Genomic DNA, 71735 nt, shown 5'->3' on the forward strand with positions numbered 1-71735 from the left:
AGGAATGCTGGCAGTTAAATAGGGTTTGTCATATAATAAAGGGGTGAATTCCAAAAAGCAGGCTATGTGACATACCCAGGTATGTTTAAGGGTAAGTAAGCAGATAAACTTAGCTTTCAGTTCCAAAAATGGAGGTAAGGTATGTAGGTACCCATAGCATTTTATTCTCTGAACAAAACCTGCTCCGGAGCAGGTTCTGTTTCAGGGTTAGTTTATTTCAGAGCTATCAGCGTAGGCGTGACCTTTTGACGAGACTCCAGTGGGTATGACAGATTGAGAACAATATATTGCAATATAGTTATTTAATAAACATTTATTCAATTGCACCAAGTATGTAGATGGCCACTGAACAAAAGAAGAAAGAAGCAAAATGGCGCATTTGTCTTAGCACCCATTATCATAGTGACTCGTTGATTTATCGCTCTGTTGAGAATGTCTTGTGTGCTAACCGTGAACATAGTTGACTGAACTTACTCCCGGACATGTTTTTGGAACCAGCATACCTCAAGTATGCTTTCTGGAATACACCCCAGGTGCCAGATTACCAATCAATCCAATCAATCCCCTTTATTTATACAGCAATTTTAACAATACGGGTTGTGTCAAAGCAACGTTACAGTATTAAATAGGACAATAGTGTCAATAGTGCAAAAGTTCAATGTTGCAGCAAAGTCAGATTCCCGTGGTCTTGCACCAACAGCCATCTAGGTGAGGAGTTCTTTACTGATGATCCGTCTCCGGGGGTCATCAAGTTGATGTGGTCTCCGCTGACATTCAGGGCTGTAGAGGTCGTATCTAGGTGTTGATTCACCCTCTAGGCTGGGTAAGGACTGCAGTGACCATCTGATCCGGATACAGACTGGATCTGGCGTCTACGGGGACCCCGGAATAAGAACAAAACAGACTAAAATTAGCGTAGATGGCATTCTTCTTACAATGCAACAAGTACATCAGGTGTTATGGGAAGTGTTCCTGGTTCTGGTTGACCTAATTAATACAGCCTAACAATCCTTTAACGGATTTGGATTATAGAAATGTGTTAATGTGTTAAGTGTAGGCCAGGTTAAAGGGATGTGTCTTTAATCTAGATTTAAACTGACAGAGTGTGTCTGCCTCCTGAACAGTGTTAGGTAGATTGAGTTTAGGCGCTAAATAAGAAAATGATCTGCAGCCCGCAGTTGATTTTGATATCTGTATCTGATTTTGGTATCTCATTTAAGTTTTTTATACTGTGCTTCAGAATACAGTTCATTTATAAAATATGCTTAAAAACTGCCCCTCCACTCCTATTAGGATAACTTAAAATAGGACTAAGCAGTGTAGTTTTGGGCTACACTGTAGGTGCCAACAATCAAGAAAATTAGTTGGTATTGTTTTATTTTTTTCCAGATACCTAATGACATCCATAAACAAAGAAAGGAGAGCTCTGGCCATCTGAGACATGCATTAACAAAAACCCCATCAGCAGTAAAGTTTGAGGAGCAATATGTTGCATGCTTTCCAGGGATCGAGGAGCACAAAAACCATCCTGTGGTAGGAGAGGTCAGTTGCAATTCTTTTAAGAGACTTCTAAGACTTATGGTTAATTGTAGATCTGTTTACATGAGGAATTTTAATGCAAGGAGTTCACTTTAGGCAGCTAAGGTCCGTGAGCCAGTGGACACTATGGTAAAGAAGCACATAGAGAAGATGGGATTGGCTGGTGCTAGGAAAGTCAGTGAAGTCAGGAGACACGTTTTCAGGGACAGCAACACTCCTCACAAAGACACCAGCAATCCTCCAAGCAACACCATCAAGACAGTGAAAAGGGAAAAGTGTGGGAGCTTAGTGCGTGAAATTTCAGATCTTACTTACTATCTACAGGATGAGCCATTTCTGGACTCCTTGACTGTTCGACTGAACGACCTTTTGGAGGATGTGAGGCGTCATACACCTCATAATGACACTATTCCTCCGTCTTACACACCTCCATCCAAAAAAATTAGATACCTCAAAGCCCTCAGCAGGATCCCCAAAAAACAGCCGACTTCTGGAAGGGTTGGCCATCATGCTGAAGCAATGTAAGCAAGCTTCAATGCAGATGTATTTTTTTTTTTTTTTGCTTGTAGCATTGGGTTGAATATTTGAATGACATTCTTTAGTGTTCATAATTGTTCCTTGGTTTATTTTTAATATTACTATTTTTAATATTAATATTTTTAATATTATTGTTGTTGTTTGGCATTGTGTTTGTGTGTGCAGTAAAAAAGTGACTAAAAATAAAGATGTGTTTTGTTCTAACAAATGATATTTTTGCACTTCTTTCCAATTGTGTAGATACGATTAACTGTAAGTCTAGTCAGCAATAACAGCATATGCAGCCTACTTTTAAATTTTAAGAGATTTTGGTTGTGAAGTGGAAGGGTGTTAGCCACAGGCCTTCCACACTTGAGTACTCTCATACAAGCACTCTTTAATAATTTTATTAATGACCACAAAATAAAAATTATAAAACAGGTTGTTCTGATTATGGATGCTAATTGCCAGAGACCTCGTTCTCCTCAGCATCCAGCAAGAGAGTTTTAATGAAAGACTTGCCACAATGTAGGCTTGGTTAGTTGCCATTTTTTCCTGTCCATCCAGCGAGATTTTAGGAGATTTTGGTTCAGAGGACTTTGCCACAATGTAGGCTGATTAGTTCACTAGTGGTCTTCTTTACTGTCCACTTAAGTTTTTTCTTTCACTTCCTTCCTGTCCATCCGGCGAGATTGTGCATGACTTCCAAACATAGCTGTATCCCTTCTAGCCACAACCATGATTGTACAAATCTTTGAAAACGATGCTCTTTCTAAATCAGAATTTTTTATTGTCTCATTTAGCACCTACAATACCTTGCAAAAGTATTCATTCCCCTTTGTTTTCCATGTTTCATGTTGCAGCCTTACATTAAACTGCTTTAAATGACTTTTTCCCACATCAATCTACAGTCCATACATCATTATGACAAAGCAAAAACAGAATTGTCACAACTTCGTAAATTTATTAAAAATAAAAAAAACTGAAATAAGTACATTGCATAAGTATTCATACCCTTTACTCAGTACTTTGTTAAAACACCTTTACAGCCTCAAGTCTTTGGGTATGATGCGACAAGCTTTGCACATCAGCATTTGGACAATTATCTGCCATTCTTTCCATCACCTCTTCACCTCTCAGCCTGTCAGGTTGAATGGGGACAAACACACATTTTCAGGTTTTTCCAAAAATGTTGGATTGTTTCAAGCCCAGGCTCTGACTGGGTCAGTCAAGGACATTCACAGAGTTGTCCATAAGCCACTCTTGCTATGTTCTTAGGTTGATTGTCCTGTTAAAACGTGAACCTTCTGCCCAGTCTGAGGTTCTGAAAGCTCTGGACTGGTTTTTCATTAAGGCTAACTCTATATTTTGCTGTTGAGCTTGTCTTCTACTCCGACGAGTCCCTCAGTCTCTGCCACTGAAAAACAACCCCACAGCATGAGGCTGCTACCAGTACACTTTACTTTTGGGATGGTACTCTGCAGGTGATTAGCAGTGCCTGGTTTCCTCCATACATGATACTTGTTTCTTACAGTTTCAGAGTCCCTTAGATGCTTTTTTGCAAGTTCCAAGTGTGTTTTCATGTGTCTTCACTGAGGGGAGGACTGAGATGTTTGTCCTTCTGTAGGTTTCTCCCATTTCCACATATGTGAACCTGGACCACAAAACCAGTCATAAGGTTAAATTTTACAAAACTGAGATGTATACATCATACGAAAGCTCAATAAATAAGCTTTCTATTGATGTATGGTTTGTAAGGATAGGACAATATTTGGCCGAGATACATCTATTTGAAAATCTGGAATCTGAAGGTGCAAAAAAAAATCTAAATACTGAGAAAATCACCTTTAAAGTTCTCCAAATTAAGTTCTTAGCAATGCATATTACTAATCAAAAAATACATTTTGATATATTTATAGTAGGAATTTTACAAAAATCTTCATGGAACATGATCTTTACTTAATTTAAATTCCTAATGATTTTTGGCATAAAAGAAAAATCAATAATTTTGACCCATACAATGTGTTTTTGGCTATTGCTACAAATATACCCCAGCGACTTAAGACTGGTTTTGTGGTCCAGGGTCACATATGATCATGGAGCTGAACTAGAGTGACCATCAAGATCTTGGTTACCACTCTAACCAAAGCCCCTTTTTTTTGCAATCCTGGTTCTGAGCTCTACAGACAGTTTCTTTTTTAAATTGACCTCAGGGCTTGGTTTTTGCTCTGATATGCATTTTCAGCTGTTAGACCTTTTTATTAAGATGTTTGTCTTTCCAAAGGCAGGTTAAATACAGGTTAACTCCACTCAAAGTGTAGTGACATTTAAAAGCAATATGAATGCTCCTAAGCTAAATTTTCCCAGATAAGGGTGCGAATACTTGTACAATGGAATAATTTCAGTTTTTTATATTTTTAATAAATTTGCAAAGATGTTAAAAAAAACTTGATTTTTGCTTTGCGATTATGGTGTATGGAGTGTAGAATTATATGGAGGGAAAAAAAATAAATTTAAAGCAGTTCAACAAGGCAGCAACATAAAATGTAAAAAAAAAAGGGGGGGGTTTGAATACTTTCGCAAAGCACTGTATTTTACTTGTAAACAATATTTTTATATTCCTATTTGCATATTTAATACTAATGTAAACCAATACTTTCTTATTTATACATGAATGGATATAATAAAACAATATCCTGTGTCTGTAATAATTTGTTATAGTTGTATAATTCAGGCACCACTTTAAAGCAACAAGGTCGATACACAAAACCACCTGTTCTTTTTGAATCACGTTTTAATAAAACAAGGAATCACTGAGAACAAGAGTGCTGAGACTGATCACAAATGTTTTAAAACTGAAAAACAGTGGGAACAGAAGTTAGTTGCACATACCAAATACAGTAATTTTAAATGTACATCTTCAGTATCCATTGTATATCCCACAATCATTCAGCAACCGTTGTTCACACATCTGATGTTACAAAAATCTTCTCTAAAACGAATGTAAATGACAAAGTTCTTATGCAGTACATGGTTATCACACTTCTGATTCAAAGTTCAAGGGTTGTGAAACCTTGGACCTTAGCATCTCCACAGGCTAGCATGGTCCAGTCTCTATGGTTCTGTGGTTCATCTGAGGTTTACAGGGCAGCAATCCTCCATCAGCACTGACTTAAACAGTTTCAGTGTGTGAAAATAATTGGGTTGACAGTGATCTGAGATCAGTACTTTTAGACTGTACTCACTGAGCACAATCAGGAGACACACAGCTCTGTCGGTGTGCTGAGCTGCTGGGCGGCAGAGGCTGAATCAGTCTTCTCCTGTCCACTGGACAGGCTGGAAGCCATTTTCTTTTTAAAGAGACGTAAACTCAGTTGCACAAGTTCATTGTCCACCACTGGCGCGCTGGTGTAGATCTGCTTGGTTGTGCCCTGCATGAGGAGGAATACAGGAGAATTAAACCAAATACTGAATCATGTACACCTTATTAAGCTAATTTCAACAAAATGAGAACCAAAAAAATAATTAAATAAGCAGCAGTCTGTTAAAAACTGATAAATTCCAGACAAATATCACTCATCTTAACTAAAACTTGATAAAATTAATAGAAAAGGATGCACTGATCAAAAGTGATAATAAAAACTTGTAGCACAACTGTTTTCAGCATTTATAATAATGAGACATATTTCTTAAGCAGCAAATCAGCATATTAGAATGATTTCTGAAGGAGCATGTGGCACTGAAGAATGGAGTAATGGCTGATGAAAATTCAGCTTTTCGTCACAGGAATAAATTACATTTTAACAGTTATTTTAAATTATAATATTTAACAGTATTACCATTTTCACTGTATTTTTAAGGAAGTATTTGCAGCCCTGGTGAGCATAAAATATTTATTTTAAATACATGAATTTATTTATGGTACACAGATTTCTCTCATCAAATTAAATTTACACTTAATGCTAAGGTAAAATATAATCTGTAATAAAATATAATTTAATTCATAGTTTGGGATCAAAAAGATTTGTAATGGTTTTTAAAAATGTTTCTTACGCTCATCAAGACAGCATTTATTGGATCAAAAATATAGAAAAAAAATAATATTGTGAAAGATTATTTCAATTTAAAATAACCGTTCTCTATGTGAATATATTTAAACTTTTTTTTTCTTGTGACAAAGCTGAATTTTCAGCATCATTACTCCAGTGTTCAGTGTCACATGATCCTTCAGAAATCATTCCAATATCAATGTTGAAAACAGTTGTGCTGCGTAATATTTTGTTGGAACCTGTGATTTTTTTTGCCCAGGAATCTTTACCAAATAAAAGATGAAAAAAAGAGTGATTATTTAAAATATATATCTTTTGTAACAATATAAACTACCACGTAAAAGTTTGGGGTCAGTACGTTTCTATTGTTTCTTTTTTTGAAAGAAATGAATACTTTTATTCACCAAGAATGTGTTAAATTTATAAAAAGTAATAGCGAAGACTTAAATTGTTAGAAAATATTTCTATTTTGAATAAATGCTGTTTCTGTTAAACTTTTTATTCATCAAAGAATCCTGAAAAAAGTATCACAGGTTCCAAAAAAAAATTATAAAGCAGCACAAAGGTTTACAGGGCTCGCAAAATCGCTAGCCCGACGTCCCGGGGCTATTGTGTTTTCCAGTCGGGCTACCAAAATGTGTCACTGGGCTGCCCGACGGGCTATCATAAAGTTGACGGCTCCTGCATGTCCTTAAAAACCCCTCAATTTAGTTGTATCAAATTTAAGGCCATAAAAAGTTTTAAATATGTTAAATAGTATAAGAAAATTCTTAATTATAATTTAGGAGGTCTTACATTTGGGGACGGAAAGACGAGAATCGCGATAGGGCTGGATTAAACTTCAAAAGGCAATGATGTCATTGAATAAATATGCATGCTGCACGTTTCAATGTCAAAACGCGGACTGATTTCTTTATATGAATTTATCTGAGGGGAACCGACCGACTGTCCATTGCACAGGACTAAGACCATTGCAGTAAAAGAGAACGCGGACGCTGTTTTTTGTTTGTTTGTTTTTACCGCTGCCGCACACACCTGAGGCGAGCACGCGCACAGAGAGAGAGAGAGAGAGAGAGAGAGAGAGAGAGAGAGAGAGAGAGAGAGAGAGAGAGAGAGAGAGAGAGAGAGAGAGAGAGAGAGAGAGAGAGAGGCGCAATTCAGACGATTCACAGATTGATTCCTCTTTAACTTAACTTTGTTATGTGTGTTTCCATTCAAAGAGATGTTTAAATACCCGTTTTGGTATTCTGGTAAACACAGTCGGTTATGTCTTCTGTGAACCGAAACAGCTGAGAAAGAGATGTGTGCCAGTATTCGGTTCGTGCATTTGGCCTTAAAGAGACAGCATCCTATAAATACCTGCATTGAGAAGCACTAGTTATTTTGCAATAAATTATTAAATGTCTGCACCTGAATACTAGTGTTATTGATTTTATTAGTAACTTTATGCTGTATTCATCTACACTTGTCATTTGTGTAATTGTTGTTTTGTGACTTTATTAGTTCAGCTAGTAGTTTTTGCTGTGGATTAGAAGTACTTAAAGCATTCAGTAATTATTAAAAAACAAACTTTTTTGGTTTTGTTTGTTTTTTGCTAATCCGAAAAATTGATTCCAATCCTACTCATACTGTTCATTTTACTTGTGCAGCTCTTAAAATGTTATTAAATTGATATTTAAAAATTCTGCAGATACACTAAATAGTGAAATAAAATTCATTCCTTGATATTTGTTTGTATTTGTGTATTGAAAACATTTTTCATTGACATTTACCCCCAGTTTCACAGACAAGGCTTAAAACTAGTCCTAGATTAAATGTAAATCTGAGCTGTTTCAACTGAAAGAAACTTGGACTGACTGATCTTAAAATATATCAGTGCCTTTGTTTTGTCTCCAGATGCACACCAGTAGGCCTATAGTTTCTTTTCTAAGTCACGGTTATAAAAATTACTTAAATGTCCTAATCCTGGTTTAGGCTAAACCCCATCTAAAAAACCAGGCCTTAGACTCCTATCTGATTTTCTATATTAAAAAGAAAAAATATATGTATATTTTTTTTATTTGGGCTAGTTAAATTATTTTCGGGCTACCAAAATCTGAAGAGTACCTGCCCGAAGGGCTACCAGAGATTTTGAAATTTTGCGAGCCCTGGTTTACAACACTGATAATTAAAGTAATAAATCAGCATATTAGAATGATTTCTGAAGGACCATGTGACACTGAGGACTGGAGTAATGGCTGATTAAAAAAAAAAAATAAATCAGCTTTGAATCACAGGAATAAACTATATTTTAAAATATATTAATATAGAACACCATTATTTTAAACTGTAATAATATTTCAAAATATAACACTTTCTGTATTTTTGATCAAGTAAATGCAGCCTTAATGAGCATTCTTTAAAAAAAAACATTAAAATCTTACTGATCCCGAACTTTTGAGCGGCAGTGTATACTTAGTAAAATACTAATAGTAATTTCTTTTGATGCCTCAAAGCCCTGTCAGGCAGCTCATCATGCTCCAGAATAGAACTCACTTAGAGTTTCAGAAAGCCCAGTTTATACAAAAGAGGTATAACCTACCTTGTCATTTTTCAGAAGCTGTCTACGTATGGCAATGTCTCTGCGGGCACACAGTGCCTTGCAGCAAGGACCCAGGCTCCTCAGTAGGTTGGCCCTCTCCATTTTTCTGTTATATGCAGCCATGTTCAGAGCACCCAGATCATGCTCCAAGAGTTTATCAGCATCTGTGGATACATGAGATTCAAGTCACAGGTAATCAATACATATGTAGAGGTTCATTTGTAGAGAAGTAATAAGTTCACCCAAAAATCTGCTGAAACTGATTTGGAAAAATTTTGCAAAACAATTTAACAAAGGATCCTCTGCAGTGAATGGGAGGCGATTCAAAACAACTGATAAAAACACCACAATAATCTACACGACTTAATTCAATTAATCAATTATGTCTTGTGAAGTGAAAAGCTGCGTGTCTGTAACACCAGGTCTATATCCAATGCGAGTGGCATGGTGCAACAAGACAAAATACAACAGAAACCATTATAATCAGAGATGCTGCCTACACTGGATGCAGCGCGGCGCAACACGACAAATCCCCGACAGTAAACTGCTGCCACGTTCTATAGACCAATTTGGTGTTTGCAAACAGTGATAACAGTTTTTGTGGGCAGAGTTTTCAAGTAGCAGTCTATGGAAGCCATGGAATAAAAGAATAAAAAAGGTCAATGAGTTTGTATTTCAAAATTCTGACTTTATTCTCACAATTCTGATTCCCCTCCACTCAGAATCATGAGTTTACATAAGTTTCCTCAGAATAGGCTTGCCACGATAGACGGTGTTGACGGTGTTACCGGTTTTAAGACTCAACACCGGTGACATCACTTTTCCACCGTGACACCGTCCCCACATTTTTTTTTTTTTAAGTATTCGTTTTTTTTAAATTAAATACTTATTTGAATTAAATGGAAAATATAATTCTAAATAATTTACTTAAGACGAGAGCATGCACTATAATTAAGAACTGAACATAGCTACAATGCGTCATATTTCTTTTATCATGTGAGGAGAACGAGAGGATTCGAATTTACAGAAAAAGAATGGCGGACGATTTAGTGTCAAAACGCAATGCAAAAGCGCCTGTTTGGCAATATTTTGGGTGTAGTGGAGGGTATATGCAGGTATACCGCGTATACCCACTTCTTTATCAGGCGGCTTTGCGTACCCACTTCTAAATCCCCTCTGATGCGCATCATTCAGTAGTGTCCTGCATTAGCCAAAATCATGTAAATATTCGTTAAAAAAAAAAAAAAAAAAAAAAACGCAGTCAGGACCGTGGCACCGGCTTGCTTTGAAATATATTTGATGTGCCTGGCTGCGCCGCTCCATCTCCCGCACCCCAGTCATTTAAATAAGTACATAATAACGAAAATAATACCTAACAAATAAAAAGAAGCCGTTTTTTACGATCAGAAATTTCTTCAACCAGTGAACCCCTGTCAACGTATCAGTCCAGGGATCCAGTAAACAAATGCGTTCAAATAAGTTCAAAACGTCTCTTACAGAAAACCCGACAGATTTCATCAGAGATTGCCGAGAGTCACGTCTAGGGGGTTGGTGGAATTTATAAATTAAGCGTATACCCACTTCTCCGGGCACCACTACACCAAATGCAAAAAGGGAACCTGAAAACATTAATGAGGCAATCTGCAAACTTTGTCGTCCGTTCAAACAATAGACGCCGAATTGCCAATTCCCGCAAAACTGAAAGTGAAAGTATAATACGCACGCATTTATTTTGGTGCGTTCACACCGCCTCAAACATCAGCGTCAGTTGAGGCAAGATTACATGTATTTAAAAGCAGAAAAAAAAAGAGAAAGGGAAACCCCCACCGGTGTTGTCACATGTCCATTAACCGGTAGGGAAATTTCCTCATCGTCACAACCCTACCTCAGAACTGACAAACTCAACAATTGTTGAATTAAATCGAGTCCGAACTAGGAGATACAAACTTGCACTTGAGAGAGAAAAGCCAGAATTGGAGATAAAATAGGTATATGTTATATAAAATGTTACAGGTTTATTTCATGCTGCAACTGTAGGGCTACTATAATGTCCCCTATGAATTGCATATGTGAATATTTTGTAGAACCATTTTTTAAATCAAATGTATGCTTTAAAAGTATGGTAATCACAGCAGGTTTTTCCATAGTCTGTCCATTTAAACATGGGTTTAGTTTCAAATGACGTTTTTTACCGACAGTATTCTTTAGAAAAAAAAAACTTTTTTCTCTTTTTCCATGGATTTTATCCATTTTCCTCCACATGTTACCAGCGTTTTTGTTTCACAATGCAAGCAGCATACTAACTGTGACGTCTACTCCAAATTAGGACAGAGTTAAAATCGTGTCCAGTGTAGACAGACACAATTGTCATGGCCGGTGTAGACACAGTGTAAGAACCAAATCTATTAAGACGTTTTTAACTTCAACCCATTGCTCCTAAAAGTGAAAAGGTCAAGCCCCTGTTGTCCTCTCACATCAAAATCCACCCACATATTTGTTTAGAACCATTTTGTCTTGTAAACAGTGCTTAATCTGTGCAATTTTTTTCTCCTGACTCAGACATTTTAACAAGAATCAGCAGTTTGGAGTTAAAATGTCATTATAATGTATGTTTCTTACAAACACACGACTTTTCAAACTACAGGATGTTAATTGATTAACTGGCATCGTGTGGATTATGATGTTTTTACCAACTGTTTGGACTCTAATTCTGATGGCACTTAATCACTACAGAGGATCCATTGATGATCAAGTGTTGTAATGCTAAATTTCTCCAAATCTGTTACTATATAGTAACAAACTCATCTACTTGGATGGCCTGAGGGCGAGTACATTTTCAGCAAATTTCCATGTTTGGGTGAACTGTTCCTTTCAAACTAAAGCATTCCTTTAAAGGTACCTTACCTTTAGGGTCTTCCAACTCTCTGGAACACACTTCTTTAACTCTGGCAAGGAGCTGAGGCCCAGCTAAGCGCCTGGACACTCCTGCTCTGAGCAAAACAGCTCCTGGGGTGAATCGGAGCAGTGCTGCCCCAGGAGTTCTGGGCTCCTGTTTTTGCTTGGGCATCAAACTGGACCAATCTACATCAATCACATCTAGAGGCCCTGAAAAAGAACATACAAATGGCATATTACAAACTGAATTTTAAGATTGTGATTATATAGTTTCTGCTCTATGTCCTTGTCAGTGTGTGTATTATTCTGTAAAAAAAAAAAATAATAATTTAATAGACTTTTTTGGGGAGGCTAGAATATCCACATTCATTGTTATAGTGTTATGCAATGATCATTGATTGTACTTTTCAATTATATTTGCAGCTTTTTTGATAAGCAATTTGATAAGCGCACTAAGCCAAATCAGGATTTAAATTTTGGTTTGATTGACAGATGATTTACCAAAGCAATGGTGCAAAACACAAAGTATCCTCATCCTATGTTATTATAAGTGTAAAAATATTTTCAGTTCACTGTGAATTGTGGTGGGACAGATTAGACTGTGGCAGGCTGTTTGATTGTTTATTAAATGTGTTTTAAGTGGTGTTGCGTACTAGAGGATGGATACCCGAGCCGAGCCCGACGGTACCCGACGGGCCGGGTTCGGACAGATATTTAGAAAGGATGCTCGGGTTCGGTTACATCAGCGCGATAGTGCGCCTGTGTTATAACAGCGCTTTTTGCCCCGTGTGCACTGATGCGCTCATCTGTTGACATTTCCGAACGCCTTCCTACAGTTTCTTAATAAAAGCAGGCTTTCCACACAAAAAAGTGCATGTGTCATTAGTATGAGAAAAAAAAAAAAAGATTTTAACTGTGTCGGGCTGGGATCGGGCTCGGACATAAATATCTTAATGCCTGTCGGGTTCGGGTCGGGCTCGGTTACTGCTCTGTCGGACGCGGGCCGGGCTCGGACAGAAAAATGCGGCCCAATCCGCACTCTATTGCGTACCAGAAATCTTTTCATCATCTTGCTGTTCATCCCTCTTTTGACTGTCAGCCAGAATCTCGTCCAGTTCATCATCACTGATTGGCTCATACTCCTCACCACCAGAGACAGCAGACTGCGCATCATCCCCCTTTCCATCCTCCTCTTCTGAGGGCAAGAACAAACAGACAGTGAAAAACTAAATCTTCTTACATATTAGGCAATAGTTTGAGAAAAGTTAAGAAAAATACCTACCATCAAGACTATCCATTTTCGGTTCAGATGCTTCCCCTTGCAGGTGCGAGTTGTCTGCTGGCTTATCTACATCCATGAGAGCTTCTCTGGGTAACAGAGGTTCATACTCGCCCCTTTCCATCTTAGTTTCAGATCTGCTCTTAGGTTCCCTGTGAGCCTGAAGGTCAAATGGAAGCATCCTTTCCCGTTCACGCTCACGGTCCCTTTCACCACGCTCACGATCCATTCGCTCATGTGCCAGCAGCCCTTCAGGTAACAGTCGCTCCCTTTCACGCATGTCCCGCAAATCTCTTTCTCTAATTGGCTCACGGTTTCCACGGAGGAGGGGCTCTCTGCCCCGCCCACCCCACTCACGAGGTTCTGGGTCCCAGTCTCGCTGTTGGGTTTGTTGGTTTTGCATCTGACGGTGATCCTTTTTCTCACGCTCTCGATCCAACTGATCACGCTCTCGTTCCCGTTCCCGGTCCCGCTCGCGGCTGTCGTAGGAGCCAGCTCTGGAGCGAGCCTGACGCTCAGACTCTGGGGAACTACGGCGGGAACTGTGACTCCGGGAGTCCTGCCGGTCTGTGGAAACCGATAAGAGATACAGAGTTCAAAATTTGAATGAGTTACAAAAAATACATTTACAACTGGTTAGGAATTCTTTAAAACTGGTTTAGGGTTGGGTATGGAGAAAAAGCTCTATATTAGAACCGGGTATTCGATAAGTCATGTGCATTTCAATTCCGCTTAACGATTCCTGCGTTTGCATTTTAATGTGATTTTAAAGTGTAAAAACAAATGATTTAAGCACAAGAAGGAAAATATATTTTTTAACAATAATACTAACAAAAAATTTAATCTTTTATGAGGTATCTCACCTGAGGAAGTACTTCGACTGGGTTCTCCTCTCCGGAGCTGATCAATCCTTGACTTCCTCTCTCCTCCCATCTGTTCACTAGCCGCTGCCCTCTCCCTGTCTCTCTCCCTTTCTCGTTCCCGCTCTCTGTCCCGTTCCCTCTCTCGCTCTCGCTCTCGCTCTCTCTCCCGAGAATTGGCACCTTGCATGAGTCCTCTGCGGGCCCTGAGTCCCTGAGGGCCTTCATCACGATGGGCCGACTCATTGGAGGGTGAACGCAGTCTTCTCGAAGATGCACGGCTTTGGTTGCTGCCCATGCTACTGCTGCGCTGCTGCTGCATGTCTGCTTGCTGCGGTTTGCGCAGCATGTGTTGCGGCAGTAACGGTTGTAAAGGAAGAGACTGTATCAGCATTGGAGGGTCAGGGAGCAGGGGGGCGATGGGAGGGTCCGTACGGTCCCGGCCACCACCACCACCACGTGCACCTCTTCTAGGGGGACGTTCAGAGGGAAGCAGCCGCTCCGGAGGCCTATCGGAAGGCAGGGAGGCAGAGGAGGTCTCACCTCGCTCTGGAACATCCTCATCCGACCAGTCACTGAAGTTGGGATCGATTTTAGCAGAGAGGGAACTCTGTCCAGCTGTCAAAGCCCTCTGGGAGGGAAGGTCATCCTTGTTGATTGGCGGAGGTGTACGTGGGCCACGTCGCCTCTTGCTAAGGGGATGCTGGGCAAGCAGTTCATCCTCCGAAACATCCGACTCGGGACCTCTGGAGCGCTTGCGCTTCCTTTCTAAAGCTTTCTTCTTGGCTGTCTTTCGAGGTGAGAGGAGAGCCTGAGGGGCTTCAGCTACAGAGGAGGAGGAAGGGGGCTCAGGGTTACTACGGTCCCCTACTGCAGTCTCCTCCTCTTTTCGGTTCTTCTTCAGATTTTTCTTCTGAGATTTAGTCTTTTTCTTCCCCTCTTCATGAACAGCTGATAAAGAGTCTCTGTCCTCTATGGAAGGGGGAGGAGGAGTGAGGGCAGCAGTAGGGAGGTCCCTCTGCTCTTTCCCCCTTCTGGTGTCAGAAACGCCTGTAGCAGAAATGTCTGGAGCGTGTTCTATACGTCGCTCTGCTCCTCTTCCTGCTCCTCTCTCACTGCGGGAATCCACCTCCTCATGTCGGCCACGACTTTCTTTTTTATCGCCACGGCGGTCATCGTCCTTCCAGCGGTTGTGTTTATCATCAGCGAAGGAGCGGACAGGCGAGCGGGCAGTCTCTTGAGGGCGAACAACTTGACTCAACAATCGGTGCTTTTCGCCTGAAACAAAACCATGCATATTATGTCTAAATATTTTGTATATGTGCACAAGGAGTGCGAAGACATGTAATCATAACATTACACTTGCTCAGCTGAATTCTTACTTTTTTCCTCAGTGCTGTTATAACCGTCACTGTCTGCAGGGCTCACATCTCGCCCTCTTTTAGGGGATGGGCGTGGACTGGGAGTGTTCTCAGGACGATGTCTTTTACGACTGCAAACAAAGCGAAGGGCAAACATTGAACATTTGAGAAAATCTCTAATGTCAAAAACTGTCAACACATACACAAAGTTCCAAAGTTCTGATCTGTAAAATTTCTTAAGGTTTTTTAAAGAAGTCTCTAATACTCATGAAGACTGCTTTTATTTGATCAAAAAATGCAGTAAAAACATTAATATTGTTGAATATTATTCCAATTATTACAAAATAAGTATTTTTATTGTGAATATAGGTTCAAATGTAATTTATTTCTGTGATGTGAAGCTGAATTTTCACTGACCATTACTTTAGTCTTCAGAGTCACATGATCCTTCATTCTAATGCTGATTTGCTTCTTAAAAGAGGAAGTTCACTTCCAGAACAAAAAAAATAACAGATAATTTACTCACCCCCTGTCTTACTTTCTTCAGTTGAGAAGAAATTGTTTTTTGAGGAAAACATTTCAGGATTTCTCTCCATATAACAGACTTCAATGGTGCCCCCAAGTTTGAACTTCCAAAATGCAGTTTAAATGCAGCTTCAAAGGGCTCTAAACGATCCCAGCCGAGGAAAAAGGGTCTATAATTTTTTTAACAAACTGACAATTTATATACTTTTTAACCTCAAACGCTTGTCTTGTATATGTCTGTGTTAACAGTTTTTTTCCGTTCAAGAGTTAGGATGTCGGAAAACTCCCATCTTGTTTTCTTCTCGAACTTCAAAATCACCCTACATCGCTGCAGACGTACCGATCCAGTGCATGCGGAAAAAGATCAAATAACAAAAAAAGTAAAACAGCAATGTAGGACGATTTTGAAGTTGAAGAAAACGAGATGGGAGTATTGACCCGGACTACACAGACTACGCATGTGTATCACAGAGACGAGACAATCATTTGAGGTTAAAAAGTATATATTTTGTTAATTTGTTTAAAAAAAATGACCGTTTCGCTAGATAAGACCCTTCTTCCTCGGCTGGGATTGTTTAGAGCCATTTGAAGCTGCATTTAAACTGCATTTTGGAAGTTCACACTTGGGGGGGGGCACCTTTGATGTATTTATGGAGATAATTCCTGAATTGTTTTCCTCAAAAAAACAATTTCTTTACGACTGAAGAAAGAAAGACATGAACATCTTGGATGACAAAGGGTTGAGTAAATTATCTGTACATTTTTGTTCCGGAAGTGAACAAATCCTTTTAGAAACTTATTATCAATGTTGAAAACAGTTGTGCTGCTTCAAATTTTTGTGGGAATTCTTTGATGAATAAAAGGATAAAAAGAACTACATTTATTTGAAATGCAAATCTTTTGTAACATTGTTTGTACTGCCAGACAAAAAATATTATCAATTATTCTATATTATTAGGTAATTTCAGAGTTTTTAGCTTTCATTCCATGGGTATAAATATCACCATTTTAAAAGTAATACTGAAGTTCACAAGACAATCTTTTCTACACTATACAGCTAACTGTTAAGTTGCAAAATGGCACAAATTAGAATCTTACTTGTTTTCATATGAAATATGAATGCATGACATATTAATAAAATACACTGGTTATTGGAATTGGAATTCGTTTAAAAGGCCAATAACATGAAAGCATTTTTTTATCTTTATCAAACAGATAATATTTTCAACATCGGTGAAACACCTTAAAGGGTTGGTTTACCCAAAAATGAAAATTAGCCCATTATTTACTCACCCTCAAGGCATCCTAGGTTTATGTGACTTCCTTCTTGCAGACATTGCAATCAGAATTATATTAACAACTGTCCTGCTTCTTCATGCTTTGTAATGCAATGGGCGGATAGTTTCTCTAACGTAGAACGTCTGTGTTGCACATCCGTCTGTGAGTCTCGTGAAAACCAAAGTTTGTTTACAAGATCAAAGGAAGAAAATATTTCTGACTTTAGCAAAGGAACACCAGTCTCCTCTTGGATTATATCGAAATCCTACGACATTTTTCTTTACAAATCCTCCTTTCGTACTTGAAATTCGTGACAGTTGTTTTGTTTTAATCCCTCCACTACGTGCCCGTGTTCATCACTTCTGAGCGGCGCATGCGCATTGCCGACATCGTACATCATCTGTCCACAGCTGCTTCTGTGTAAAACTGTCAGCACAAGCTAGAGAAAAGGCCTTTATTCACCCCCTGGAGTCATGTGAGGAACTTTTTATTATGGATGGATGCACTTTATTGGACTTGTTTTGGACTGATGAAGAGAAACACCTGCTAATTGCATTACAAAGCCTGAAGGAGCCAGAAAAATTTATATCTCCGACTGCATTAGTCTGAAAGAAAGAAGTCATATACAGTCATGGCCAAAATTGAGAATTACATAAATATTGGAAATTGGAAAAGTTGCTGCTTAAGTTTTTATAATAGCAATTTGCATAAACTCCAGAATGTTATGAAGAGTGATCAGATGAATTGCATAGTCCTCCTTTGCCATGAAAATTAACTTAATCCCGAAAAAAAACTTTCCACTGCATTTCATTGCTGTCATTAAAGGACCTGCTGAGATCATTTCAGTAATCGTCTTGTTAACTCAGGTGAGAATGTTGACGAGCACAAGGCTGGAGATCATTATGATCGGCTGATTGGGTTAGAATGGCAGACTTGACATGTTAAAAGGAGGATGATGCTTGAAATCATTGCTCTTCCATTGTTAACCATGGTGACCTGCAAAGAAACATGTGCAGCCATCATTGTGTTACATAAAAATGGCTGCACAGGCAAGGATATTGTGGCTACTCAGATTGCACCTAAATCAACAATTTATAGGATCATCAAGAACTTCAAGGAAAGAGGTTCAATTCTTGTTAAGAAGGCTTCAGGGCGTCCAAGAAAGTCCAGCAAGCGCCAGGATCGTCTCCTAAAGAGGATTCAGCTTCAGGATCGGAGTGCCACCAGTGCAGAGCTTGCTCAGGAATGACAGCAGGCAGGTGTGAGCGCATCTGCACGCACAGTGAGGCCAAGACTTTTGGAAGATGGCCTGGTGTCAAGAAGGGCAGCAAAGAAGCCACTTCTCTCCAAAAACAACATCAGGGACAGATTGATCTTCTGCAAAAAGTATGGCGAATGGACCGCTGAGGACTGGGGCAAAGTCATATTCTCCGATGAAGCCTCTTTCCGATTGTTTGGGGCATCTGGAAAAAGGCTTTTCCGGAGAAGAAAAGGTGAGCGCTACCATCAGTCCTGTGTCATGCCAACAGTAAAGCATCCTGAGACCATTCATGTGTGGGGTTGCTTCTCATCCAAGGGAGTGGGCTCACTCACAATTTTGCCCAAAAACACAGCCATGAATAAAGAATGGTACCAAAACACCCTCCAACAGCAACTTCTTCCAACAATCCAACAACAGTTTGGTGAAGAACAATGCATTTTCCAGCACAATGGAGCACCGTGCCATAAGGCAAAAGTGATAACTAAGTGGCTCGGGGACCAAAACGTTGACATTTTGGGTCCATGGCCTGGAAACTCCCCAGATCTTAATCCCATTGAGAACTTGTGGTCAATCCTCAAGAGGCGGGTGGACAAACAAAAACCCACTAATTCTGACAAACTCCAAGAAGTGATTATGAAAGAATGGGTTGCTATCAGTCAGGATTTGGCCCAGAAGTTGATTGAGAGCATGCCCAGTCGAATTGCAGAGGTCTTAGCAGCAAACTTTGTGAAAACTAATATTTGTGTCATTCTCAAAACTTTTGGTCACGACTGTACACCTAGGATGCATTGAGGGTGAGTAAATAATGGGCTAATTTTAATTTTTGGGTCTAACTAACCCTTTAATATGAAAACAAAGAGACTGCAAAGTGATAAAGTAGCACCAGTGTGTTTCCATGGACAGTTTAGTCATTTTACATTTTAGCAGCCATTATACAATTATTTTTGCTCAATGTACGGCCGAGCGATTACAAAGAGGTCATATGTAAACATGACACTATAGTACTTACATGTTCTTTCTCTCTTCATGCGCATCTCGGGCGGGGCGGTCATCTCGCGACTCATCTCTTCTGTCCCGCCTATCTTCCCTCCCTTTTTCTCTCTCGTCCCACTCCCTCTGCCGTTCCCTCTCTCTTTGCTCCCTTTCCCGTTCCCTCTCCTTCCTCTCTCGTTCCCTTTCTTTCTCCCGTTCTTCTCGCTCCCTTTCCCGCTCCTCCCTTTCTCTTTCCCGCTCTCTTTCTCTTTCTCTCTCCTCCCTCTCCCGCTCTCTTTCTCTCTCTCTCTCCCGCTCCCTCTCCCTGGCTCTTTCACGCTCTCTTTCAGCCTCTTTTTCCCGTTCTTTCTCCCGCTCTCTCTCCTTTTCTCTTTCCCGTTCCCTCTCTCTTTCTCTATCCCTGTCCTTCTCTCTCTCACGGGTGCGGTCATCTCGTCTGTCATCCCCTCGATCATTTCTTCGATCATCTCTTCTCTCTTCACGATCAAGGTCCTCACCACGGTTTTGCTGGCGGACAGGAGAGGCCACTCTTTGTTCTGTTGAAAAAAAAAATAGATCAATGATACCAAAGGTTGCTTACTCTGTCCTGTGATGGTAAACAAATAGTTCACAGACTTGTGCACCCAATTTAAAGTCTTCTGAATTAAAATAATGTACATTTCAGTCTGGGTTCTTAGACAGCTAAAGCTACTGAATGGCTTCGTATGACAAACAAGCAATATTGTCGAATTGTCTTTCTATACTTAGAGCTATATGAGCATTTCTCACAAATCTCCTACAGAATCTTACAGAAAATATAATGGCATACAGGTTTGAAACAACATTAGGGTAAAAGTAAAAAAAAAAGAAGGCACAAAAATTTAAATTTCAATTGTACTAAAAGTGCAAGAGACCGTTTTTGAATGGATGCCAATAGAGGAGATTCAATATGCTAAAAATAACTGCTTTTGTGAAGAAAGAGTTCACGGACTAATCTTCAACTTATTTATCCCTAACAAAAAATTTTTTTTTTTGTAAAAATCTTTTAGCCCGTTTGTGACACGGAATAAATAAATAAAAGTTCTTACAATTTTGACTTTTTTCTCAGAATTGTGATTTAAACTCACAATTGCAAGAAAAAAACTGAGATTTAAACTCGCAATTCTGAGAACATATCAGTCTGTTTGCCCCCTCAGAATTAGACTTTATAACTCACAGTTGGAAATTCAAATTTTTTTTCTCTGAATTGTGAGATACAAACTCAGAATTGCGAGAAAAAAGTCAGAACTGCAAATTGCTGAATTTCTTGCAATTCTGAGTTTATGTCCTGCTTATTCTGACTTTATAACTCGCAAATGCGAGTTTATATAATGCAATTCTGAGAAAAAAAAAATCAGAATTGCGAGTTTCTATCTCACAATTCTGAGAAAAAAAAAAAAAAGTAAAAAATTGCGAGTCTATATCTCACAATTGTGAGAAAAAAAATTGCAAAATGTATACTCGCAATTGTGAGAAATAAAGTCAAAATTGTGGGATAAAAACTTGCAATAATCTTATTTTAAAAAAGAAGTCACAGACAACTGACCTTATGATAGATAAATGACTGACAGCCCAAATAGCCCATCAAATTGTTGCTTACTGAATTGTAGGACACAAACCTCTTTTTTGAGATTGCTTTAACTATGGTAAAAGGGTGTTATGCATATGTAATTCAGATAGCAGATATCAAGAGTTGCTAGTTAACGGTTTTCATTAATCGCATTCCAGAAATCAGTCAGTAATCTACAAAAATGCAAGCCTTAAAAAAAATAATATATGCCTCACTGTTCTCTGTAAATGTCTATGTGCTGTTAAAGTGAAAATCTGTATACTAATTGCAAATGGGCTTTATCCAAGATGCTTGTGCGTCTGTTAATTTAATTTTATGTTTGGATTATTTAGTTTCATTGGACACACAGAAGCATGCTAAACAGATAGAACCAGTGAGAATCTCCGGTTCCAGCATCTCTTTGCTTTTTTTTTTTTTAATAGTATCCATGAACGGTGATTGAATGTCATACAACCCTGACAGCAATGTAATGATATAAAGGCTATAACATGATTGATTATCAAGGCACATGTGATTTAAGTTGATGTTACACTAGAGTTGCAGAGACTGGCATCTCCAAATAATAAGAAGAACATCTTTGGTTTATCAGTCACCTCTTTCTCTGTTGTCACGGCGGTCTCTCTCTGCATGTCCTCCCCGCCGTTCATCTCTGGGCTGTTCCCCTCTCGGTCGATCATTATCATAGCGATCACGATCAGTGTTTCTCTCCGAGCTCCTCTCTCTCAGACCACTGCTGCGGGACTCCCAGCTGTCATGCCCACTAGCACTGCTAGTGTCAGCCTGTGACGCTCTACCACCACGAGCAGAAACTGAAACACAAAATTCTTCACAATCCATCCAAAATTCATGTTTCAAGCTCTTATATTACTGCAATACTCGTAAAATGCAATACATACATGTTAGATTTTATGAAAAGTACAATTTGCATGGATTTTTACAAGCATTTTCTAAGCCGAAACCCTCTTTCCTCCAGCTTTTTATGCTTTAAAGTGGTATTTTTGATGTGGCCAAGCGTAAAATGTAATGCTGAATTGTAAAACTGTAAAAGTAAACCAGCAACAGATAGTGCTGATCAACAGTAAGTTCTTTTTATATGCTTTTGTACAGTTATGGACACTAATTCTAATTCCCTACACTGCATTTGCAGTAAGAAGGAAAATAAAATTTACTGTATAACAAGGGATGTCATGCACGCCTGATGCTCTCTGTGTTTTTAGCCTCTGTTGCCTCAGTATGAGTACATGATATATAAACAATCTCTAGGAGTGCCTTGAGTCATTTCATCAGCATTTTACTATCTAACTAACATCCAATCTAAAACAGAATTTAAAAAAAAAAAAGTATATTCATTGGGCCTTAAAGTAATTGTTAAAGTTTTAATAAACAGCTGTTTTTTGATTAATAAAATGTAATTTAACTATTAAAACAAAAAAGAAAAAAACAGCAATCCAGAAAAATTTAAACAGAATTTGGGAAAAAATAAAACAGATTTTCTAGGGCCTTATAAAAGTTAAATTTCACTGCTATCATTATTATTCATTTATTTCCTATAGATATTCTCAACAGTATGGTTTATTCTTTTGACCACGAGTAGTGAATTTTTGATATTGTAATAGCCTTTCATAGATGTAGCTGACAAAAAAATAGCATGTCGTTATCTTCTCACCTTTCTCTGTGGCATCTGATCCACGGCCCCTTCCTCTGCCTGTTCTTTCAGCTCGAGATTCATTTCTATTGTCCACTCTGTCATTTCTCAATTCCTCCCTTCCATGTCCTCTTCCATAATTCCTTTCCTCCTGGGCTGTTGTTTCCTCCTTTCTATGGGTTTCATTTCGTTCTCGCTCTCTTTCCCTCTCTCTTTCTCTTTCCCGTTCCCGGTCTCTCTCTCTATGCTCCAGGGATTCTCGCCCTGAGCGGTCTCGCGTTTCTCCTGCACGGGTATCCCTAGTGTCTTTGACCTCCCCACGGTGCTGGCGCTCTTCCCGGATATCTCGTCTATCCCGTTCACCACGACGGTCTCGGCCGTCCCTGGCATCACGGTCATCTCGAGAAGAGCTTTGCTCGATCTCATAATCTCGTTCATCACGACTGGTGTCTTTCTCACGCTTCCCGCGGCTCTCTAAGGGCAGAAAGAAAATGAAATGAGCAGCGTATTTAAAAGGCTGTGAATGACAAAATTATTAAAAAGCTATACACTGCCAGAAATATACACCCAAACAAGGCTACATGACTCAAAAAAGACTGGGAAGTTTAGCTGTTAAGCTGTGTTATAGCATAGCCTTTTTTCACTATTGACTGTTGATGTTAAAATGTGTCTCTTACCATCTCTTCGCTCATGCCGTCTCTCTTGCAGTGCAGGACTCCTTTCTCGCTCTGCTCTCCCCCTCTCCCTCTCTCTGCCCTGGGAGCGGTGGCGGGCACTGGGGCTGGATCTGCGAGGGGCGGGTGTCGGTGAAGGGTCTCTCTGTGGGGTGAGTGGAGAGCGGGAGCGTCGTGAAGACTGAGTAGGAGGTGGAGAGGATGAGGATGGAGGAGGAAGGTCTCTGTAAAGAGGAGAGATGGAACCTCTTCTATGGCGAGGAGATGGGGAGTGTCTCTGGGCCGAGGAGCCAGACCGTGAAGATGGGGAGTGGTGCTGTCGGGAGGGAGGGGAGGGGCTTCGACGGTGACGGGGTGGGGTTCTAGACCTGAAAAAGGAAAACACATAAGATGAAGATGAAACTGATAGTTTTTCTCAAAATGCCTTTGGAAACAAAGTACTGATGCAAGTAAGGGCTGGAAAATAATATCGATAAATAATCGCGATATAATTTTTTTTAAATAACAGTGTTATATGATTTTTAAACACGATATACATTACCAACATTCCCCATACATTGATTTATTTGTGGCGATTGACTTTGTTGAATAAACATGCACACCGCACATTTCAAAATCAAAACTTTTTTTTCTGTTTTCCGCAGCAACTCTGAGCACTTTTAATATTCTTTGTCCTGGCTGAAGCACTTTTGTTTCAATCTATAATAATAATCTTCTAATGTAATAGTTTAAAGTTAAAAATACTGATATTAATATTAACAGGGTGAGTCTAAGACCCTGAAATAAATTTATTTAACAGTGATTTCATATTTCTTGTTAGTATGAAGGATACATACAAAAAAAGTGAACATTAATTTATTTGTGCCATTTCTTAAGGGAAATATTAGAGATGCTCCGATCAGCATTTTTGGGGCCGATCACCGATTACCGATCACCAAGATCATGATCTGCCGATCGCCGATCACAGAATGACAGGCGAATGGGAATCTTTTATCTATAATCTAGCAGAGTTTGCACCATTCGTAGAAAAGAAACTAACTCTAAATTAACTATATTGAAAAAAAACAACAACTGTAGAAATATGCTACAGTCAAGATCTTGAAGAACCACCAAGTTGTAGGTTGTAGTCATAGACGATAGTATCGTGTATCGACCATAGTTAGAGATAACACATAGTTAGTGTTTTTTTAAAGTGCACCTCGCACTAGACTATGCAACACTAGTTAGTGATGAAGTTGTTTGATAATGTAAATGTTCTTTGCTTGTTATTTGTAGCTGTTTTTTAAGATGATGTAAGGATTATATTATCCAGCATTGCACAGTCATTAGGATAAAGGTAGTACAGTCAGCGCTTTGTACACGCACAACTTAGTCACATGCCCAATAACAAGACTACCCTTACAAAACGAATAAGGAATTTAGTACTCATGTTGCCACTGGTAAGCTCCGCTCTGCTGTTGTTTACCTGTGCGCCGTGCATGCACGTGTGAAAAAGTCGCGCGAGTAATTTACGTCAAGTGATCGGCTTTTTTGATCAGCGCTTTTGGGGTTCGCCGATCAAGCCATTTTAAGCCAATATCGGCCGATCATGATCGGTGGCCGATCAATCGGAGCATCACTAAGAAATATTACATAGTTTTATAGGAGGAGTTTTCATAGACTTGGCAAATTCATTTTTCAGCAATTGGTAATTACAAACATCTGCTGTGGGCATTTTGGCAGTTTTTCTGAGGCTTTTTTTTTTTAATAATGTATATATCAGTATTGAAATTATTTAGTATAAACCGAAATAAAGAAACAAATCGTGATATATATTTTGGCCAGATCCTTCAGCCCTAATGCAAGTTAAAGCTCACGTGATCTTTCAGAAATCACTCTAATAACTCTAAATCACTCTTTCCTTAAAAAAAAAAAAACTAAATATATTTTTATTAATATATACGGTTTGTTAAAGCAGGGTACTATAAATGCTCCAGACTACTTTTAGTCTTAGCACTGAATGATTAAAAAAAAAGAAGGGGTTTGATTTATGATTTGGCCCTTTAACTCACATCAAATTAAAAATTAAATTAAATTTTTTTTTTAAATTCATCAAATTCATTCAAAAATATGTCAAAAGTGGAACTACCCTAATCTGTGAGATACTGGATATATAAAATATATAAACAATTATTTAAGTGCAGCTCTTCTCACCTCTGCTGTGAGGACTGTTTTTGGGAAGTGGGTTTAGGGGAGGATGACCTCCTTCTGGCTGGGGGTGACGCCTCTCTTGAGGGTGGGGAAAGACTTCCAGAACGTTCCTCTGATGTTATAGAGCGTTTGGCTTTATGGGAACTATCTGATCGGTCCCTGCAAAGAAGAAAATGTTAAATATTAATATGTTGTTTTATTATTTGTTTTCACATACACAGAAGAAACAGGGGTGATCAAATTTATCTGGGCCAACACTACTGATATTAGCAAATACAATTCATTATGACAATCTATTATTGTTGCCATGATTCCAAAATCTCAGTAGTTGACACCAAGAGTCTGTGTACCAATTTCAGTACCATAGCAAAAAGTATTGGAACACACTCAGGCCAAAATTCTCAATACTGCAAAAACATTGAGAATAAAAAACTTTTTCAATCTTTTAATTTATACATAATCTGAAAGCTGAATAAATAAGCCAAAAATTTTGACCCATACAATGCATTACTGACTATTGCTATAAATACACCCATGCTAATTAAGACTGGTTTTGTGGTCCAGGGTCACACATATGCACAGGAACATATCAAAGCAGCCATCTATTAGTAGGGAACGAATAAACCAGACTGGTATAGTCACATTCTTGCAAAAGTAAACAATTTGTATTGAATTACACTACAGTTCATAATACTTTAGGTTTTGTGAATTTCTCTTGAAGGTGACCATACCTGCGCTTTTCCTTTTTCTCTTTGTGTTTCTCCGTATCTCGTCCTCGTTCTTTGCCTTCTTTAGGCTTGTCCTCACATTTCTCCTTGTTCTTGTGTTTATTTTTGTGTTTCTTCCCAGTCACTGGGTTCTCCACAGGGACAGGTGGAGGAGGACTGGGTGTTCGTGGCCCTTTTCTTTTGCCATGGCCACCTTTAGATGACCTGGTCAAATAATAAAACAGCAGTCAAGTATTTCAATTGATAAACATCTGTTCAAATTAGGGCTGGGCGATATGGCTGAAAACTATATCACGATATCAGTGTTTCATATCGGTCGATATCGATAATTATTGATATTTTTATGACCCATTTAAAATAAGGACCAGGAGAAAAATATATTACACTCAAGCATTTTTATTTTAAACTTAACCTGCCTCTGATCAAGACAGAAATGTCAACAACCATGGAAAATTTTAAATAATTAAAATGTAAACATAAGTCTAAAGTCACAATATACACTTAATTATCTCTTAATCCTCAATTCAAACCCCATTCATTGTCGATAAAGTGAATGGTTTAGGTAATGTGTGGCCCAGAAGTACGGCTTGACCACTGGTAAGTAGTTGTACTTGGCTGATAATATTTATTTCTGCACAGATTGCTGGTTGCCAGTAGCCAACATTACTTCTTTCCCGGTACTTTAGCCTATACTTTGTGTAATAACAAAAATATTTATTTAAGTGAAAAAATAAGTCCAAAACTTTCAACATTTTGAACAATAGGGCCTTACAATCTTTTTTTTTTTTTTTTTTCAGAAATTCTTGTTTTAATTTTTCTGATAATCAAATGAAAGAAAAATCCCGGATTTATTTTTAAAAATAAAAATAAACAGAGCTTTACTGTTAAAATTAATACATAGAAGAAAAATTATATTCAGTTAAAAAAAGGTTTAATAATAATAGTATTTTTTCAACAATTAAGTGGTGACTCTTTATTTTATTTTTTATCATATATATTGTTTTATGTAAATTATTTAAATGTGAACATATAAACACCTACATTATACTGTACAGTAATACAAGACTAATATGGTTCTGTCACATTTTAAACCGTACTTTTATTTTGACAGGTTGCCTTGAAGTTTCAGTGTGTAATACAGTATGAATGATGCTAGTTTCACTAATGAAACGGTAAAATTGATAAAAAGTGACACTCACAGCAGCTTTGGAGATTTTTGTCTGTTCATGTGAGATGCAAAGGCCAAAAATTAGCGGGAGCGTCACGTGTGCAGTATGCGTGTAGTGAAAATAAAACGCGTCTCCTCCATTCATACATATAGAGCATAGAGATATAGAGGCAAACGGGAACATGCAGGATTCATATTTAAACGGTCTTTTTGCATTTCAGTTTTCACAGACACTAGTCCATATCGCGATCTGAATTAATTAACAGACCAACTTTTGATTTATTGGTCCAAAAATCGACGAATTCCGCGGCATTCCGCCCTATAGTAAAGTCCGTTTTTATGAATGGAGTCCGTGATCCCGTCTGAGGAGACATTGTAAACGCGCGATCAGACAGAAATCAAATGCCGTCGTGTAAATAAGATAAATAACATAAGGCTATTTAGTTTGTTTAATACAACAACATGGACCCGTTCTGTAGGAAAGATAACCTTAACTTCTATTGTGGTCTGGCGCTATGAACTGAACGTTAAAGGGGGGCTGGACGGGCCGACGAAGAATACAAAATATCGAACGTTTTATCGAACACATTTTATATTGATATCGATCTCTTGTCTATCGCGATATATATCGTTATCGTTTTATCGCCCAGCCCTAGTTCAAATTCAAAATTTTAAATGCTGATTTTGTTCCTAACCTGCTTTCTGTCTCCTCTGCCCTGGTCTGATCAGACACTGGAGAGGAGATGACTGAGGAAGTAGAGGACTTCTTCTCTTTCTTGCTGGAGTTCCCACCCTTCCCTGCTTTGTGTTTGGGTGAGCTGGATTTCCGGGACGAGGGTGACCCCTTAGAACTGCTGCGCTCAGGGGAGGCCTAAAACAGATCAAGACCACACCAAAATAAAAACAGAGAGATAATCTGTATTAAAAGGCTATATAATACATAAAGGTCCGGTTTCACAGACAGGGCTTAGACTGACCAGGATTAGGCCACAGTTCAATAAGACATTTAAGTCATTTTTATAAACGTGCTTAGAAAAAAACATTACTGTGTGTACCTTGAGACAAAGCAAAAGCTCTGACATATATTATAAGATCAGTCAGTGCATATTCTTTCAGTTAAAACAACTCAGACTTATATTTCAGTCTAGGACTAGGCTAAAGCCTTGTCTGTGAAACCGGGGGAAAGTCTCTGTTAATGTTAAACCTACTGTCCAAAATAACCTACCCTGTCCTTAGAAGCATTACTGGTCCTGGTCTTAGGGACTGGGTCCTGTTGAGAAAAGCATGCCATTACTCTCAGTGTTGATAAATTCATGTTAGCCAACATTCACTTTCTTTTAAATATTTGGAGTTTATGCCGCAAAACCTAATGTAATTTTATGCTATATACCTCTTTCTTGATGACAATCTCTTCTCGTTTGTCCATGTTCTCCTGTTCCAGCTTCATCAGCTCACGCTGAATCTTTTGTCTCTTCATCTCAAGAGATAACTCGTAATCGTAATCACCGTTATCGGAATCTAGCGAAATCAAACGTTAATCATTCTCTTGCTTTTGAAAACAAGTTAAAGAATAGTTCACCCAAAAATGACAATTGTCATCATTTACTCACCTTCACGTTGTTCCAAATCCAATAGCTTTTATTCATATTTTTAAACGCGAAAGATATTTTTAATTTAGGCATTCATTTTAACATGCTTTTATTTGTCCCACAAGAACCAGCACGGTTAATTCTTGCACATCAAGCAAGATTCCTTATCATACCATATTTGATGTGCTTCATGTATGCGTGTAATTAGCAGGGTTTCTGCAGATATGAACCAGTGAAATTTAAGACTTTTTAAGACCTTTTTAATACCACCTTATATGAAATTTAAGACCTAACTCTGTAATGGAAACACATGTTACATTACATGCATATAAATATGTAACATTTAATGTAAAAAGTAAACAATATTTCATGGCTGTCATAAATTATATTACTACGATATACAGTGAACTTTTCATATCAGCAGATACTATTCCACACAAAATATTCCCATAAAAGTACCACTTAGAGATATCTGGTGATGTAAACTATTTATTCTGAGGCAATATTTTCATCAGTGCTCTATTAGCTTTTACATCTTAAATCTGCATATTTGATTCACCTTTTTTTTCCCTTTTTGAAATGTATGCATCACCTTTGCAATCATTACAATTTTTCATTAAATTCTATATGGCTGTTAGCCATCAGATTACATAATTTACACTGCAAAATTAAAAATGCAATAAATGTTATGAGATTAATGTTTTAAATCCATTTATGAATATACAAATTAGAAATGTTGGGCTGGGGATGCATACTTTTAAACATAGACTACTAAACTACCAGCAGGTGGCAGTAAGTCACTTCATGAGTGAGTTATTTCGACTGATTCGAGCCAAACTCTGAATCGTTTAGTAGTAAAACGTTTCTTGGAGAATGTGCTGTACTTCTGCTGTGATCCTTGTTTGGAACTATTTTTGTTGGTGAAACAGAACAAAACAGTTAATCTGTCGTCTACAATGTAAGTAACTACTTCACTAATTAGTTTATTAAACTAAAATTAATGTAATGTAATTTCTTTATGAGTGCTGTTACGCTTGTTTGTTTTGAAGTCTCTCACAAAGAGACCAGAAATACACTATTCATTACCAATTGCCATTTACGTTGAATAGATTAAAATAGGAATCTTTCATGCGTTTTGATGTTTCGCTGGTTGTTTTTGTCACTTCAGTTTTAATCAGGCTATTTGTTAGGTCGGGCAGGTAAAATAAACATTTTAAAAGTATCTCAAAGGCTGGTGGTCAGCTAGCTCGACCTATATGTATTATTATTATTATTATTGAGAACTAACTAGTGTTGGCTCTGATCCAAACGCGACACGGATTTGGGGTTTGCTTTGCAGAGCTGCAGTGTGGGCCTTGCCTAAGCAGTGAGGAGCCACCAATCCGAGAGAGACTCGTGCCGATAACAGATAGCCGATTGGCTATTGCATGTTGGTCTCATTTGTAGTTGTAATACAGCAAATTATTTTTGGACTAGTGAAATAAAGAACTACAACACCACGAAAACCAAGCAACAACAACAAAAAGACAATTTAAATGAGCATTAGAGGTAGCGTTACATGGACGTCGGAAAAATAAGACCTGTGTAAAATTATTTAAGACCTAGAACAGCGAATTTAAGACTTTTTAAGGCCTAAAATTTAGATTTTTAAATTTTAGACTTTTTAAGACTTTTTAAGACCCCGCGGAAACCCTGAATTAGGGATGTAACAATATTATCAATATCGTAGTACCGCGATAGCAAAACAGTCTCGATATTACTGTGGTCACATGACGGCATGAAGCGATATAGGTGTTTTGGACAAAAAGTGTAGATTCTTAAAATGATTCTAACGTAAAAGGTCTTTAAAGTTGTGTTTTGGGCCTTTGGCGCAGTATGTGTCAAATGAGCTAAAGCACAATATGGATCACTTATGCCTGTAGTATAGGCCCGTTTTCACTGAAGCTGGACTTTTTCCGTCAAAATCAAAACTCTTCTGTCTTTTTCGTAAAAATAAAACAGCTAGCGGTTTAAATGGTAACATTACTGCAGTCCAAATTCAAAATATCTCTTCCATGTATAGAAACTAGGAAAGTAGTATGGTCATTTTCCTACTGTAATGTGAAGTGGAAATAATATACCTATAACATATTAATTTTATTTTTGTTATTATATTTGTTATTATTACTATTATATTCTAATTAGTTTGGCTTCCTAAAACACCAGTGTAAATGTAATTTAGACTGAGACAGTATACCACAACTTAAAAGAGGGTTTAGTCCCCTTTAAAGTTCAGGTACAAATCACTTAACTGACTTTTTTTTCTAACATCTTATTAAAGAACATGGGTTTGAGCTCTTAATTTTGAACTCTCAAAGTAAGAGTCTTTAATTGTCTTTTTTTTTATATTGCAATAAATATCACATTGTGAACTTCACAGTGAGATATTATTGTATCGTTAGGATTGATATAGTTACATCCCTAGGGTTAATCAGTGTTTATATCTGGAAAAAAAGCCTAAATTTAATTTGTTCATACAGGCTGATTAGGTCTCCTCAGAAGACTTGGATTACACTTAAATTAACTTTTTAAAGTATTAACATTTTGGTGGACTGAACTCTCAAAGAGGGACAGAAATCTCACAGGTTTCATTAAAATGAAAGATTTCATTTGTGTTTTGAAAATGAACAACATTCTGGATTTGAAACAATATTAGGGTGAATTATTATAATTTTTGGGTGAACAATTCCTTTAAATGACTTCTAATCATATACATCAATTTTGTGAGTACTTTGGAAAGTCTTTCACCTTCACGACTGGCTTCCCAATCTGCGGTCTCCTCTTCACTAGCTGGAGTGCGTTCCTTTGTGATTTTAATATCCTCTTTCTCTCTGTGTCTGCCTCGGGATGAATCTCGCTGCTAACGAGAACAGCACATAATTTTTTACGATTAAAAACATCAATTAACAAATTTAAAACTCAGTAAAGAAACTTTAGCTCAAAGCTGTTAGAGCGTCTTACTCTGGTTGTGGGTGAAGTGGGCTCGTCTGTATCTCTTTTCTGAGTGTCACCATCTACATCCTGTCTCTTATTCTTCATCCTCTCCCGGAGATCCCCAGTGGGCCTCTCGGCTGACCTGCACAGCAAACAAACATGTCAAAAATCAAGCATTCCACCAGGTATTGGAGCAAGTACACATATAAAACAGCATCTCTTTACTAAAATCGAACCTGTTGAACGTTCCAGAGAAGCCTTTTCCTCGTGATGTGGTTCCATGTGTGTATCGACACGTGTTACCGTAACTGCAGTTCCCAGTCTTTAACCAGTTTCTACAATGAGTCTGCAAAGGAGGCAAATGGGGCAAATTCTTTTGCACTCATACACTTTACAAAAGCACAACAATGTGAGCCACAACCTAGGCATGGGCAATACTGTCTAGTTAAGCAGCTCACAAGTTTTTCAAAGCACCAGTGTTACTACCTCTGCTGCATTACTGGCCGTGCTGGGCCCGAGTCTCTCAAACACGCTGGGCCTGCGGGAGGGGGTGGTCGTGCTACTGCTGCTGTCCGATATGGTCTTCGAATTCTCCACTGTAACCTTCCGCCTGATTTTGGACATTCTGCAGGGCTGCGTTAGAAAAATAGCAAATCAAAGACACAAGCATTATGAAGCTGAATGTAATGTTGTAGTCAAGACCCACTCATTTGAGTCAGAGTCAAGACTGAGATCAACAAAGCATTAAGTTTGAGTAAAGACCAATTCCACAAGCTCCAAAACAAGACCAAGAAAAAAATGGTCTTGAACTCTATCTTAGCCAAGACAAAGACATTTACATTTTTTAATTGTGCAGAAGTTTTGGTACACAGCATTTCTAAAGTATATACATTTCTATCAGACGTACGATATTGAACTTGGTCTCTCGACTTCAGCCTACAGCATAAAATATTATGATTATGTATGTTTTTCAATGAGTGGGTTCCCAAACTTCTCACCTGATCAATGAATGTCCATGACTTTTCCAGTCGTTTATTATCACTGCAAATGTATTTTTAAAAACTATTACAACGAGTTTTCTGAGAAAGATTTATCAGGTACCAATGCCTACAATACAAGAAAAATTCACAATGATATTCTACTTGTTTGTGTACAAATGTTTCAAAAACAGCTGAGATTTATAAGCAGCTCAATGTATAATTATGCTTTCTGTTCCTTGATGCAGAGCAATTTACTACCACTACCATACACACTCCCATTATGTTTAACATTACATTACATTTTCGTGACTTTTCCACGTCCGAAAAAATAACTATTTTAAAATTCCCTGATGATTCCTTGTTTCTCGTGTCCGCGCGATCCCTGCACATTGTAAACATTAGCACAAGCACTGCATTACTCGCTTTTGTATAAATGCGACTGTTTGCCTCTATTACGCTCATTAACAGTATCACAGTTACAGCTATTAGTACGGCATGCGATATTTCACAAAAAAACATAACTCTAATCATTTCATTCATTTGTAGAGAAACGCGGTAAGAGCTGCACAAGTGCCGCGCGGCCTACACTGATAACACTAGCCTCCGTAACGATACCACGGAAACTGCTGCTGAAAAAAGCCGTAAACAAATACAAACAAGCGCTTTACCCGAATAAGAATGATGCGTCAAGTCCAGTTTCACAGACTATTGGGGATAACCTCCTAATCACATGCAAAAATCTTGCAAAGCGGTCTTCCTCTTAGCCGCCGTCATGATGCTTGCGAGACAGCGCAAGATCCACACACATACAGCTTCCCCAAGCACTGAGGAGAGGAGGATTATGGGAAACTGGAGGTCTTCTTCTTCTTCTTTCTCGTTTTTATTGGCGGCTCGCTTCTTAGATAGAGCATTACCGCCATCTACAGTGGTCAATGGATCAGAGACTTATATACTTATACTTACCCTCATCCCAGACTATTCAGGACCCGGCCTTTCGATGCTGCTGCGTGTTCAGCTCCTTCATCTACAGCCCAGGTCCTTTCCAGACTAGGGACAAGGGATAATAATAATAATAATAATAATAATAATAATAATACTCTTCTACCGGTCTTAATAATAACCCCAATAATAATAATAATAATCTTTATATTCTATGAATTAACTGAGTCCTTTTTAGAAATATTACTAATAGATTATCACTTCCTACTGGATTTAAGAGTTCTTTTAATGTTAACTCCTGCACACCATTTTTCTGAAGTTCTTCAATTATTTTCCTTCTATCCTCAGTATATTTATTGCAATAAATGAGAACATGTTCTACTGTTTCTCTGACTCCACACCAGTCGCACAACCCTGTTGGATGTTTTCCTATTATATTTAATGTTGCATTAAGTCCTGTATGTCCCAGTCTTAGTCTTGAAAGAATACAGTCCTCCTTTCTACTCCCTCTTGAATTCCTACTTCTGTTTACTGATGATTGTATTGAGTACATATGCCTGCCTCTTTGTTCATTATCCCAATATGATTGCCATTTCTCTGTTATTTTCTTTTTAATTATTGACTTAAGTTCAGATTTACTATACAAAATTTGCATATCTATACCTTCTTTTGCTGCTGCCTGTTTTGCTAATTGATCTGCTTCCTCATTTCCCGCCACTCCTGTATGTGCTGGAACCCACAAGAACTGAACTACCTTTTTTTCCTGATGTATCCTATTCAATAACTGAAGGATCTCCAAGACTATGTCCTGTCTGGATTCAGACTGTTGAGTGTCCAAACATAATAAGGCTGAACTCGAATCTGTGCATATTAGTGTTTTATTTAATCCCATTTCATATACTGTAGTCACTGCTGTCATAATTGCTAGCAATTCTCCAGTAAACACTGATACCTGATTAGAAATTCTCTTTTTTCCTGATACTTTTAATTTTGGGATGGTGTATGCTATTCCCACCTGGCCATTTGGGTCCTTAGATGCATCTGTATACACTTGTATATAATGATTGTAATTATTCCCGATATACTCTTTTGTCAACTCTGCCTCTTGTAACTCTTGTGCTTTCACCTGTCTTTTTTCCAATAAACTTAAGTCTATAACTGGTTGAGGTAAAATCCATAAAGGTATTGCTGGTAGGATTACTGTTGGGATAACTTCATACTCATCTAATTCCATCTCACGCACTACTTCCTTGATGATCCAACCAAAGCTATTAACTTGCTTTTTCTCATGTTCCCAACTTGCCTCAAGCAAACCTTTTATCGGGTGACTGTCTTTTTGTCCTATTAAACCTGCCCAATATGTCAATAGTAGTTGCATCCTTCTTAGATGAACTGGCAACTCCCCCATCTCAACCTGCAATGCTGGAACTGGAGAGGAAGGGAAAGCCCCGCAACAGATTCTCAAAGCTTGTGAGCGAATCTTTTCCAGTTTTCCTAACTGTGTCTTAGCTGCTGATCCATAGGCAATACATCCATAGTCCAATACCGCTCTTATCATTGTTGAGTAAATTGTTTTAAGTGACACTCTATCCGCTCCCCACTCACAACCTGAAATACATCTCATAACATTCAAAATTTTTTTACATTTTTCCACCATCTTTTTTATGTGTATACTCCACGTAACCCTTGTATCGAACCACATACCTAAAAATCTTATCACTTTAACTTGTTCTAACTCTTTATTATATAACTGCAACTTTAAATCTATACTTGTCCTTTTATTTGTAAAGAAAATATATTTGGTTTTCTCCACAGAAAATTTAAAACCCCATTTATGGGACCATTTCTCAACATCTAATAAGGCTGACTGCATTTTATTAACAATGTACCTGACATTCCTCCCTCTCAGCCACAGAGCTCCATCATCTGCGAACAGCGACTTATTAATATTTCTCTCTATAGTAGCAAATACATCATTAATCATAATTATAAATAATAAAGGGCTAATGACACTACCCTGTGGTGTTCCGTTATCAATAATTCCTTTCCTTGATATATATTCCCCCACCTTTACTCTAATATTTCTTTCCATTAGAAACTCTTTAATCCAATTATATAACCGACCTCCTATTCCATACCGATCTAATTTAATCAACAAACCTTCTTTCCATAACATATCATAAGCTTTCTCAACATCAAAGAAAACTGCTACAACTGTTTCTTTATTAATCAAAGCTTTCCTAATATCTGATTCTAAGTTAATGATTGAATCCATTGTTCCTCTTCCGAGTCGAAATCCACTTTGAAATGGAGAGAAAAAATTATTTTTCTCCATATTATACCTTAGTCGATTTGTAATCATTTTTTCCATTAATTTACATAAATGAGATGTAAGAGCAATTGGTCTATAATTTAAGGGGTTGCTAGGATCTTTACCTGGTTTCTTTATGGGTATTATTAATGCTTCTTTCCATCCTTGGGGTAACACCCCCTCCCTCCATACCCTATTGTAAAACTCCAGAATTCTTTCCAACGCCTCATCACTTAACTTTTTAATTATGACATAACTGATTCCATCTTGACCCGGGGTTGTAGCCTTAGTATTTTTTAATGCTCTCTTTAACTCTGGGAATGAAAACAGAACATCTATTGGGCTATCTGAGGCCTCCCTTTTATCCCCTATATATGGATTCTCTATTAACATCTTCTCTCTCATATCCTTACATTCCTTCATCAAATTATCAGAACTGTTTACTTTTGATAATTCCTTCCTAAACAATTCTGCTTTTTCCTCATCACATACTGCAATTTCTGTCCCAATACTTAACACTGGATAATCATATTCTTTCCTGATCCCACTCATCTTTTTAATCATATTCCATACATCCTCTACTGGCGTACTTCTCCCAATTTCTTCACAGAATGATCTCCAATATTCCTTTTTTTCCTTCCTAATTATTTTCCTAGCATCTGCCTGATTTTTTTTATATATTATCATGTTTTGCCAATTATGAGTTCTCTTTAAGATTTTGAATGCCTTCCTTTTCCTTTTAACAGCTGCTGTACATTTCTCATTCCACCATGGAACTATTTTCCCCACTCTGTTTCCTAAACTTTTCGGAATACATTCACTTGCAGCATTATAAATGGCCGATATTACCTCTGTATATATCCTTTCAATATCTATATCCTCATCCATCTTTATCAACTTAAGTCCAACCTCGCTCAACACTCTGAATTTTCCCCAGTCCGCTTTCTCATACTTCCATCTCCCTGATGTGCCCCGATTTAAATTCCTATCTTCATTATTTACAATTTTACTAACTATAGGAAAATGATCACTCCCAACTGTGCATTCCTTTAAAACCTCCCAATTCATAATTCCACCCAACACATATGAAACAATTGTAAGATCTATAGCTGATTCCCTTCCCGTATTTACATCCAAACGTGTGCCACTCCCATCATTTAAACAAACCAAATTCTTACTCACTATCATCTCTTCAATTATTAACCCATTTGTATCTGTTGATAACCCACCCCATAAGGTATTATGTGCATTAAAATCACCGCACCAAATTACTCTTTCCTCGCTTATTCCTTTTATTTCCTCCAGACTGTTCTGTGTCAATCTTTTACATGGATTGTAGAAGTTTATTATAACATAGTTTTTCACACCTAACCATATCTCTACCACAATATACTCCATTGATACTCCTTTCTCCAAAACTCTATAAGACATACCCTCTTTTAAGAACGTGACACAACCTCCACCATTACCATCTTCCCGGTCCCTTCTCACACTTATATATCCCTTTATAACAAAATCTAGTCTAGAATTTAACCAAGTTTCTTGTATACATATAACATCTGGCTTCTCCTTCATATGACTTATGTATCCTTTAAATTCTTGACCATTAGCGCACAGACTTCTAGCATTCCATTGTAAGACGATTAACATGAATCTGCTATCCAACCCATATTTCCTGACTTGACTGAAATTCTGTGCTAAGACTTTGCCTTATATCCTCACATTTCAACCCCTTTATCTCTAGAAATCTTTCTGCTGCCTTGAGAATTATCTGTATCTTTTCTGTTCGTCTTTCCGTTTGAGCTGTACAGTTAATTACTTCTACCATAAAAAGCAAAAAATTTTTCTTATTTACCAACAATGTATCGTCTTTAACCCCCTTACCATCCGATCTTCCTGTATCATCCTCTCTTCTCCCATACTCCCAATTTTCCATCCCTCTTGACTTACTCCTAGCATTCACTACCTTCACAGCTTCAGCATACGTTAAGTTATTCTTTACCTTTACCTGCTGTACCTCTATTGCCCTTTTCCTCACCTCACACCCTCCATAAGCAGCATTATGTCCACCTCCACAATTACAGCATTTCAATTCTACTCCTTCACCGCACCTCCCATACTCATGCTCACCTCCACATCGTGCGCATCTTATTTTAGCTTTACACGCCGACGCGGTATGTCCATATCTTTGGCAATTATAACATCTCAGCGGAGGAGCATTATATTCCCTAATCGGGTAGCTGATAAAACCCATCTTTATTCGTTCTGGCAGATCTTTACCTTCAAATTTTAGACGAACTGATAAACTGTCCACTTTCCTCCCCTCTCTATTCATCTGTAAGCGAACTGCTTCAATTATCTTTCCTCCCTCTAGATTCCTTTTTAAATCCTCCATAGTCACTCCTATCGGTACTCCATATATCACACCATAAGTCCATGATTTCTGTCCTGCAATCTTAAAGCCCAACACCGTCTGCTTTCCAACATTTTTTACTTTTATAGCTTTGTTTTTCTGCTCTTCATTTTTGCAAGCTATCCGTAAAGCCCCATCTTGTAGCACTTTTGCAAATGCTATCTCGCCTACCAATCTCTTCAACTCATGAGTCAACGCCAACGGATTAATTCCTGAAACACCTACCGCTTCTTTAAATTTTAATATGATCCGTAAGTCATTTCTAACCCCATTTATATCGTCATTATCTTCCTCACTATTTAAAGAACTACTATCTAATCCTTCCTCCTTACCTTTTTTCCTCTTTTTAGATCCCTTCCTACCTGATCTTTTCTCTATCTGTGTCCACCCTACTTCCATATCATCCTCCTCTTCCCCTGTATCTTCTAATCCTAAAGTCTCTGATCCATTCCCAGTTCGATTCCCACGAGATTTCTCCTTTGCATTTTTTGAATTTTTTGAATTCGCCGCCATCCTCCACCTTCACGACTCCTGAGAGTCACTTCCTGTCAGTCCACCGGAAACTCCCCGTTCCGACCAACTGGAGGTCTCGTGTTCAGATTGTTTTTAGTGTTGTGTTTAAAGGTTCAATAATCTCTTCCAATTAATAATAATAATAATAATAATAATAATAATAATAATGTTTTATTATTTCATATTAGGCCTTAAATTATGTATTTAGGGGAAAAAATACAAATATTTTAATAAAATAAAATATTTCTTTGGAAATGCAGATTACTACTTAACACCTACTTAACACATCATCCTAAACGTATTTAAAATAGAGCTGTCCCAATGTTAGGATCAATGTTATAGATCTACACGAAAAAAATGTTAATACCTTAGGCAAATTGAGCCACAGGAACACTTTTTTTTTTAAGCCTGATTTTTATAACCCTTTGCCCTAAATAATTTTTTATAATTGTACGAAATATCCTAAAATTACTTTAAAGACTTTCATTGTACTTCTGCCTTATTTCCCCTTATCTTGAGGACCACAGTAAAAAGTGGCTCATCTTACCCCACCCTCCCCTATAAGTTAATATTGCTAAATTAAGAGGGGAAAAATACATTTAAGTAATTTCTTGCATGTTCTTAAAGGTCCCATATTGTCAAAATCAAAATTTCCTGGCTTTTTTAATGATAACTGAGGTCTAGGGGCTATGTAACTACCATATGAGTTTCAAAACAGTCAATCCACAGTAAACTGCACACAGCCTGCTTAAAGTAGCTGTTCCTTTTCACGAGCCGCTGTGACTTCCGTAAAAATGTGACGTCCGATCCAGCCGCAGCGTTGTGGGTGGGCCTACTCCCACCCACTTGCGCTTGGGCCCACCCTGAGTAACTGCCGTTGTGTGCAGTGAAGAAGTCTTCCCTCATATTCATTGCTTCCTAAAAGCACTGATCACGCTTCCAATGACGTCATGTACTGTTGAGCGTGTCTTCTCCAGCGTGAAGAGAATAAAAACAGTCAGCAGGAGCTCTATGCTCACCTCACACCTAAACTCGCTCTGTCTGCTAACATTCGAGAGGGATCTTACATCAACTCTTGATTTCGATGAAATTATTGATGTATTTAAAAGCCGACCTCGCCAACTACTTCTGTGAAACACATAACAGGGATGTGTTATTGATGACAGTATGGAGAGGAGGATCAAGTTTCTCTTCTTCCTTGGTTGCCACCTGTTGTTTTTATTTTTGATTATTTTTAACTTTTTGTTTTTGTGATCTGGGTGCTATTGTTAGGCCAAACAGTGCAAAAACTTTGGCATGGAGGATTTTCAAAAGTCAAAATGTCTCGTTAGGACACGGATGTTTAGCTACTCTGTTCGATATGCAGGTTTTGGTTATTAGCCTGGTTTTTCCTTATTCTAAATGCTTAAAGTCCGTTATATGATTTGAATATGAATGTACTTCACCTGTGTTTTAACAATGTGGTTTAGGCTACTTCCCCAAAAGTTCAGTTTTTCACGCATGCTATTTAACTTTGAACATTCATTCCATTCAAAATTGTTCATGTTAGTTTCATTCAGCGCTATACAGCGAATACATTTTTTCATGATCAAAAGAAGCAGATAGACGATTAATCATAACCTGCCTCTTAACATGTTCCGAGTGTTTAAAATGCAAATTTATTCACTGTCTCATCGGATTGTTTTAATTGCATTTTGTACTGAAAGCTGGAAAGAAAAAAAAAACAACGTTGAGAAGTGGATCTGAAATTTTCTTCCTGTTTCATTTTATTCCGGTAAAGAATAACGTGTTCCGAATGGAACTGTCAGGGAATTAACAGTGGGTGCGCCGCTGCTGTAAATGGAGTTTACCAAATATTCTCTATCGCTCTGCCCGCAATATTCACAATCCAAAGATAGGGACAAGGAGTTTAACTTTGGTATAGTTTGTGTATACCTGCTTGTTATATACATTTTATATTGAAGATATTGACTCGTTAAATTAAGGCCCACCCAAAATTACTATGGGCCATCCAAAGATTAAATCCTGGCGCCGCGCCGGGTCGATCGACTCAGTCACCGCCTTCAGTCACCACCCCAAGCACCAACCACCGTCCCACCCTTCCTTTGTGAAACCCCGACAACATCACGTCCATGCCATTGCTAAGCAACAACAACACGAAAACAAGTCGAGAAAACCCTGTTCAGTCGATAGATGTCGAAACTACATCATTGCACAAGCAACGTTAATATAAGAGACCAGTGGTACGTCAACTTCAGCCTCTTTCACACAGCCATTCCGACAAAAACAAGGATAATGTGTCCCATGGTTTGTTCCGGAATTGTTTAATTTGGTTCATTCAGTTGTTTTCCGGAATCTGTGCATGCTTTACACACAACCCATAAAGACATGTGACATTTGGATGTGAGGTGTAATGCGTCGCATACATTTCACTAAACTGAAATTAACCTGACGAACAATCTGTGCTTTAGTGCTGATAATGAGGAGCTACCTGATCGCTGCTTCATTCCACTTTGCACGTATTTTTTCGTCGTGAAAAGTCACACAATAACGTGCATCATCACTACAACACTGCCTTTATGGCATTTGGTTCTGGCTTTTGTTCACACAGCGCTCGTTCTGTAATTTTCCGGAATCAGCACACATTGTGAAAGGGGCTTTACTAAATCAACAGTTACGTAGCTTACTGCATTCGGTGTTCGAAAAAGATTAATGAAGAATTAATGATGATTCTGAAATATTCTGTTGAGTATCACAAAGCCACAGCAGGCTAGGCTACAGTATACATGACTTGTGGTTGGCCTGGCTGTGCGTCAGTCAGAAAACAATGGGCCAATCAGAAGAGAGGCTCATGAATATTAATTAGATGGGCCAAAATTGACCTGTTCTTGACAGAGCTCCTAAAAAAGGAGCTGTAAAAATATATTGAGATGGATTTTGGCACTTATACCGCAAATATATATTATTAAGGACATCAACAACTAAAATAAACCTCCAGAAATGTGTACAATATGGGACCTTTAACTTTAGAGCGCATTATTGGAACACAAAATCACAAATAAAGGGGAAAAAAGCAGCCCATAGTAATTCCCTAAATGTGCATTTTCATTCATTCGTACACAACCAGTCAAAAGTTTTTGAACTGTAAGATTTTTTATGTTTTTTATAAAGGTTTCTTCTGCTCACCAATCCTTCATTTATTTGAAGGATTGGTGAACAGCATTTATCTGAAACAGAAATCTTTTATAACATTATAAATGTCTTTATCACCACTTTTGATCAATTTAAAGCATCCTTGCTAAATACAAGTTTTAATTTATATGATTTCTTTCTCCAAAAAGAAAAAAAAGAAGCTGCAAGCTACAAGCTGACTTGAATGGTATAGTGTATAATGTTACAAAAGCTTTTTGTTTTAGATAAATGCTGATCTTTGGATCTTTCTATTTATCAAAGAATTCTGATGTACTCAGCTGTTTATAATAAACAAATAATAATAATAATAAACGTTTCTTCAACAGCATATTAGCATATTAGAATGATTTCTGAAGGATCATGTGACACTGAAGACTGGAGTAATGTTGAATGCTGAAAATTTAGCTTTGATCACAAGAATAAATTACATTTTAAAATATAGAAAACACTTATTTTAAATAGTAAACTACAGTAAAAAGCCTTATTCTGTCCCAGATTTTTCCTTTACTAAAGTTGGAAACCCTCAGTGTAATGAAGAGTTTGCAAATAAACTTTTATTGAAAGATGAAGCAGTTAACTGTATTATTTACATCTGACAGCAGCTACATCACAAACCGTATGTAAACAAATTGTCTGTAAATTAAGTTTTGATGAAGATACTGTTTTCAAAACTCTTACGTGCACTAACTAAAAGTATTAACATAAATTTGAGGCCAGTTTTAAGATGCCAATCTTTTACTGTAATGCAAACAGCTGTAGTAAACTATAATATGCTACTAGATACATAAAGACACACATACACAAAACAATAACCTCACTCTCAAAAATGTATTATTTGTTTATTATTATTATCATTATTATTATTTGTTACATATATGGCATTTTCTCTATTGCTGTGAGCACATTTTAAGTATACATTTAGTTTAGTCAAGAGTACAATTTATTGATTTTTTATGGAAGCTCTTCATTGAGTTTCTTGACCACGTGTAAGGCTATGATCTTTGTTGCCAGCAGAGCCTCATTACAGGCCTGAGGGATAAAGCTGGGAGGAAGAAGAAACCCATATCGACCACGATCCTGAAGCTCAAAAGTGAAGGAATACTTTATCCCAAGATTATACGCCCAGTCATCAGATCCTCCAGGGGCTAAATCTAGTGAAAAAAAAACCAAACAGAATATTTACGTGAAAAAGAAATACAGATGTCAATAAAATACTTTTTGTTGTATTCTAAGAATAGACAGAAAGCTTACAAATGGTTCTTGCTCCAGGACCATATTTATAGTTATTCTTGTAATATCTGCGTATTTTTGTTGAGGCCTCCTTAACAAGTTCAAACTGTGAGAAACAAAAACAAATATGCTTATAGATTATATTTTACTTTGATTATTTACTACTTTCTCACTATGGCCTGCTACAAATGTGCATTCACTTCACACACCAGCTCATTGTGGTTTGGAATCTCGTCGTAAGAACAGGAGTAAGGAAACAGGAGCATCTGAGAGTAGGAGTGAATGGTGAGGTACAGCTTGATTGTGTCCTTATGGGAGCGCAGGAACCGTGCCACAGCCTGGGTCTCTGGTTCAGACTCTGGGTACTGACCGCAATATGTTGGATCACATGGATTACCAGAGGCTCCTTTTGCTTTAGAACACAGTGGATGAATTAAACAAGGAGAAATATCAGTTCTCAAGTAAAATATTCTCAAAAGTAAAATTCTAACAGTATTACTGCATCTCAATTCGAATACGTTCTGTCCTAAATAGTATTTGAAATTAGACCTGGTGTGTTCCAATTCGTATGTGGAAGTGAGTATCCCAAAGGGGTGGTTCTTGGCCTCCATGTTGTGAATTAAAATCATTTAATGCGCAGCTAGCCTTGTATTATCCCACTTATACCATAGTCATTTGTCAGCATTCACAAGCTGTTAATGATGTTTGCAGTGCAATTTTCATCAGTTATGGCTCGTTAGCTATAGCATTCTGTCCAGTTAAAATCAAACACAGAGATGAAATAGTGTGGTAAGATCACATTAATTTGAATGAATTATAACATTTATTTCAATTAATTATCGATCAAAGCTGTGTTACTTCAAAAACATCAATTTTACCACCTCGTTGATGAGGTATATAATATAGCAATCTAGTATCTGGGCTATTTTATTAATAGAAGTCGCAGGGCAGCGTTGACAACAGGTTTGTGTGTCTGCATCAATTAAAGCAGCGCATTAAAGGAACACTCCACTTTTTTTGGAAATAGGCTCATTCTCCAACTCCCCCCGAGTTAATAAGTTGATTTTTACCATTTTGAAATCCATTCAGCCGTTCTCCAGTTCTGGCGATATCACTTTTAGCATAGCTTAGCATAGATCATTGAATCCTATTAGACCAATAGCATTGTGTTCAAAAATGACCAACGAGTTTCGATATTTGTCCTATTTAAAACTTGACTCTTCTGCAGTAATATCGTGTACTAAAACTGGCGGAAAATGTAAAGATGTGATTTTCTAGGCCGATAAGATTAGGAACTACACTCCCATTCCAGCGTAATAGTCAAGGAAGTTTGCTGCCGTAACATGGCCGAAGCAGGCGCAGTAATATCACGCAGCACATCGCAGCACAACGTGACCAACTGCATGCACAGGGAGCGTTCCTCGTTGGAAGTTACCTTGCTGGGAACTAATTTCAGGCGCTGCATGATATTACTGCGCCTGCTGCGTCCATATTACGGCAGCAAACTTCCTTGACTATTACACCAGAATGGGAGTGTAGTTCCTAATCTTTACATTTTCTGCTGGTGATCTCAATGATCTATGCTAAGCTATGCTATAAGTGATATCGCCAGAACAGGGGAACGGCTGAATGGATTTCAAAACGGTAAAACTCAACTTATTAACTCGGGGGGAGTTGGAGAATGAGCCTATTTCCAAAAAAAGTGGAGTGTTCCTTTAACACAGAACGGTGATTAAACTGACTTGGAACTACTTGTGCGATTTTAATGCATACCTGCCAGCCAATCAGAATCGAGTATTCAGACAGACCATGGTATAACAGATAATATTGCTGTCACGTATCTGGTCTATCTCATCATGAACTCTTGCACACACATTCTGGACTTCAATCCCCATAAGCCACTGCACCAATCACTGCACACAGCTGCTCCTCGTTTCCCACTGAACTGATTGCTGCATACACCTGTTTATCATTTACCCACATGCATTTAAGCCACTCACACACACAGCCACCTTTCGAAGTCTTATTGTTCCATATGGTCGTAATTCTAAGCGTTTTTCTCTGTGTTGGATTATCTGTGTATGACTCTGGACTGTGTACCCCGTTGACGATTCCTGCTTCCTGCCATTGCGACCATTCCCTGTCTATCGAACTGTTTCCCGGATTACCTACGTTGTTCCTGTTTTCCTGGTGATTATTCTGGCTTGTTGACAATTCTAAATAAATGCTGCAAATGGATCCGCACGTCTCTGACCCTCCTTGTGACAGACGATTCCTGCTTCCTGCCATTGCGACCATTCCCTGTCTATCGAACTGTTTCCCGGATTACCTACGTTGTTCCTGTTTTCCTGGTGATTATTCTGGCTTGTTGACAATTCTAAATAAATGCTGCAAATGGATCCGCACGTCTCTGACCCTCCTTGTGACAATTGCCCACAACCCATTGCGTTGGATTAGGATTTGAATAGAACTACAAACATGACTGAAAAAACTACAAACATGGTGGACATGGAAGCAAAAGGGGTTTGAGTGATTAATAATATCTAACCTGAAAAAAAAAATATATATGTAATGTTATATTTAATCTGAAACAACATTGTGAACTTCTATAAAGATACATTTGGTCATTGACATTTAAATGCATCATTATGAAAACACACACTATTAATTTAAAATGTATTTAAAATGTTGCACTGCATTGTGTGTGTTTAGGATTAATGGAAATGTCTGTAAATTTAATGCACAGTGTCTTGGTAAAAAGTACTAGTATAGTTACATTTTTTTAAATGTTATAATGGTGTTATAATGATGAAGTGGTATGCCCCAAACATTGTGGAAAACGCAAAAGTACATACTTTTTCTTTACAAAAAGTACATAAGCACATTGTGATGCAACATTTTTTTTTAAATAAAGGTCCAGAATTTGGCACCTACTACACCAGTTTGCATCAAAATTTCTGTTCAGATCGGCTCCAGCACAGTCGCTGTCTTTGTTGGTTGAGCGGTTTTTCCTCCACATACGATCCTGTTTGGGAAAATAATAAATAAAAGCCATGAGGACGCATTTCGATTTTTTTTTTTAATAAGTACTGTTTTAAATAGTTTTTTTTTAATTAAAAAAAATTAAAACTACATGCACTATTATAATTTCAATGACATATTAAATGCACTTTAATAATACTACTTATAATAATAATAGAAGTAGTAGTTTTAGCATATTACTGTTGTCCATGTGTACTTGTATCCATCTGGGTTCATGACTGTCAACACGTAAACGTCCATATTATTTAAAATTTCTGTGATTTCAGTGTTCTGGTTGTAAAATGTAATTGCCTGGAAAAGAAAAAACAAATCTATTAAATTGGTACAAAACTATGTTATATGGCCACTCTAGTGCACAAACCAAGATCTCTAATTCTGCATTGAAGATTGGCTGTATATTGGCAAAACAATATACAGTTTAAACAAGCTCAAACAGATGTAGGACACTACATCTACATCGACATAATTAAATGCTTCACGATTTAATCCAAACAATGCGCAAATGGAAAGAGAGATTTGTACAGTGAAATGGGTTAAGTAGGGCCTACAAAGAAGTTGGTGAAGAAGTTGAGTATGCAGAAAGCGCTAAGTGTTAAAGGAGATGAAATACTTTATACGTACATAATTGACAAACCACATGCAAAAGGCTGGAGCGATCCACTCCCGTGCATGAATACCACAGTCAATCCACATGGCCCTCTTCACCTCATCCCTCCTGCCTGACAGCTGCAGTGTGAAGACAGACAAACAGATGCATTGTAATGTGTTCGGTAAAATGCATTCAAGCAATACTCAGATTTCTAGTGTATAAATCAACATCAATACAAATGAGTATACCTTCAGAACATAGAGTGGCCGTTTTTCAGAAGATGACCCAATAAGAATTACTTTCACCATGTCTGAATGGTCTTGCTTGGTCCTGTTTGTCCAGTAATAGATCTGAGACAAAGGTTAAATTGTGTATTGAGATTGTTTTAGTTAAATTCACCTTAACTTTTACATTTGTTTACTCATTTTTGTCAGCTTACATCTTCTAAAGAATGATATCTCTCGAAAAACACGCCTCCACTCCGGGGATCCGACGTATCATTTCTGGTCTGCATCTCAATTAGTGCTGGTGTGTTTTCCAAAAGCATTCTGCAAAAATATCAAAAGCACAAAATTAAACATAAGAGTCTTATGAATCAAGAATTTGCTTTTCCAACATATGCAGACATCTTGTAGATAATAAAAGTAGTCAATATAACATGTAAATAATCATAATACATTGTAAATACATGTACATGTTCTAAAAAAGGTACCTAAACCCTCCTGCTGTGTTAAAATTTGGGTGCTACTTTTTTGTTGGAATCAAATTAACCCCGATTAGTTTCCATGCAAAAAACACACATAATATGCAAATATTTACACTAAAAAAACCTAAAGATTCATGTAAAAAAAGATAAGTAAGATTTTTTGTTTTTAAAAGAGGTTTCTTCTGCTCACCAAGTCTGCATTTATTTAATCCAAAGTACAGCGAAACATGAACATTTTGAAATATGTTTACTACTTAAAATAACTGTTTTCTATTTGAATATATTTTGAAAACGTAATTTATTCCTGTGATTTCGAAGCTGAATTTTTTGCAACATTACTCCAGCCACATAATTGTTCAGAAATCATTCAATGTAATATTTTGATTTGCTGCTCAAAAAAAAAAACATGTATTATTATTCTTATGTTAGAAACAGCTGAGTAGAATTTTTTTCAGGTTTCTTTGATGAATAGAAAGTTCAGAAGAACAGCATTTATCTAAAATAGAAATTGTACATTTTTTAATATATTCAAATAGAAAACAGTTTTTTTTAAATAGTAAAAATATTTCAAAATTGTACTGTTTTGCTGTACTTTGGATCAAATAAATGCAGGCTTGGTGAGCAAAAGAGACTTCTTTAAAAAAACAATAAAAATCTTACTGTTCAAAAACTTTTGACTGGTAGTGTATGTGAGTAATATATGGTAATATAATAATTACCATATTTTTTTATTGTGTTATTTATTGTTAAAATTCAACCCAGATAATTGTATTTTCAAAATTAAAACAAAATAATTTTTATTTATTTATTTATTTAGTTAGTTATGATTACTTGTAGTAACTACAAGTATCTAATGTTAAATACCAGTACCACTGGTATTGAACTGAACTGAATCAACATTGAACTGACTCAAGCTGATTAGCAATGCTGCATGTGATTGTTAAACTGCCTAGCTGATCAATTAACTTCATACTGTTATTGATCTGAAAAGACTTGAGCTAAATAATGACACTTTTGTCTTTTAGAGTTGCTATGCAGGGGAATCTGTAAGATGCTATGCAGGAGAGCTGTATCTAAGTCTGAAATCTCATAGCTCAGATTTCATAATTGCTTCTGCTGTTTTACTGTTTAACTCTGTGAAGCTGTTTTGACACAATCTATATTCATATAAGGTTAATACAGTCTTCATTCCACCAAATTAACCAGGTTTGCTTACCTATAAGTAATGCCATGTTTGCGTAGGAGTTCAGTGACAAACACCACACTTGTTGACCGAATGTAAAGGTGAACCTCAGAGTTTGTTGTAATGTAACTGGGTGAAGCAGGCTGCCACAATACTGTCTGATCAAGCACAGAACATGAGTTTACATGTTAGCTGAAACACACAGGATTAGCCTGAGGGTCAGATCGATACATCAAATCAATAAACAGCAAATTCTGTATAGGCTGTTAATTTGTAAAAAATAATTCTTACTTGACTTGACTCTACAGTAGATATCACATCTTTTAGCAAATTTGATTTTCACAATCATCTTCTGACACAATGCTAGTCAATAAATGTCAACAAATAACCTCTTACCTCATTGTGACTTGTTAAGTTCTGCACTGTGTCCACATGTTCCTGTGTGGATACAGTGATTGACAAAACCTGGTCACTGTGTGTGAAGAAAGAAATATCAGCAGTCATTTATTGTAGTATTACATATAATATATTATAATATATAAGGTCATAGCAACCTTTTTATCTTACAATATGGATTTTGATTCTCGCAATTCTGAGAAATAGTCTGACTTACGATATAGCAGTTCTGACTTTTTTCTAATAATTTCTGAGAGTTAACATTTTGCAATTTATTGTTGTTGTTGTTGTTGTTCTGACAGGAAAAAAAGGTAATTGCCATTTTTTTTACAATTCAGATTTTTTTTGTTAATTGGGCAATAGTGTTAAAAATATCCTCATATGCAAAAAAATATATGTTTTATATGTAACATTACTTAATTACTACATAATTGTGCATAATTATTCACAATAAACACTTCAGTAAAGAATTTACCATTTTCAGTTTATTATATATTTATTTCAAACTTTTGATTGTCATAACATCTCTCAACTATTAGCAACATGTGCTATTCTACCTTAGTATTTAGGTAGTATTCTTGAAGCTACAATGTTTGTTTATCCACATTTAATAGATGGAGATACAAAAAATGTATTGACATCTAAAATAGTTTTAAATGTTAAACAAAAAACAAATCCCACAGTAAGATTCCATTTTATTGTTTAAAGTGAGGTTTCACATTGATTACAATATGCTAAGGCTGACATACAACAGAGATCTGATGTCTTGCGTGCTGCTACAGCAACGACTTAATTAAATATGATTGTATAATGCATAATGTTAGGAAAAATATGACTTACTGTTCTGATTTGCAGATACATTTCTCAAGAAAGATGCTAAAACATATCAAATAAGCCAGTTGTATTAGGGGCCTCATGTTTTTGTTCTGTCTCCAAATAGTTTGTGCAAGAATGTAGACAAGGTACGAGGCCAGTATTGATCTAGAACTGTTTGTTTGCTGGTTAAAATGTACTTTGAATTAGCTCTGTGTAGATTAGATTTTAAAAGCTTCCAAACGGATGTTTGTATAATATTTATGAGAACTGCTGTATCCTTTTTCTTTTAATTAAGTATAATTTAAATGGTGCCATTCTATCTCAACTGTTAAGGATAACATTCGTTTCCTGGGATTAGCAAAACGCATAGGCTTGCACCAGGTGGCAGCCAAGGGCATTTTATTTTTTTTATTTATTTTTTTTTTTTTACAAAAAGGCGTTTAAAACAAACCAGATGATCAGTTAGGCTCCAGTCCAGCAGGTGGCGAAAATTCCGTTTGACAACAGCCATTAAAACTCCAGAAGAAGTAAAAAAAACACATTCGACCAGTGGTAAGCGCTTCCGGGTTTGGAAGCAAGACGTGTTGTGTTGTCATATTTGAGGAAGATGTCAGCGCACGATCACCTGTCTTTTTGTCTGTGCGATTTAATTAGGTAAACATTTTAAATTATTTATTAATTGTGTAGATTTTAATACCAATGCCTGATAAGTAAAATCCACTAAACTCTCGTTGATCCTTTGTTGCCACAGGACGAATGTTTAATAAAATTAACGTTGCTTACTCAGTTTATTTTGTTTCGAATGAATGAAGCGATCAATTTATTTGTATTTTGTAAACATGTAACGTTATGTATGTATATTAATCTGCAGATTTGTATTATTTCAATACTTCAGACATTCCCAAGAGAGAATTGGAGCACATATAATTTCTATTTATGTTAAAGGGAAGCCATTTACACGTGTGACTTATTTCTTTGATACTGATTAATAGATATTCATCAGTTAATACAAAATTTAGAGGAGACAGAGCTGGTTAACATATTACAAGAAACACTGTCACAGTGTACATCCGTATTAGCTTTGAGAGCTTGTATAATCATGTACTTACTTTTAAAGGCCGGTTTATAGTTAAGTGTGCATTGTGATACGAAACTCTGTATGTAAACTGATATTAATAAGAAAGATGGATTATTGTATGTGGCTTTTTCTTTCCACAGGTTACTGTGGTCACTGCTGTTGCCATGCTTCTATCTGAGTCTTGTCCTGACAGCCACCCTCTTCCTCTTTATCATGGGAGTGAGAACCTGGCTGCAGATGAAGAGGAAGAGTAGAAGGGCTCAGGATGATCGGCCTGCTGTGGCCTTCTTCCACCCGTACTGCAATGCAGGAGGAGGAGGAGAGAGAGTGCTGTGGTGTGCTTTACGTGCTCTTCAAAGCAGGTCAGATATTTTAGCTCTTTAGAGTGAGCTATTTATTTGGCCAGACATTTATGGGTCAGTGACAAATAGGGAGTGAAAGCATGCAAAACAACATAAATAAAAATAATATATTAAAATAAACACTAATCCAAATTTTTAGATCATTTTATGCAATATATATGTATATATACATATAATTAATAACAAAGACTCGCAAGTGTTAAGTAGTCAGAAGACTTTTTGTAAAATCTATTATAAAATTATCATGCCTAACTACAATGTTATCAGCATGACTTGAACCTTTTAAACTGTCTGTTACTTCTTGTTTACTGGTGGAAAACTATACCATTAATATGAAAATATTGACATTAACCTTTGGAACCAAAAAGAATATAACTGTACTTTTTACAAGTACTTTAGGATCCTCATTTATATTTAACTTAAAACTTAAAAGTTTAGTACAAAAACCCTAGAATGTCTGTTATCTCGGATGACATTTACTGCAATTTCAATGTGAGGATGAATGTTTTTCAAGCATTACAAATCATTTATTTATATGTCATTAATTTTATAAATTATAATTTAATCATTTATTGATTACTTGATTTTTTAAACAATTTTTTAATTTTTATTTATTTTATATATTTTTAGAAGCTGTCTTTTTTTATTGTAAGAGCAAACTATTATTTCACATGATGTCTTGAATCTCATAAAGGGATAGTTCACCCAAAAATGAAAATTCTGTCATTAATTACTCATTCCGAACCCGTAAAACCTGTTTATGTTCGGAACACAAATTAAGATTTTTTTTTTATTAAATCCAAGAGCTTTCTAATCCCTGTATTGAATTGAAGCTGTCTTGAATGCTTATATCAGCAAGGCAGGGATTCAGCATGAATTTAACAAAAGAAATTCTAATCTCATTTTTTAATCCCATATATTTCCGCAGGTACCAAGATGTTTCCTTCGTGGTTTACACAGGTGATCAGGGCGTGACAGCTGAAGAGATTTTAGATGGAGCGCGGCAGCGCTTCAACATCAGACTCCCCAGAGCTGTTAAGTTTGTGTTCCTAAAACATCGTCTCCTGGTGGAGGCAAAACTTTACCCACACTTCACACTTCTGGGGCAGAGCGTGGGCTCCATCTTCCTGGGCTGGGAGGCCTTGACTGAGTTTGTTCCAGACCTCTACATCGACTCAATGGGCTATGCCTTCACCCTACCAGTGTTCCGTTATCTGGGTGGTTGTCATGTGGGAAGCTATGTGCACTACCCAACCATCAGCACTGATATGCTGTCAGTGGTTCGAGAAAGAAACCCAAGGTTAGTCAAGAAAGTCATGTTATTGTTGTTGTATTAAATGTGAAAAGGTGAGTCCACTGTTTTAATGTTTAATACTTAAACCTTAATTTTGTTGCTGATGTAGAGGTTAAAAGAACTACATAATGACTCCACTGTAGGTGTGTCATAATTTTATGATTGAATTTGAGTACTTGATTGAAAAAATCAAAAAATCCTTGATTGCATGTTGCCCTTGTTTACTGAGTAACCGCAAGTTGTGCATTCCACAATGAGAATCTATGAAACGCATTATTAGACCGTTTACCAAGATAATATATGATATATTAAACCCATTTAAAAACCATAATAAAGCATAATGCTATTGTGAACTCTCAAACAATACAGTTCAATTAAATAAATATATGCAATGCAGGTTTAACATATGTGCTTTAATTATTTATATGTGTGCTCCACACAAACTGTTATCATTTGTATGTAATGTATTTTAGTTTTTTTGCTTATAATACATTGCTTCTATTGCTTATAACTGTATTTTAACAGTTTTGTTCAATAACTTGCTTTTGATGCTTTATTTAAACTAATTATTGCCTCATTGCTATTATATATGTATTTTAAGTAATTTAAAAGGCTATGTTCTCTTAGGCATGTTTTTATTTCTACAAAAAAAACTTGATTAATTGTCAGAATAATTGACAAATTACTTGATTACCAAAATAATTGTTAGTGGCAGCTTCAGTATAATTTAATTTTTAAAATTATACAAAATAAAAAAAAAAATATAAAAATTAAGATATATCATATTTTAATTCACTCTCTCAGCATTTTTTTATTTTTATTTATTGATTTAACCTCCCCTTGGAGAACCTGGATATATGAGGAAGTCTAATTTGAAAAGTGTGATTTCTAAACCTGGAAAAGTCATGCAAATTAATAAAATCTTAAAACACAATAACCATTTTTACGATTATACATTTTTGTAAAAAAAATGGCAAACTCTAAAATATTTTATTAAGTAAAAATTATGCATGCAAAGCATTTCTTAGCCAGTAAATCAGCACTGGAAATGTAATGCTACCTTTTTTGTTGAATATGTCATATTACAAAAGTAAAATATGTTTTCCAGTTTTCATGTGTATAATTATATTTACATACACCACAGTTCAAAAGTTTTGGGTCAGTATACCTTTTTTCTGAATAAATACATACTTTTATTTAGAAAGGGTTCATTAAATTGATCAAAAGCAAAAGTAAAGATATTTATAATGTGTACGAAAGATTTGTATTTTAAATAAACGTTATTTTGCACTTTCTGTTTGTCAAAGACTACTAAAAATGTTTAAAAACATTGATAATAATACAAATTTTTTTCTTAAACAGAAATCAGTGTATTAGAATAATTTGTGAAGGATCATATGACACTGAAGACAGGAGTAATGGCTGCTAAAAATACAACTTTGCATTACAGGAAAAAAATACATTTTTAAATATCAGTACAGTTGTTTTAAATTGTAATAATATTTCATCATATTACTGTTTTACAACATTATTGATTAAATAAATGCATCTTTGGAAACTTCTTACAGAAACATGAAAATCCTTACTGACCCCAAGTTTTTGAATGGTAGTATATGTATAATTGGCATCTATTGAAATCTGACATATGTAATTACATACATGCATTCTTATATCTTCATTTTAGGTTCAATAATGCAGACTACATCTCTAGTAACCCTGTACTGAGTGCCATCAAAGTGATTTACTACTGTGTCTTCGCACTGCTGTATGGCCTGGCTGGCTCTTGTAGTGATGTAGTCATGGTAAATTCCACCTGGACGTTAGGTCACATTCTGGCTCTGTGGCGAGCTCCTAACCGCACCAGTGTGGTCTATCCACCGTGTGATGTTCAAGCCTTCCTGGACGTGCCTATTGGGGACGAGGATGAAGAGAAAGAGAGAAAGAAGTGTCACTCGGTGGTCTCTGTGGGTCAGTTCCGGCCTGAAAAAGACCATCAACTGCAGATCAAGGCTTTCAGAAAGCTTCTGGACAAGAGGGGGGAGGAGACTGCCGGGCGAGAGACCGTGAAGCTGGTGTTGATTGGTGGATGTCGTAACCAGGAAGATGAAGATAGGGTACAGATGTTGAAGGGATTGTGTCTGGATCTGGGTGTGGCAGATAGAGTGGAGTTCAAACTCAATATTCCGTTTGAAGAACTGAAGAAAGATTTGACAGATGCCACCATCGGGTTGCACACAATGTGGAATGAACATTTTGGTATTGGTAAGAAATATCTTGCTTTCAGCAAGTTCAATCTTAAAATATTATATAGGTTACTTAAAAAAAAAAAAAATTCAAGAACATAAAGATGGTGTGTTGTTTACAGAACCAGTAAAAATAATAATTAATTAAATAGTATACAAATAATTATTAAAAAAAATAAGATAAATCAGTTTTATATACAAATAAAAATAAATATACAAATAATTATAAAAATTTTTAAAAATCAATTTAATTAATTTAATTGAAAAAAGTAATTTATAAAAACAATAACATTATTTTAAAGATTTTTATTAAAACAGTATTTTATTAAAATGTTAAATTAATAAAATGTTAAATAAAAAATATTAAACAAATTAATATTTTTATTTTTATTTTTTTTGCTTTGTTTATTTGTCAGATATTAATGAAATTGGTAAAGATTTTTTTCTTTATAGTGCATATTTGTCAGTGTTATTTTAGTATCATCGTTTTTGTTAATATTTTGAATTAGATTGTATTTTATATTTTCTGTTAAAACTTTTTATTTATTAGTTTTAGTTTACTTATTTGTAGCTATTTTAGGCCTTTAAGTTAAACTAAATAAAAAAGGGTAAGATAAAATTATATATATATATATATATATATATATATATATATAGTCAGTAAAAATAATAATTAAATTGTATACAAATAATTATTAATAAAATAAATACATTTTAAATACAAATACAAATAATTATAAATACATTTTAAAAATCAATTTTAAAAGTTAGTTGAATTTTTTTTTTATAAAAGCAATAATAGTTTTAAAGATTTTTATTAAAACAGTATTTTATTAAAATATTAAATTAATAAATTGTTAAATAAAAAATATTAAATAAAATAAATAAAATAAAATTTCAATGTCTATATAGTTCTTATTAATTTTTATTTATTAGTTTTAGTTTACTTATTTTTAGCTACTTTAGTCCTTTAAGTTAAACTAAACAAAAAAGGGGTACGATAAAATGATATCTATCTATCTTTCTAGCTTTCTATCTTTCTATCTTTCTTTCTTTCTTTCATTTTATTTTAATGTAGGTAACAACATTTTTTTTTAGGGTTTTAGTTTCAATGTTTGTTAACTAAAAACCCTGATATTTACATGACCGCTACACTAACAACTAAACAAAAATAAGATGAGAAAAAAAAAACATTTTATTACATTACGTTTCATTACACTTAGAACTAAATTAAAATAAGATATATAATTTATTATTTTTATTTTATTTTATTTACCCTAAAAGTTTGTTTAGGGATATACTTCAGATCTTTATTGTTAACAAAAACCCTGTTATTTACATGGATGTTACACTAACAACTAAATCAAAGTAAGATAGGAATATATATATATATATATATATATATATATATATATATATATATATATATATATATATATTAGTGGTGGGCCGTTATCGGCGTTAACGTGCTGCGTTAACGTGAAACTCTTATCGCGCGATAAAAAAAATATCGCCGTTAATCTATTCTCAAATTTGGGTTGGGAGCTGGGTCTAAACTACGCAAGCTATGATGACTTTCACCTTGATAGTTTAACGCGGATGTATACCGAAGACTGTAGAATATGGTCGCGCGTTTAAGTCTCCTCCGCCAAAACACAGACGGGATCGCGTCGTCCTCCATTCATAAAAACCGAATCTACTATAGCGAAATGCCACGTAAATTCGTCGTTTTTTGGATTCATAAATCAAATGTTGGTCAGTCACTTAATTCAAATCGCGATATGGACTAGTGTCTGTGAAAACTGAAATGCAAAAAGACCGTTTTAATATGAATCCGATATGTTCCGTTTGCCTAGCTGTATGTATGCATTGCGGAGACGAGCTTTTACTACACGCATACTGAAACCCACGTGACGCTCCCGGTAATTTTTGGCATTTTCATCTCACATGAACAGATAAACTCAATCTCCCAAACTGCTGTGAGTGTCACTTTTACCGTTTCATTTGAGAAAACTAGCATCATATCACACTGTATGACACAGAAACTTCACGGCAACCTGTCAAAATAAAAGTACGGTGTAACATGTAATGGGCTGGGTAGGTGTTGACGTTAAAAAAAACACAATCTAATAGGGAGAAAAAATAATTTCATTGTTAGTTAGTTAGTAAACACAAGTACATCTAATTGAACATAATTTATTTTCATCAACAAATTATCATAGAACAGCTTTATGAGCTTTATGATCCATTCTCAAAGACTTTAAGTCATTATTTGGGTAGCACACATATTCTGAATGCCTTCAGCAGAATTCAAATTAGCCATTTTAATCTAGATTAATTCCAAAATTTAATCTAGATTAATCTAGATTAAAAAAAATAATCTATGCCCACCCCTAATATATATATATATATATATATATTATTTTGTTTTAGGTAACAAAAATGTTTGTTTAGGGTTTTAATTTAAACTAAAACCCTTATATTTACATGACTGTTACACTGAGAACTAAACTAAAATAATTATATATTATATACAAATATATTTTATTATTTTATTTTAGGTAACAAAAATGTTTCTTATCTTCTCCCACATCTCCACAGGTGTAGTGGAGTGTATGGCTGCAGGAACAATCATTCTGGCGCACAAATCCGGTGGTCCAAAGTTGGACATTGTAGTCCCCTATGATGGTGGTCCAACTGGCTTCCTGGCAGACGATGAAGACAATTATGCAGACGCCATGGAACGAATCCTTTCCATGACTCCCGCAGCTCGATTAGAGATCCGACACCGGGCACGTCTGTCCGTCACCCGCTTCTCAGACCAGGAGTTTGAAGGCTCATTTCTTGCAGCCATGGAGCCTCTAATGTCAACACTAAGACAGTGAGTGATAGAGGAGGGGTTTGTGGTATTCTACTTCATGGTGACTGACTATAGTGAATTAGCTTGATATAGTTCAGTCTAGTTCACAAGCATGTGCTGGCCCCATAATGCTGACTACAAATCATTCCTTGTCTAGAGCAGAAGTGAGCACTTCATGCCCGCCTGTCTTGTGAAAATTTGCTCTTTAAGTAACATCACTAAGGGAAAGGAAAAGCATCATGGGTAATGCTAGTTCTGGTGAAATGCCACCTTTTGCTTTAATTAATGACTAGAATGACACTGAACGACAAATGAATGATTTTGTTTCTTTAAAAGCTAACACGTGCAGTTTTGTCTTCATATCTGTTATATGTACATTATATATGTTAGTGTATAATTATTATAGGTTTTTTTGTGAAAGGTTTCAGAGAGTTACACAACAAGACTACAATGTATCAAAAAAGTGATATGTATTATACTAGTGCTTTATGTTTTTATTTTATTTCAGTTTTTTTTAATAAATCAATGGTGGTCTGGAAGTATAAACAAGATGTTTGTCCTGTTAGTTGAAATATAGTTTGTGTTCACTATTACTGCATCATTTTAAGTAGCAAGTTTCTATGTAATTATTGCATTTACAGTTATTGCACTGAAAAGCTCTCATGTGTGTCACATACAGCTGTCCAAACTTTTTACATCATTAACCAACCTCCAGTAAAGAATTGGTTTTGCATTATAACTGCTGTATGCAGAAAAGCTGTCCCAGGAGCACAGATTCTGGGTAAGGGAAGCAGTGTTTGTCTGTCTAGACTAGATAGAAAAGTGAGAGAGGGGCCAAATTAAACAGCGTGTAGTATCTGGGAAATGAGGAGAGAACTGAGAGGGTTGGGAGTATTTAAACAGCTAGTAACAGAAATCTTCAGCAAATTTATTAAATAAAAGAAGTACAGTTTTACTAAAGAGAAAAAAGTTATGTGAACTCAATATCTGATTATATTAAGCAAAACTCAAACTGAATGAGTTACAGCAGATTTTATTTTGTCAGCATGCTTTGCTTACAGCTAGACTGTTAAAGGAGAGCAATTACGTTGAGGTTGTGTTTGTGTGTTTGTGCACAAGATTAATAGGAGAGATCTCTCTATGCAAATAGTTTCATGCAATTTTATCAAGCCACACAAAGTATTTAAACTGATTTATGATTCAAATTAAGAAATATTCTCCTTTTTTTGTGGACTCAAAGTGAAGTGAACAAGCTAACAGTACTCTTACTTAAATTTAAACTTTAAGGCAATCTTTTTTGTTTTCAAATTGTGAACCTTAACATTGGGTGTTAAATTGTGCGTGTGGAACAAATACTTTCTAATAATATTATATATTATTTATAATACTGTACAGTGCTTGTCATTTGGAAACATTGTAATTACAAAATGGTTCTGATTAAGTCTCTTCTCACCAATGCTGCATTTGTGTGCTCCAAAATGCAGTAAAAATACATTGTGACATATTATACTGAAAATTTGGCTTTGCATCACAGGAATAAATTACATCTTAAAATACACTACTAGTCAATTTTTTTTTTTTCAAAAGAACAGTAAGAAGTCTCCTCTGCTCACCAAGCCTGCATTTATTTGATCTGAAGTGCAGCAAAAACAGTAAAATATTTTTTTTCTATTTAAAATAACTGTTTTCTATTTGAATATATTTCTAAATCGAATTTATTCCTGTGATTTTAAAGCTGAATTTTTAGCATCATTACTCCAGTCATGATCCTTCAGAAATCATTCTAATATGCTGATTTGCTGCTCAAAAAACAATTATTATTATTGTGTTGAAAGCAGCTGAGTAGAATTATAAAAAAATTATACTCACTACAAGTTTTTGAATGATTAAGTGTATAATGTTACACTATATACATTTTAAAAATAATCAAATATATAATAATAATAATCGCAATATTACTGCTTTTGCTGTATTTTGGATTAAATAAATGCAGGCTTGGTGAGCAGAAGAGATTTCTTTAAAAACCTTTCAAATTTCATTTTGACTTGTAGTGTACAGTAGTCAACATTCGAAGTGGATCAAAAAAGTTAATCAAAAGTTGTCCTAAGATAAGAATGGGTATTCTTTTTGGTTTTAGGACAAATTTGATGAAAGGTTTTGATCCACTTCGAATGTTGACTACTGTATATTAATATACAAAATGGTAATTTTAATTTTAAGTTGTAAAAATATTAATGTTACTTGGTATGAAGAGACTTCATTAAAACATTTAAAACATCATAATGTTTCCATACTTCCATATACAGGTAATCACGACTGAATTTTATTATTATTATTATTATTTGTAAGTTATTTGTAAGAGTATTGGAGTACATTTTAAAAGAAAATATTATTCCAGTCTGTTTAGTTCAACATTTCACATTTAATTTGATGCGCTACTTTGTAATTAATTTTGAAATTTACTAGTTTTCATTGTATGCTTTTAACAATATTATTGCCTTTTACATTTTTGCTAATTCATAATTTTGTGCTGTTAAATATATGATAAAAAGCCTATGATGGAACATTAAATGTCACATTCCATTGTAACAACCCCACATACTTTGGCAACACCTCCTTTATTAGGACATAGTGTCACAACTGTCAACATGTTCAGTGAACTTTGAACATAAGTTTCATTATTACTGAACAATAACTGTGTAATAGTTCAAATATGTGTTTAACAGACTATACAGAAATAAACCAACCCTGAGAAATATTCACAGGAGTAAGAAGTGTTGAAGATCTGTTGGTAAGAGGAGTTCTCAGAAAATACTATTTGTCAAGAAAACAAGATTTCATCTTGACTTATGACAAAATTAGATGTCTGTTCACATAGCTTTTTTTATCAATCACTGATTTGATTGAAAATACATCAATCTCACCATTAAAATATCGCATGTTCTTGTTTTCTAATAATTTACTTGCCACAAAGTCCTCAGACATTCCTCTGTTCAGCTCCCCTTTGACCTACAAAGTGGGAGAGCAATTTCATATAGTGTGCTTAAGTTACTTTGAAATTATTTACAATTTTACTGTTTGAAAAGAAAAGAACAGAATTCGTGCAATCTTTACACATATGTGATATATCCTGCAGACACTTCTCTAAACGTCCTTTACTGTAAATTATAAGATTAACTATTTTAATAGCATTTTGAAATTAGTTATACGTGTTGTCTTGTATAAACTTCATACATCGTAATTTTACAGAGTAAGTTTTAATATTAGATTATCAGAACATATTCTGGGTAAAACAAGCATTAGGTCTGCATGACAAAGTTCCTCTTTACCCAGACTTGCACGAACAGGAGAGAGACGCCAAATTAAACAACGCCTTGTACATGGAAAGGAGGAGGAGAATTATAAGAGCACTAACAGTTAAAAACGAGACTATTTGGTAGTAAGAGCATCCAGTCTGATTGACACGAAAATGAGGTGCTGTGCTTTTCTCTTTCTGCTCCTGCAGGTTTTGGGAAGTTTAGGTGAGTGTGATCTTGATGTATTATTAGCACAGACTGTGTGAGATGTAAGAAATAAATATGTGACTATACTAACAATAGAAACAAACCTTGTAGTATCTGCAAAATGTTAATTATTTTACCAAAATAAGAGGGATCATACAAAATGCATGTTATTTTTATTTAGTACTGACCTGAACAATATATTTAACATAAAAGATGTTTACATATAGCCCACAAGAGAAAATAATAGTTGAATTTATAAAAATGACCCTGTTCAAAAGTTTACATACACTTGATTTTTAATACTGTGTTGTTGCCTGAATGATCCACAGCTGTTTTTTTTTTGGTTTAGTCCCTTGTTTGTCCTGAACAGATAAACTGCCTGCTGTTCTTCAAAAAAAAGGTCCCACAAATTTCTTGGTTTTCCAGCATTTTTGTCTATTTGAACCCAACAATGACTGTATGATTTTGACATCCATCTTTTCACACTGTGGACAACTGAGGAACTCATATGCAACTATTACAGAAGGTTTAAACGCTCACTGATGCTTCAGTATTAAGAGCTTGGGGGGAAAGGGTTCAAAAAGGGTTGTTGGAAAGGGTTCAAATACACAAAAATGCTGAAAAACCAAAGAATTTGTGGGAGCCAAAAGATTTTTCTGAAGAACAGCAGGTAGTTTAACTGTTCAGGACAAAGGAACTCATGAACAACTATCACTAATCAAAAACAAAAAAACAGCTGTGGATCATTCAGGTAACAACAAAGTATTAAGAATCAAGTGTATGAAAACTTTTGAACATGGTGATTTTTATAAATTCAACTATTGTTTTCTCTTGTGGACTATATGTAAATATCTTTTATGTGAAATATCTTATTCAGGTCAGTACTAAATAAAAAAATAACATGCATTTTGTATGATCCCCCTTATTTTGGCAAAATAATTAACATTTTGCAGATTCTGCAAGGCAAGGTATATGTAAAATTTTGACCTCAACTATATATGCAGCTTTCATATTTTGCTAAAATAAAAATAAAAGTCAATAGTTAAAATGACTTGGATTTGGTTTTATTATTAGAAACTCTTTAATTTTTAGAAAAAAAGTCTAACATCCTCAAATGAGTAACATGACCTCTGACATGCATCCATAGGCTTTCCTTTGTTTGAGCTCAGCTCAAAAGCAGATGATGCTCTGCAGATGGCGCTCAATCAAATCAATGCACGCACTGCCAGGAATCACCTCTACAGAGTGTCCAAGGCATCTGTAAAGAGGGTCAGTACACACTCTTACAACAACTGTTATATTTCTGCATCTGGCAAAACTGATATAGGCTGAAAACATAACTAAATAGTTTAAAAAAGAGACAACCAAAAATATTAACTGTTGATCATTTGCTTTCATTGACCTTAAGATTGTTCCTCTGGGAATGAACACATTTGATCTGCATCTGAGGTTTGGCATTAGGGAGACAGAGTGTCAGAAGAGCCCTGGGGTTGATCCTCAGGGCTGTATGTACCGCAAAGGTTTTTTTGTGGTAAGTTATTTCAAGATCTTCATTCACATTAATATGATATATGATGGACATGATTAAGGTCTGTTTTTTTTTAAATAGGTTGTAATAATTGTACCAGCTTTGTGCATCATTCATAATTAAATTTGTAACTCCTTTTTAAATTCCATTTCACTTGCTAAAGTTGAATTGTGGAAGCAAACTGGATGCAATATGTGACCCTGGACCACAAAACCAATCTTAAGTAACACGGGTATATCTGTAGCAATAGCCAAAACTACATTGTATGGGTTGATTTTACTTTCAAGCCAAAAATAATTAGGATATTAAGTAAATATCATGTTTCATGAAGATATTTTGTAAATTTCCTTCTGTAAATTTATCAAAACGTAATTTTTGATTAGTAATATGGATTGCTAAGAACTTCATTTGGACAACTTTAATAGTAATTTTCTCAATATTTTGATTTTTTTTGCACCCTCAGATTCCAGATTTTCAATTAGTTGTATCTCGACCAAATATAACCATACGTCAGTGGAAAGCTTATTTATTCAGCTTTCATATGACATATAAATATCAATGTCGGAAAATTGATCCTCATGATTGGTTTTATGGTTTCACTTTAAAATAAAGGTTCTTTATTGGCATTGATGGTTCCATGAAGAACATTGAACATCCATGGAACCTTCCATGGATCAGAACTTTTCATCAGACATGTCCTAAAACCAAAACAATACCTGTTCTTGCCTTAGGACAACTTTGATGATCCACTTCAATATCAATGTGTATATCACATATGTTGGACTAATTTAAAAAAAATGTGTATGTTAACAATGCTTTGTGCATACCCTTGGGCTTTTAGTCGGAGGCAGGGTGCTATATCAGAGCCAGAGTGAGTCGGGACGTCACTCGTATCATCTCTCTGAGATGCACAAAGGCTGACAGCTCAAGCTCTGAGTCCAGCGAGGAGGTGAGTATCAACATAAAGCTGAGAGAGACTGTATTTTATCATGGGCAAACATTAGCATGAGTAGATACAGGCCAAAATGTAAGTGTCTACTAGGGAAAAGGGCTAGAATGAAGTGCAAGTTTGCATCAGTAAATGTAATTTGATTTAAAACTATTTACTGACTATTGTGCATAAGTATATAAACTATGTCAAGGATAGTTAAATGTACTAAATAATAATGTTTACATATAATACTTGCATAACCGTTTAATTTATACATACATGACTAAACAATGAATTAATTGCTGTTAACTTCTTCCACCAACAGGGAGGGTTAGAATTATACTACGATTTAAATCATTTTGGGACTAGAGGTAAATATATTTTGTTCTTTCTTTCACACTTTCATATTTGGCATATTAAAACTGTGATCATAATGTTAATTATGCTTTTGACATATCTTTAGACCGAACACATTCAACTTTAGCACCAAGCATTAACATGGCTCCACCAATACATGCGGATCATCATGACAACACTGAAACCAACAACGTTCGTGGAGACCATTTTGACAATCATCTGCCATTTCACTGACCTGCTGGGTGAAATCACATGAAGATTCTTCACACAAACTTTACGGTGCTACAGACATAAAGCTAAATGAAAAGACTACTGTACTAAGGATTTTGCCATTGGCTACCAATAACCGCTGCCTCCACTGAAACATGAAACACGATTATTCACTGTATGAGACATGAATACCAAAGAAACCTGCTGGCATTAACCTCCACAAGAAACCCAATAAAAACAGGAACATGGATGATATCAACATGTATAATTTCATTTTAAATTACACATTTTGCAGAGAGATATGCAGGGCATGATGTTCATAGACCTTTGACAGATCATGACCGGATACTTTAATAATTTAATATTAACTTCAGTTAGTCACTTCTCAACAGCCTGAAAAGTTTCATGATATTGTAAATACATTCAATAAACAAATTCTTCAAAATGAAATGTGGACATGAGATAATATGCATACTTGTTTGTACAGATGCGAAGTGGCTCTTATAGAGCCATTTATAGGTGCTCACTGTAAGATTCTGAAGTTGCATGTCATGTCTGAATGGGGAAAATAAACCAGAATCTTTAACAAATAAAACCTACTGGGAAATTTAACTTCCTAATGGCCTCTTTTTGTAAGATGATAATATTTTGATCATTTGTTTGATACGCATGTTCTAGAATCTTAAGGCATGGCTGTATTCATGAGCCAATAATACAGGTTATAATACAGGATATAAGATAAATCTATGTGAGTAATGATTGTGTCATTCAGTCACATGACTTTAAAGTCCATCTCTTCATAGGTGAACAGTTTGTAAAAGCCAGTTTAAATGTTCACCAAAGGAAGTAAGGACCAACAAGGAACGGCAAGGCAGTCATTTGTTTTACCTAGACAAAGACACTGCAGCAAGTGAGAATATCTACAATTTAAACAGGTCTAATAAAAAAAAAGCAAACATTCCACAGTCTCACAGAACTAGACATTGAGGCAACTCCCTGAACAACAAGTCCTTCATGTTACAGTTTTGACAATTACAACTAAAACACACTTGAAGTGGCTCAAAGAACTTCAAATAGTGATCAAGATACATTCAAGATGCATCCATTGAGCACTTGATCTGCCACATAAATGGTTAAAGTTGTGCCAAACTAATATACCAGCCAACCGCACTCTCTGAATCAACCTACCCATCTAAAACTCCTCAAACAACGATAACCATCCAACCATTTAAAAAACTTCAGTCTGAAATAACAAAATCTCTTCAGATTATTAAATAATTGATAATATAAAAACAATATAAAATCAAAATTAAAAATCCCACCCAACCCCAAAGTTCAAAGCGTTTGTCTTCCCAAAAATCAATAAGATTAATAGTTTAATGTAGTTTTGTCTTCCATGCAGTACCAAGGTGTTAAAGTGGAATTACTCAGTTGTTTGGAACTGGAACTGATGCATTGTCACAAAGTCACAGTAAAGCTGAAATTTCTTGAGCTGTTTTGTACAGAAAAAAGCTGAGCATATCGACAAAATGATGGCTTCTCCTCTACAACTCTATGAGACAGACATGAAAATAGCAAGCAAGAGTGCCCAGGAAAAGTTGCAGTTTTCTCAGTTTGTGAGTTTGGTGGTGTTGTCCCGCTTGGGTGGGGCAGGAGGAGGCCCTCGCCGTAGAGTTGCATAGCCTGAAATGTTCCCGGACATGAATCCACTACCACTGTGTCTCTGTTGATCATGCAAAAGCTCAGGTGGAGGTGGTGGCAAAGCCATGTCATCCATTGTGGCCACAGGGTCCACTTTGTCTCCAGAGACTCGTGAGGACTTGCGTTTCAGTGTCTTGTGAAGGTCCTCCAAGAAGTTTGGCTGTGTGGTGCCTTTGGGAGAAGTAGGGCCCCCTTGTATGGAAGGTGGTGAGAGTGGTGGAGACTCTTTAATAGTGTTGTTACAGCGAATTGATGCTGGAGGTTGTGTCTTTTTTAGAGAACTCTTTCCCCAAGCAGGCTGGGGCTGAGGATTGACCACAGCCACTTTTGGAGACAAACCATTTGGATCACTTGGTGGAAGGGGTGGTGGTGGAGGGAGGTCGGACTCCAGTGGGGGAGGTGGGAAGGTTTCATTTTCTGGGGGTGGAGGTGATGGGAAGTCTGCAGTCAATTGCCGGTTCTGATTCATTTTGTTTTGCAAAGCCAAAGGAAGATTTGCCAGATTGAGCTTGCCTGGTTTGGGGGGTGCCCGAGGACCTGTAGAAAGCTCTTTGGAGGGTGAGCTACTTGACGTTGATATTGATGATGAAGCAGAACTAGGGTTAAACTTGCTCACCAAGTTCTTGCGAGACTCTTGGTACTCCGCATTGTACTTCACACTAGAGTTGCGCTGAGGAGTCGGTGGTGGTTTCTTGACACCTGAAGATGAGCCAGAGGGTGACTTCTTGATAGGGGAGCCTGACATCGGAGGAGGAGGTGGTGGAGGAGGAGGGGTAGGACCTGGAGGAGGAGGTGGTGGTGGTGGCGGAGGTGGTGGTGAAGGAAAGGCAAGGGCATTCTCTGGAGGAGGTGGTGGAAATTCAGGTGACTTCTGCTGCTGCTGGCCTTGACCTACAGGCTGCCATTTTGGTTTAGTCTTCACTGTCGGTGGGGACTGGGGAGCTTTATGACTTTGTGACTCAGTTTGATTGGTCATTGCAGGAGATGCAACAGGAAACTGACTAGCAAGCTGCTTAACCAGAGATGGCACCGATGAGGTTTGGTTAGAGAAGGGTAGTGTCTTGGAGATGCTGTGCTGCTTGGGTAGTGTTGGTGGCGGTTGGTTCTTCAGTGGTGCTGGAGGAGGAGGTGGAGGAGGAGGGGGTGGGGGTGGGGGAGGTGGTGCTGGAGCTTGAGGTGATGGAGCTACTGGGGATACTGGAAGAATGCCATACGGACGTTTTGGTGCTGTCTGGGGTGGAAATCCACCAGTGAAAGTTTTGGGCAAAACTGCAGGTTGAATTGGCAGCTGCATGGGGGCTGGTGGAGGTGGTGGAGGAGGTGGTGGTGGTGGTGGATGTGGACCTGGAGCAAAACGCTGCTGAGGAGGGAACATAGGTGCTGATTGTGGGGGTGGTGGTGGTGGTGGTGGTGGTGGAGGGGGAGGAGGTGGAGAAGAATGGATCTGATTGGCTGGGGGTATTATATCCTGGGGTACATTGGGGAATTTGTGGGCAAGGACCTGCTTGAGTCCATTGGTTTTGAAAGGTGCCTGTACAGTAGAGGGTGGTGGAGGAGGGGGAAGGCCATTAGCCTGAAGAGGGGGTGGAGGAGGTGGTAAAGGCTGTGACTGGATTGGCACTATGGGTGGAGGTGGAGGAAAGGATTGTGACTGGATTGGCACTATGGGTGGAGGTGGAGGAAAAGACCGTGACTGGATTGGCACTATGGGTGGAGGTGGTGGAAAAGACTGTGACTGGATTGGCACTATGGGTGGAGGTGGTGGAAAAGACTGTGACTGGATTGGCACTATGGGTGGAGGTGGTGGAAAAAACTGTGACTGGACTGGCACTATGGGTGGAGGTGGTGGTAAAGGCTGTGACTGCACAGGCATAATGGGAAGAGGAGGTGGTAAAGGCTGTGACTGCACAGGCATTATAGGAGGAGGAGGAGGTGGTAAAGACTGTGACTGCATGGGCATTATGGGAGGAGGAGGTGGTAAAGGCTGTGATTGCATGGGCATTATGGGAGGAGGAGGTGGTAAAGGCTGTGACTGCATGGGCATTATGGGAGGAGGTGGAGGTGGAGGTGAAGGGGCAGGAGGAGGAGAGGACTGTAGAACTGTTGCTGGGGCTGGAGGACCAAGTTTCAAAACAGCCATGGCTGATCCAGGTGGAGGCATTGAGGCAGGTGGAGGTGGAGGAGGAGGGGGTGGGATGTTACCCCCTGGTGGAATATTGTTTGATTGTGGTTTGGAGGCCGGTGGGACTGGTGGCACTTGTTGCTGAACTTGAGGCTGAGGCTTGGGGTGACTTGTGGCCTGAGAGGCATTCTTTAGCCTAGTGATAGTGCTGTATTTGGCAAACATGGTAGGTGTGGCATGGTGGGGGATACTGGAAATAGGAGGTGGAGGGGGTGGAGGAGGTGGAGGAGGTGGTGGTGGTGGTGGTGGGGCTGGAGTTGCCTGGGGTGGTACTTGTACTGGTGGTTGTATCGGTGCCTGTGTTGGCACCTGTATTGGTGCCTGTGTCGGTGCCTGGGTGACACTTCCACGTGACTGTGGAATTGAATGTGGATGTGGCTGTTGCAGCATTGGGTGTGGATGCTGCTGTTGAGGCACATGATGACCAGAATGGCTGCTATGGCTTGAATGGGTAGAACGGATTGATTCTGGCCTTGCCTGAACCAATATAAAAAAACAAGAATAAATGTGTTATTGTTCATTTAATTTCCTTTAGGCCTTTAGTGTGGTTCATCTTACTCTGTGGACAAAGAGGACAACTCACCTTTGTGCTCTCCTCTATTTGAGTCCCTCTCTTCCAGGCCTCCGAGAAGATTGAACTGACTACACTCTGGGAACGGGCATGGGAGGAAGTAGTACCATCCGACATACCACTGTCTGCCTGGCTAGAGTGGTTTGACTGTGACTCTTTAGGCACAAACAAATAAGCATGAACATCAGCCAGTAACCCACACATTTACAGTACAGTCAGTAAAATTACTAAATTCATTAAAGGATTAGTTCACTTTATGTCTTTCTTTCATCAGTTGAAAAGAAATTAAGGTTTTTGAGGAAAACATTGCAGGACTTTTCTCCATATAGTGGAATTCAATGGACTGAAGGTTCAAATTGCAGTTTCAATGCAGCTTCAAAGGAATAAGGGTCTTATGCAGTGAAACGTTTGGCCATTTTCTAAAAATAAATAAATAAAATAAATAATTCATATATGTTTTACCTTTTTATCTTGCTCTAGCTCGGCAATGCGCGTACTTGACTTCACGCATTACATAGTAATTTTGGATCAACACCTACAGCCGAATGTCAGCGGATACCTTGTTAACTAGATGAGACCCAGAGACAGATCATCAGGAAAGAACTCCTACCCTAAACGGCCACCGGCACAAGGCCATGGGAACCAGATGAGTCCTCCCCAATTTGACTTTGTTGCAATATGGAACTCTTGCATTATTATTGACATTTTACTTTATTATTTTAATACTGTAAGGTTGCTTTGGCGCAACTTGTATTGTAAAAAGCGCTGTATAAATAATCTTGACTTGACATAATCATGTTTGAAAGGTCAGCGTGGTTAGTTCTTCATCTGTTTACTCTGGTTCAAAAAGGTAGGGTTGGGTGAAAAACTAATTTTCTCCTCTAACTTGTCCAACACTGTTGTTTTACCTTTTTTTTTGGAAATGTCGTTCAACTTTCTTTGCACGTTTGCTTTGTAAACACTGGGTCGGTACTTCCACCTTACGTCGCACATGACCTTTCCAACATGACAGTAAAATGACAGATTGTTTCACTAGATTAGATCCTTATTCCTCAGCTTGGATCATGTAGAGCCCTTTGAAGCTGCATTAAAATTTGCAATTTAATTTCTTTTCCACTGAAGAAAGAAAGACATGAACATCTTGGATAACAGGGGGTGAGTAAAGTATCAGGAAATTTTTATTCTGGAAGTGAACTAATCCTTTGAATGAAAATGCTCCATAATTATCAATGCCTATAATATCACATTTCTTAAAAGAGTTTACAAAGAACCGGTCAGTCATGAGGTTCAAGTTACTCACCAGGTATACTGACAGAACTTGTTCCCGACTTGATGCTGGTGCTGGAGAGAGAAGACCAGTCATAGGCAGCCTCTGTGCGCTTCATGGCTTCCTGGTAGTTCACATACAATTGCTTCCCATACTACGCATAAAACACATTCAATGATAAATAAATATAAACCCAACATATATACAAGTGATTAAAGATTAAACAATTTCCAAAATGAGCTCTGGTTATAAATTCCTTTTCAAATACAGAAAAGGATTAGTTATATAAATAATGTGACATGTTAGTTAGTTGAAGAACGCTGTGAGGCAACAGTTTTCATTAACTGGGCTGAAAACATGATAGACAAGCTTTGGGACCTTACCTTAGCAATACGAATGCCATTGACCCATTGATGTAGAGTTCTGACATCATCACAGCACAGGTATTTGATATACTGTGACTTTTTCTGGATCTGAGGATGCTGTGGGCACAATCAATAATATTACCAAGACCCTCAAGACAATAACGGTTCAAGAAATTTTCTTTGGATTGCTAACACCTATTAACCACTAGAGGGCAGTAACAAAGGTTTTAGACAATATGCATAATGCAAAGCCATCTGTTACACAATCACATGCCAGTTGTCCATACAGTCAGCCACCTGTCGGCCAACCTGTTTTTAAAGTTTAAAGTTTAAAAAAAATCTACTCACAGATGTAACCTATTTACTCCGTGAAAATGTACAATCAATACATTTAAACCTTCCAATAAGATCCCAGAAATTCAACATTTTATTTGATTCTATTCTTGGATACTATAAATATGTGTCAAATGAGATTTAAAAGGTAACATTACTTTTTGCACTTAAGCCAGTTTAAATGATGTGCACTTGACTAAAACCACACACACACACACACACACACACACACACACACACACACACACACACACACACACACACACACACACACACACACACACACACACACACACACACATGTTGGGTTTACATGTTTTATGGGGACATTCCATAGGCGTAATGGTTTTTATACTGTACAAACCTTACTTTCTATCGCCCTACACCTACCCTACACCTAAACCTAGCCCTCACACGAGATTGTGCACACTTTTACTTCCTCAAAAAAACTCATTGTGCATGATTTATAAGCCTGTTTCCTCATGGGGACCTGAGAAATGTCCCCACAAGGTCAAAATCTACTGGTATTCCTATCCTTGTGGAGACATTTGGTCCCCATAACGTGATGAATACCAGATACACACACACACACACACACACACACACACACACACCTTGAGCGCCAGGCAGTAGTCAGTGGGGGCCTTGTACTTGCTTCGGTAGTCCTGACCATAATAAACATTAACATGATCCAACTGCAGGAAGCACACCAAATCCCTTGATGCCTACAGTGATGAAAATAAACATTAATATTGTTCAATATTTATTAATGTTTTTGTTTGTCAAATTTGGATAGTTTTGTTCTTTTTACGTAGCTCACAGTAATCAAAATTGGGATGATAAAGGTGAACATTCAGAAAAATACTATATCGTACCAAGCAGAAGCAAATACCCAGGATCAACCACTAGAGGATATCAGTGAGTCTGTGCACGAGCATATTACAGACA

The 71735-nt window shown here is 36.9% G+C and overlaps 5 protein-coding genes and 1 pseudogene across 7 annotated transcripts in view; 3 read left to right on the forward strand and 3 right to left on the reverse strand.

The window, feature by feature from the left end:
- Positions 1-2252, forward strand: part of LOC141336896 (uncharacterized) — an 8904-nt pseudogene extending 6652 nt beyond the window's left edge.
- A 2579-nt stretch (positions 2253-4831) lies between these two features.
- zc3h13 (zinc finger CCCH-type containing 13) lies at positions 4832-33500 on the reverse strand. Of its 3 annotated transcripts, none has more exons than XM_073841997.1 (21): positions 33341-33500; positions 32179-32325; positions 31929-32038; positions 31720-31834; positions 31507-31618; positions 28521-28648; positions 28356-28400; positions 27826-28001; positions 25966-26166; positions 25238-25393; positions 23048-23412; positions 22392-22844; positions 21319-21534; positions 19154-19673; positions 15102-15211; positions 13723-14997; positions 12863-13426; positions 12632-12772; positions 11590-11790; positions 8686-8849; positions 4832-5486 (listed from the first exon to the last, which is right to left on the reverse strand). In XM_073841997.1, the coding sequence occupies exons 2-21, from the start codon at positions 32314-32316 to the stop codon at positions 5310-5312; spliced, it is 5367 nt and encodes a 1788-aa protein (XP_073698098.1). In that variant the 5' UTR covers positions 32317-32325; positions 33341-33500; the 3' UTR covers positions 4832-5309. The 3 variants fall into 3 exon arrangements, with proteins under 3 accessions (XP_073698098.1, XP_073698096.1, XP_073698097.1); XM_073841995.1 differs by having other exon boundaries at positions 12632-12775; XM_073841996.1 differs by lacking the exon at positions 33341-33500 and adding an exon at positions 32691-32753 and having other exon boundaries at positions 12632-12775.
- A 9363-nt stretch (positions 33501-42863) lies between these two features.
- On the reverse strand, positions 42864-50167 carry cpb2 (carboxypeptidase B2 (plasma)). The gene is made up of 11 exons (XM_073842875.1): positions 50027-50167; positions 49187-49262; positions 48824-48948; positions 47341-47449; positions 47150-47251; positions 46934-47038; positions 46493-46603; positions 46205-46295; positions 43480-43682; positions 43292-43376; positions 42864-43191 (listed from the first exon to the last, which is right to left on the reverse strand). Exons 1-11 carry the CDS (start codon positions 50101-50103, stop codon positions 42992-42994), a joined length of 1284 nt encoding a protein of 427 aa, XP_073698976.1. The 5' UTR covers positions 50104-50167; the 3' UTR covers positions 42864-42991.
- A 398-nt stretch (positions 50168-50565) lies between these two features.
- alg11 (ALG11 alpha-1,2-mannosyltransferase) lies at positions 50566-58354 on the forward strand. Its single transcript, XM_073843315.1, has 5 exons — positions 50566-50656; positions 51221-51442; positions 52371-52742; positions 54421-54998; positions 57581-58354. Exons 1-5 carry the CDS (start codon positions 50610-50612, stop codon positions 57862-57864), a joined length of 1503 nt encoding a protein of 500 aa, XP_073699416.1. The 5' UTR covers positions 50566-50609; the 3' UTR covers positions 57865-58354.
- A 2863-nt stretch (positions 58355-61217) lies between these two features.
- spp2 (secreted phosphoprotein 2) lies at positions 61218-64984 on the forward strand. The gene is made up of 6 exons (XM_073843316.1): positions 61218-61360; positions 62490-62611; positions 62751-62873; positions 63712-63819; positions 64127-64172; positions 64265-64984. Exons 1-6 carry the CDS (start codon positions 61309-61311, stop codon positions 64390-64392), a joined length of 579 nt encoding a protein of 192 aa, XP_073699417.1. The 5' UTR covers positions 61218-61308; the 3' UTR covers positions 64393-64984.
- The window catches only part of raph1b (Ras association (RalGDS/AF-6) and pleckstrin homology domains 1b), a 78211-nt gene continuing 71094 nt past the window's right edge, over positions 64619-71735 (reverse strand). Inside the window, exons 12-16 of the mRNA XM_073842615.1 lie at positions 71402-71512; positions 70473-70571; positions 70123-70243; positions 68835-68977; positions 64619-68728 (exon numbers count right to left, since the gene is read on the reverse strand). Of these exons, the coding sequence (XP_073698716.1) occupies positions 65978-68728; positions 68835-68977; positions 70123-70243; positions 70473-70571; positions 71402-71512 (3225 nt within the window). The 3' untranslated portion in view covers positions 64619-65977. The remainder of the gene's footprint in view (positions 68729-68834; positions 68978-70122; positions 70244-70472; positions 70572-71401; positions 71513-71735) is intronic.

This window comes from Garra rufa, chromosome 6 (genome assembly GCF_049309525.1).
Source record: "Garra rufa chromosome 6, GarRuf1.0, whole genome shotgun sequence".
Lineage (NCBI taxonomy): Eukaryota > Metazoa > Chordata > Actinopteri > Cypriniformes > Cyprinidae > Garra > Garra rufa.

Coding starts and splice junctions, on each gene's coding strand:
- zc3h13 (XM_073841995.1), bottom strand. CDS start 32,316: ATGTCCAAAATCAGGCGGAAGGTTACAGTGGAGAATTCGAAGACCATA. Junction 31,835..31,928: donor TTCTCTGGAACGTTCAACAG/GTTCGATTTTAG, acceptor TTTGCTGTGCAG/GTCAGCCGAGAGGCCCACTG. Junction 5,487..8,685: donor AGCTTCTGAAAAATGACAAG/GTAGGTTATACC, acceptor CTCCTCATGCAG/GGCACAACCAAGCAGATCTA.
- cpb2 (XM_073842875.1), bottom strand. CDS start 50,103: ATGAGGCCCCTAATACAACTGGCTTATTTGATATGTTTTAGCATCTTT. Junction 48,949..49,186: donor ACTTAACAAGTCACAATGAG/GTAAGAGGTTAT, acceptor GTGCTTGATCAG/ACAGTATTGTGGCAGCCTGC. Junction 43,192..43,291: donor TCCTGGAGCAAGAACCATTT/GTAAGCTTTCTG, acceptor TTTTTTCACTAG/ATTTAGCCCCTGGAGGATCT.
- alg11 (XM_073843315.1), top strand. CDS start 50,610: ATGTCAGCGCACGATCACCTGTCTTTTTGTCTGTGCGATTTAATTAG. Junction 50,657..51,220: donor TGTCTGTGCGATTTAATTAG/GTAAACATTTTA, acceptor TTCTTTCCACAG/GTTACTGTGGTCACTGCTGT. Junction 54,999..57,580: donor GAATGAACATTTTGGTATTG/GTAAGAAATATC, acceptor ACATCTCCACAG/GTGTAGTGGAGTGTATGGCT.
- spp2 (XM_073843316.1), top strand. CDS start 61,309: ATGAGGTGCTGTGCTTTTCTCTTTCTGCTCCTGCAGGTTTTGGGAAGT. Junction 62,874..63,711: donor ACCGCAAAGGTTTTTTTGTG/GTAAGTTATTTC, acceptor TTGGGCTTTTAG/TCGGAGGCAGGGTGCTATAT. Junction 63,820..64,126: donor GCTCTGAGTCCAGCGAGGAG/GTGAGTATCAAC, acceptor TTCCACCAACAG/GGAGGGTTAGAATTATACTA.